The 63,529-nt window shown below is 42.3% G+C and overlaps 2 protein-coding genes across 2 annotated transcripts; both read right to left on the bottom strand.

Annotated features, from left to right (window-relative positions):
* Positions 1-22,531: 22,531 nt before the first annotated feature.
* On the bottom strand, positions 22,532-37,758 carry ND-B14.5B (NADH dehydrogenase (ubiquinone) B14.5 B subunit). Its single transcript, XM_080268026.1, has 3 exons — positions 37,569-37,758; positions 33,338-33,481; positions 22,532-22,846 (listed from the first exon to the last, which is right to left on the bottom strand). Exons 1-3 carry the CDS (start codon positions 37,735-37,737, stop codon positions 22,797-22,799), a joined length of 363 nt encoding a protein of 120 aa, XP_080124152.1. The 5' UTR covers positions 37,738-37,758; the 3' UTR covers positions 22,532-22,796.
* Positions 37,759-45,053: 7,295 nt separating this feature from the next.
* On the bottom strand, positions 45,054-63,104 carry LOC145394142 (uncharacterized). Its single transcript, XM_080268122.1, has 11 exons — positions 63,037-63,104; positions 62,393-62,672; positions 60,930-61,077; positions 56,084-56,195; positions 55,574-55,748; positions 52,658-52,814; positions 49,790-49,951; positions 48,314-48,513; positions 47,248-47,336; positions 46,926-47,077; positions 45,054-45,244 (listed from the first exon to the last, which is right to left on the bottom strand). Exons 1-11 carry the CDS (start codon positions 63,102-63,104, stop codon positions 45,054-45,056), a joined length of 1,734 nt encoding a protein of 577 aa, XP_080124248.1.
* Between the last annotated feature and the right edge of the window lie 425 nt (positions 63,105-63,529).

Genomic DNA, 63,529 nt, shown 5'->3' with positions numbered 1-63,529 from the left:
AACTACACTTTATTTCATTATAACCTAAGTACACTTCTTTAGTTTTCATTTTTTCTCTATACAATTTTCCTTCAGTCTTTTATTTTTCCACATCTGTTTAACATATCTGCTATTGCTCTTCTCCATTTTCCTTTATTCGACTTAGTTTTCTTACCCATTTTTCATCTCTACTTACTCCTTTGTTTCTTATTAAAATTCCTGCAGGTTATGAGGAGCGCAGGTGTGACCAAGACATAATGAATGGCAACTGCTGTGAAGTCTGGAATCGTGAAATTATTTGTTGCCGTTTATCCTCTTCTTTGTCCTCTCCGTTATATCTTGTTTTACCTACCGTGCATTATTATTATTATTATTATTATCTTGTTTTACCTACCGTGCATTATTATTATTATTATTATTATTATTATTATTATTATTATTTCTGTTGCTGCTGCTGTTGAGAGGTGGGGAAGCCCACTATCCCTACGTTCGACGCAGTGCTACTTTCAGGTTTTGTGGAGATTTTCATTTCGATAATTTCCCCCATCAGAAACAGAGGGCATTATCGCGTTTGGGAACATGGCGAGGGCAAGAGGGGGGTATCCTGACTTCTTATGGTTGGGACAAGTCTATTACTCTACTCCAGTTAACGTCAGACGACTGTTTTAGCTGAGTCATATCACTCAATCAACATATATTAATTGTAAATTAATCACGAATATAATAATGTGCGCAATTATATCGAGAGACTAGGGCTAGCACTATGTTTGGTTTAGAAAGCGCCCTAACACCTGTTCCCTACCTGTTTGTTTCTATATATGCCACGTTAATATTCCTTTGTTCGGCATGTCATTTATGCAAACTACGTCAGCACTATAAAGGGTAACTGTACGATAATCGCTACAGTGATTATTGTTCCCTTATATATATAAAATGCTTACATATAATGTGACAACACGAATTCGCAGTTTTGCATGATAAGAAATAGTGCTAGAGAATCTTGTTAGACTAACTCCCGTACTGCAGCTCGAATGCAGCTGCATGTATGACAAGGCACATCCTTGGTTGTTAAAAATTATTTTGGTGCGCAACACGCTCGTTTACGCCTTTTCGTTTTGGAGTTAAGACTAATGACAAAAAAAAAAAACGAGGAACAAAACTGACTTTTTTTTTTTTTTGCCGATCCGCTTTTGCGACTCCTATGAAGATCAGCGAGGCTTTGAGAGTTATTTGCATTTCTGCAGAAATGGCCTTTTAGTTCGTAAGCTGAAAGCTGGGTTTCGTGAGCGTTTTGGCGTGCAAACCTCGCATATACCTTATGTACTGTACTACGTGGCGTCATTTAAAACTGGGCCACCCTATATAGCATGTGTTACCCCACTTCCTGAAACTCTTTTGCATGTTATATATATATATATATATATATATATATATATATATATATATATATAAGGTGAGTGTAGCCTATACACTGTATATATACTGTATATGGCTAGTGAGGGAGTGATCGCCCTCTACCTACACAGATCAAAAGCCCTCGGGAGCAGGGGGGTGGTTGCTTTCTCAGGCAGAGGAACTCCTTGAGAGTGAAATGGCTGGGAAGCATGCCGGCACGTGACTGGCTACAGCATAGCTGGGTCTTTCGGGTGTGGGCAATCAGGAAAGTTAGCTGCCTACTGCGACTGCAACACAATGGCGAGGTGTTCAGGAAGTTAGCCAAAGAAACCTTGATGGACTCTGAAAGAACAATAATGGCCCCCAGTCCCGTGCAGCCCTTAAATGGGCAGGGGGTGCTAAGAATCTCACGGTTGCCTCAGTTACAATCTAATTCCTTTGTCAATGCAAAAAATACAATTAAAATTGGTAACTGGAATGTGAGAACGCTAAATCATGACGGTAAAATCGATGAGTTAGTGAAGGTTTTTCAAAATTATGAACTTGATATTTGTGCTCTGACAGAAACTAGATTAACTGGAGTCGATAAGTTGGATTTGGAGGATGGTATATGTTTACTGATATCTGGTCGACAGGACGGAATGCATTATCAGGGAGTAGGATTGTTACTGGGTTGTAAGGCAAATAAGGCTTTATGTGAGTGGGATCCTATAGATGAGCGATTGTTATACGCACGGTTTAAATCAAATCATGGCAACATCAGTCTGTTTGTGTGTTATGCACCTATTAATGATGCACTCGATGAAAGGAAAGACACATTTTATGAAAAGTTGCAAGAAGGAGTAGGAAGGGTACCTAGACATGATGTTTTGATCTGCGTTGGAGACTTTAATGCAGTAATGGGCTGTTCAAATGAGGGATTTGAGGCATGTATGGGTAAGATGGGAGTTGGTAGTAGGATGAGTGAAAATGGAGTGAGGTTTGGAAGCTTCTGTCTAGCAAATGACTTAGTCATCGGGGGCACACTCTTTCAGCATTGCAATATACACAAGACAACTTGGGTGTCGCCGTGTGGAAAATATAAAAATCAGATTGATCACATTGCTATCAGTAGGAGGCATAGAAGTTCTCTGCTAGATGTTCATGTTAAACGGGGAGCGGATATTGGTAGTGACCATCAACTCAGCATTGCAAAAATAAGGTTTAAACTTAAAAATCAGAAGAAGGAAAAATCTGGTGTTGGTAGATACGATATTGTTAAGCTTAGAAGGGAAAGGAGAAGAAAAGGAGGAATTCAGATTAGAATGCAGAAATAGGTTTTTGGTGTTGGAAACGTTGGAAGAGGGGGAGAGAAGTGTAGATGAGATGTGGGAGGATGTGAACAAAGTTTTGCATGAGACTGCTGAATGTACGATTGGAAGGAGACATAGATTCAGGAGAAAGAAATGGATATCAGAGGAAACGTGGGATATGATAAAAAAGAGAGGTGAGGCTAAATTGAGGAGTGAGATGCAATGCGTTGATGAACGAGAGATTGACTTAGCAAGAGCTGCGTACTGGAGTTTGAATTCAGAAGTAAGAAGGTTAGCTAGGAGAGATAAAAGAAGATGTGTGGATGAAAAGGTTGCAGAGACTGAAATCTTAATAAACAAAAACGATGGACAGAGTCAAAGAATAGCATATGAATCGATTAGAGAACTGAGTGGTAATGCAGGTAAACGCAAGGAAATACCAGTTAGAGACAGGGAAGGAAATTTATTGACCAAAGATGGAGATATTAAAAATAGATGGAAAGAGCATTTTGAGACAGTTCTTAATAGACCAATACCACCAGAAGAGGATATACCGTCTGCTCAGGAAGATTTAAATATAGAAACAGGAGAGTTGAGGCTTGCAGAAGTAGAGAAAGCAGTAAAACAGTTAAAGAATAATAAGGCACCAGGGGAGGATGGTTTATTTCCGGAAATGTTTAAAGTGGAGGGGGATAGATTAATAATGATCTTGACCAAGCTATTCAATAAGATATGGGTGACGGGGTTACTACCATCAGTTTGGAAGAATGGTGTAATTGTTAAAGTTCCGAAGAAGGGAGACCTGAGTGAATGTGGTAATTGGAGGGGAATCTCTTTGTCACCGATAGCTTTTAAAGTTTTCAGTAGAGTGTTGTTAAATAGGTTGGAGCCGGTGGTTGAGGGTATTCTGAGGGATGAACAGGCTGGTTTTAGAAAGGGACGTGGTTGCAATGATCAGATCTTTATAGTTAGGCATTTGATGCAGCAAGTTAATGAAATGAGAGTACCGTTAAGTCTTTGTTTTGTTGATTTTGAAAAGGCTTTTGATAGTGTTTCGAGAGAGACTATGGGGAAGATCATGAGACATTATGGAATACCAGAGGAGTTTGTGAGGGTCATTATGAACATGCATGAGGACACATTTTGTAAAGTGATGGTTGATGGTTGTCTGAGTGATTCGTTTGAAGTCAAGTCCGGAGTAATTCAAGGTGGTGTTCTATCGCCTTTACTATATATATTGGTCATTGATTACATTATGAAACGCGTTGGAACAGAAACCGGTGCAGGTATACTTTGGGGAGAGAACAGGAAACTTTTGGATTTAGATTATGCAGATGATATAGTTTTGATTTGTGATGGGCCAGAAGAGATGCAGAGAGTGTTGAACTGTTTGGTGAGTGAAGGTCGCAAGGTGGGTTTGGTTATTAATTATGGAAAAACTGAAATAATCAATATGAATATGGAAAATGCACAGGAATGTGTAATTGGAGGTATGGTTGTAAAGCAAGTTGATAGGTTTAAATATTTAGGTACTTATTTAGCCAAGGATGGTTCTTTGAACTTTGAATTCGAGGAAAGGTTAAAGATGGCTAATCAGGCAATGGGAATGCTTAAAAATATTTGGAATAATAACAATTTCTCTGTGCATACAAAAATCAAACTTTATAAGGTAATGGTTAGGAGTATCTTAATTTATGGACACGAGTCTTGGTACAAACAGTGACTATGGAAAATAAATTCTTGGTGTTTGAAAATAAAGCACTTAGAAGAATATTAGGAGTTAAGTGGTGGGAAAGGATACCAAATAGTAGAATTAGAGAAATAACGGGAGTGCAGCCGATCGATGAATATGTTAGATTCTCACGATGGAAGTGGCTAGGACATGTGTATAGGAGACAGGGAATAGTACGAGGTACACCAGGGTGGGTGGCACTTGGTAGGAGAGGTAGAGGAAGGCCAGAAGAGACGTGAGTGAGGACAATGAGACGGGAAGCTGGAGATGAGTGTTGGGGAGATCTTGAGGAGTTAGCACAAGACAGGATGTGGTGGTGCGAGTTCATCAAGGCCCTATGCATCCCCGAGGGTGCCACAGGAAATGATTGATATATATATATATATATATATATATATATATATATATATATATATATATATATATATATATTATCGTTGACGTGTTTGCATCAGTAACATTGAGTACACAAGGATATTTAGGTGTAAAATCAAAATCTGACGTGCTACAAAATTCTCATAACCGAGATAATGCGGAGTGATGAATATAGAATAATTTTAAATACAGGAAATTTGCCAAGCATAATGAAGAGTATGACTGGCATATATAACACTACAGAATGACTAATCAAAGGAATGCAAAAGCAATACATGGAATGACGAACCTGAAAATGATGACGCGCACAACCTGTCAATCCTCTCTCTCAAACGACGCCATATATCCTCGGGCAATTATAACTCTTATCAAAGCACAGTGACAACCTACATCAAGGCGAACTATCGCTTTTTTTCTTTAAGGAGGAGCGTCCAACCCACACCACACTTCCGTCTATCGGCCATAGAAAGAAACACAGTGTAAACATTGGCACATGACGCGTTCGGCGCCTCGATGTGTTATTCTTGGCGCCGGGACAGACGGATAACTTGACACTTTCGGCCCCCATGACGCTCTCGGTCACCCACCCCCCTTCTCCCACCCCTAGCATTTTGCTCCACTGATACAACCATACCTCCAACTCCTCCTTCCTCCCTTCTCTGTCTCTCCCTCCTGCCCTACGCTGACTGGTACACTACTAGCCTTGCCAAGAATGCCATTTGGGTTTGTAAGGAGAGTGTGTTATTTGATAGACAGAGGGACAGAGAAGGAATGAGGGGAGAATTAAGGGGACAGATGAGAGAGGAAGAAAAGGAGAGACACGGAAGAAGGGGAAATTCGAGAGAAGTGAGAGGAAAGGCGAAAAAGAAAAATAGCTGATGAAAAAATAAGTGAGGAGGGTTAAGAGGATACAAGGAGCAGAAGGGAAGGGAGAAAGAGAAGGAACGAAAGAAAAGGGGACGCGAGAAACGAAAAAGGATTGCAAAGTAGATAATGGAAGAAAAATAGATGAAGATTGGAAAGCGAGCACAATTAAGACGAATGGAGGAAGAGGACGAGATGAAGAGAAAAGAAGGAGATGGAAGAGAATGGAGAGGAAAAACGAGAGTATAAGAGGGAAGGAAAGAAGGAAGAACAGGAAGGAGAGGAGAATTTACAGAAGGCAGCAGAAGACAGGGAGAGACAGTAGGACAGAGAGGAAAGAAGAGGAGACGTGAAAGAAGGAAGAGGAAAGGATTAAACGAAAGTAAATGAGGTGAAAGGAGGAAGTGAAGGAAGATCAGAAACTCCTTACTAAGATGAAGTCATTAGAGCATGGTCTTCCTGCATCAAGACGATTTTTTCAGCATAAGAAATACCCACAAAAAATACCAAACTTTTGCTAGTAAATTGTCTCCTACGCTGAAAAAATCGTATGAAACAAAAACAAAAACAAGAGGAATCGTAGTAAAATGATTAAGGGACATGAAGGAAAAAATGGGAATGGAAAGGGAAAAACGAAAGGAAAAATGCAGGGCAAGATTCAAGACGAGGGTGAGAAGAAGGAAAAAGGTAAAGTCAAGAATTGAAAAGGGAGAAAAGAATAGAGAGGAAGCCAGGAAAGAAGGGAGGTAGAGGAGTTCTGAAAGAGAAGAGATGACAGGGAAACGAAAGACAAGAAGAAACAAAAGTACGAGAGAGAGAGAGAGGGAGAGAGAGAGACTGGTGACTCACTGCCCATCCCCTTCCTGATCCCTCTCAACCAGTGTGACTCATGAGAGGAGACAGGAGGAAAGGAAGGGAGAATGAATGGGTATTTATATGTGACGAAAGTCAAGGGCGGAGAGAGAGAGAGAGAGAGAGAGAGAGAGAGAGAGAGAGAGAGAGAGAGAGAGAGAGAGAGAGAGAGAGAGAGAGGGCTGATTAAAAGAAAGATAAATTTTCAACTTAAGGAGACTGAGTGGAAACTGCACCCAGCTCTGACGTAGGTGTGTGTGTGTGTGTGTGTGTGTGTGTGTGTGTGTACTAACCTAATTTTCACCTATTATCACTTTTACATGAGTGATTCAGGCTCGAAGTGTCCAGTCTTATATTACTCTTATCAAATTGCTTTTGGCACACATTTTCATTTGGCAGCTGGCCTCATCATGGAGAGAGAGAGAGAGAGAGAGAGAGAGAGAGAGAGAGAGAGTTCCTACATGCTCAAGGTGCGTGGGTAGTGGATACTGTATGCAGGAAGCTCTTCCATACAGGAAGTACCAGTCATAAGCGAAACTTCAGCGCGTATCACGCAGTGCATATGACCTTCACTTGCACAAAGTCTGAACATGCTGAACATGCCTGCAGTGCAGGCGCACTCTCTGTATATTTAGTTTAGGCAATTATAGATACCACATTTGTAGAACGTGGAGAGTCGCCTACTCATCAAACTTAAAATTAAAGGAATCTGAATAATGTAAATAGAAATACTGTATACTAAAAAAACAAAAAAATACGACACAGTAAACAAAGAAAGGCAAATGGGGATGGCAAGTTAACACTTAAAATATACAGTATAAAACGTACGTACAACAAACACATCAAGGAGGAAAAATGGACAGACATCATCAAATATAGTGTTACATGGAAGGAATAATACACTGGAGGTAAATTACAGAATCATATGCATACCAAATGAGCAAGAAAAGTGTAACCTCTGTGTTCATGAAAAAGACCTTGAACATTTTCTCTTACAGTGCAACGATATGATGAAATAAGAAACACATACCACTATAAAAACTGTATAAAGAAGAGGGAAATAGCCGCGAATCTACTTCTCTTCCAAACTGAGGACACGGAGACAAAAAATATATGAGGTAAAAGAAATGTGGTGTAAAAGAGAACACATATATAAAACTACACACCTAGAAATAAGAAGAAACACACTGTGGAGGCACCATAAAGCCATAATTCCAACACCACTACAGTTGCAGTTACAGGTCCAAGTACGCCACCACGTTGGTATGCACAGTGGGAGGTGATTGATTATAATGATTGGTGGGGGGTCTGGGTGACGTTCCCCTCTAGAAAGGACCTAACTCGGGCGGCTTCGTCGCCAGACCCCCAAATTATTTAAAAGTGTGCACTCCTAACTCAATATAGGTCGAAGAAGACCCTTTCAACGGATTAAACTAGTATATATACCGTGTGTGTGTGTGTGTGTGTGTGTGTGTGTGTGTGTGTGTATAAACAAAAAGTTACAAGGTGAGATCACTATTAAACTGCCAAAAGGAAATACTGTATTACCATTCCATGGTTGTACGAGAATAAAACTTGACCTACCGTAGGTCTAATGTACTCACTGCTCACCCTATGAATGGCGAGTGCGGCGAGATTAATTTTGGGCGCTGTTTCGAAATTACACCCAACAGATACCGAAATTAATTAGTTCACTACTTAGATTACGCACTTTTATGCAATTTCTCTTCTATAGACATCTGTTGCAAATGCATGTTCAGTAAATGAGGACTGGGTAAGGAGACTGCCTACCTCCTACCTCGGTCCTCTACTTCAAGTATGTTAAAACAAGGTTGGGTTGTGCTGAACTAGATTAGGTTAGGTTTGATTTGCATGTCAGGTCAGGTTAGGTGAGATTAGGATTGAGTTTGGTTTGGTTCGCTTAAGTTAGGTTATGTTTAGTTTGGTTAGGTTTGGTTAGATTTGGTTACGTTAGATTATAGTGTTACTGCAGTTTAGGTTTGGATTGGATAGGATAGATTAGGTTGTTAGGTCTGGTTAGACTAGTTAGTCATTCGATTCAATAATGGACAGAAAAAAGAGCTGGTATCTCCTCCTCCCTCCTTATTTTGAAGTACTAAAAATGAGTTTCCAACGGATATTTATTGAAGAAAACCTGCTTAGAATTTATTAAGTAATGAACATATTTTAGTGGTAGGTGGTGGCGACCATCATCCACTCACTTGATGTAGTGCTGTCTACTTCTTCCTTAGCCTTTATCATTCTTTTTCTGTGCCTGCCCTCCTCTCTTCCTATTTCTCCCATCTTTCCTGTCACTTCTTATTGCTTTTCTTTCCTTTACAGGTGGTTTTACATTGAATGACAAGCCAAATGGTTTCCTGTAAGCCAAGAAATCATTTACAGCGCTGGGTGGTAACCATATAACTAATCCATACGTGATCCCTACGTGACAACAAGTGGGTTGGTGGAGCGTTAGTCCCTCCCCGTAAAACAAATAACTCAAAGTCAAATGGCCCCCCCTGACGGGATTATGGCGTCTGGCAATATGCAGATACACAGATGAACACATTTCAGTGTCCGTTAGTTGGGTGTAATTCCGAAAAGTTACCTAGCTTTCATCTGGATAGTACTTGATGGAAAATTAGACTGATTAAACTGTACTTTTTTTTTACATTTACATATACGACAGTGGGTCACATGCATACGGCTTGCAACTGAATGAAAATGAGTTGAGACAAAAATCCATCTGAAATCATACAAGTTTCCACGCTTTCTGCTACAAGCTTCAATTTTGTACTCTACGACATGTAACATCTGACCATCCTTCTGATACAAAAATATGATGCATAAATGTAACTGTGCTGGTTACTGCTACTTGGTTTCGAATGAAAAACGAGGGCATGGTTGGAAATGAAAACACATCGTGTGCAATCAAACATATTTACCCATTTCCACCTACCTGCATCGAATTCGTAGTTTCCCAACAGACGATACGGAATCCAACTATCTGTCACATATATACGATATTTAACTGTGATGAATGGAACAGTTCTGATGATTACAAGAGGATACTTTCACCATCGCAGCTAAAATGCCTGCCACTGGCTTGCTACTGCGCACGCGCGTCAGAGTTGACGCATGCGCCCAAACTGGAATATAATCCTCCAGCGTAAGTTGCTTAACCCCGTTCGTAGACACTGGTTCCATTACAGATTGATAAAGAAGTAAAACATACAATGGACACTATCGTAATGAAGGGGTAAATAACTTCACTCTTGCGATGCGGGAACGGGTGTTATATTTTCTCCCAGTGTGTGTGTGTGTGTGTAATTCACCGGGTCGGTCATGATCACTTGATGGTCTTGATCGTCAGCTTTTTACCCTCCCGGAAGGGAGCTGAGAGCTCATATAGTCCGATCTAAGGGCAAGGCTGTGACCTTCACACACGCACACACCCATCCCCTTGCTCAATGGGGACAGTAACCACCCACTTCGTCAATGAAACTTTTCGCAACCTGAGCGAGGCGCGAACTCCCGTCTACCAGATGGCATGCGAGAACGTTACCACTGTGTCAGCTGTGTGTGTGTGTGTGTGTGTGTGTGTGTGTGTGTGTGTGTGTGTGTGTGTGTGTGTGTGTGTGTGAAAAATTATAATAGTCAAATAGTTTTCATCCGATTGTAATATAAACTTGGTAGAATGACTGAGGACAGCCAAAGAGGATGACCTATTACGTTTTTTATAGAAAAGTCAAAGGTCAGTGTCAAAGCTAAGCCAAACCTTGACCTAGCAAGGTTAACTTTCAATTTTCACAAGATTTAAGCCAGCTTCGAGAAAGGGTTGAGGTAAGACAACATCGATGGGGTGAAATTTTGAGAATAATCGGTCAAAACTCAAGGTCACAGGGAGAAGTAAAAAATATGCAAGTATGTCCAAATGTGAACATTATACTAAGCAGTTTTTATCCGATCTGACCCAAAATTTGGTGTAAAGGTTGAGGGTCGATCAAGGGATTAACCTGTTGTTTATTGGAAAAATAAGTAAAAGGGGAAGATCGCTTGGCACGGTCAACCTACTGGTTTTATCTAATTTAGACCAAACATGAGGGTTCAGGGCTAGGCAAACATTAAGGAATCCAATTTTAAGAAGTCAGTAAAAGGTCAAGGTTACAGAGGAAAGGTCTGATGTCAAGGTTACTGGGCATTGAACTGAAACAGTTTTGATCCGATTTTTTTTTTTTTTTTTTTATGTGACCGACTCTGGGCATAGGCTTCACAGCCTGCTTTCAGGGCCCAGTAGCCCTCCTATGTACCGCACACCTCTACATGTCACCACTTCGGCGCTAACACCCACCATCCATACTGAATACATGCTAGGGCTGTCTCATTCAGGACTGGTGTATTGGTATTAGCGGGGGTATTTTTACGACATGTCGGCGGGTCTTCTGGTAGATCAGTAAAGTCTGATATTTATGAAATTCAGATCCTTAAAACTGTTCCCTGCCCCAGCGGGATTTGAACCCGGGTCCGATTTGGACCTAATTTGGTGGAAGAGTTGGTCAGTCATGTATGAAGTAGTTCGTTGTTGGGAGAATCAGTCGAATGTCAAGGTTACAGGATAAAGTCTAATATCCGGCCCTCTTTTTTTTTTTTTTTTTGTGGTAGGTGGCGATGCTCACCATCCACTCACTCGATGTAGTGCTGCTCTCTGATGTCTGCCCTTTCGTCTCCTCCATCCTTCTTTCCTTGCATCTTCTTCTGTCATTCTTTCCTTCCTTCTCTCCTCCTCCTTCTGCCTGTGGGTGACTCTACACTGAGTGACAAGCCAAATGGTTTCCTGTACACCAGGGAACCATTTACTACGCTGAGTGGTAACCATATAACCAAATTTTGGCGCCTGGTGGTTTAGTGGGTAATTAGGGCGCTCCAATCGGACTAAGCCGGCGAAAGTTTATATCCAAGGAGTGGTTGGGGTTTATTGCTCACGTAATGCCACTCAGGGATGAGTGAGGATGGTCACTCTCATCGTAAATGTCAGGACCAACTTGCCTAGTCCCGGGCTCCTACGCTCCTCATGGGGCATCGTAGGATTATTCAGGACCCATATACATATGTATGTATATGGGTCCTGGGATTATTCACACCCTCCAGACGATCGTAATCCCTCTCATGAAAGACTTTTAGAAATGGAGGGGTTACATACGTCCATCATTAATCCATTGACTCTTCTGACCTAAGTTAAACAAAATTGCCTGGTGTTGAAACAGTTAAATAAAGTGGATCACACAGTAGGCCACAAAATCCGACCCTACAAATAGCTCAAGAGCTAAATACATATGGCTTTGCGCAGTGACTTTCAACTTCTACCGAATGTTTTTAAAATCAAATTAGGTTACTTCTTTCATACCTGACCCCTAACCATTCTACTATGTTAGACCAAACCGGCTAAAAACTGTTTGAGTTGATATCTTTAACAGGACCTCGGTCTTTCAAGGATTAATAAAAAATAAAAGAAGATGGGTTGTTCGGTCAAATCTTTGACCTTTCCCTGAGACCTTTATCTTTGACTGTTCTCAAAATCGAATCCCTTTACCCTTGCTTTACCCTTTACCCTCCTACTGAATTTGGTTTCAGTCCGATAAAAAACGGCATGAGTTTACCTTCTCGCATGACCTTGGCCTTTGAATTATTGTTCTAAAGCAACAGGTCGGCTCCTTTTCTGACCCTTAACATTTGCAACAATACTGAATAAAATCAGATGGGTGTTTAGTTATTTTGTTCACAGAGACACAGGGATCTAATCTAACTCTGACTTCCTTTATGACCTGGATAGTTGACTATTCTTAAAATCAAATCTCTTCACCCCTGCAATGCCCTGAAACCTTCCACAAAGTTTGAGCAATACTGGATAAAAACTGCTAAAGTTGGGCTTGGCGTGTGACCTTGACCTTTGATCTAAAAACAATAGGCCATCTCATCGGCTGACCCTTAACGTTTCCACTAATTTTGACTAAAATCATATTAAGCCTTTGTTGTAATGATTTTGCTAGCACACACACACACACACACACACACACACACACACACACACACCGCTTCAGTCAGGCTATATTCTTCTCATCCGCGAGGGCGAGGGCTTGGAAAGTATGTGCGCCATCACTTTCCAAGTTATCGTCCACGCGGATGTAAAAAATATAATCGGACTGAAGTGGTCAGTCTTTCACTAGTCCTCTTTTTCCTTTCCCGAACTTCGGAGCTGTTGCCTTTCCTGACACTGAGACGGCTCTCCCTCCGTGTTAAGGGATCTCTGTATGAAGCAAGTGTTAGGAGTGTAATGCTGTGTGGTAGTGAGAGCTGGACAGTAAAGGAAGAGGAAATTCGTAGGCTCAAACATTCAGAACTGACAATGACTAGGTGGACGTGCTGTGCGTCCTTGAATCTGAGGCGTGGGTGGGTGAGGACTATAGGCTTACGATGGAGGAATTGAGAGGAAGGATGGGGCTGGAGTGTATTGGTGTTGTGATGAGTTGGGGTAGACTGAAGTGGTTTGGGCACATGGAAACGATGGGGGATGACAACTGGGTGCAGAAGTGAGAAGTGTGAACGTTGTGGGTAGGGTTGCGAGAGGCAGACCGAAAAACATCTTGATTGAGGTCATAGACTGTGGCTTCAGGGATAAGGAACTGAATAGGGAAGCTGCCTGAGATCGAGCAGCATGGAAAGCCGCCATTAGGTGACCAAGGCTGACGCATACAAGCATGCTGGAGCCTTTATAAGTGTAACGAAACGAACCTTACCAAATTATTTCATTCAGCTCGAATCAGACCCCTATCATTGATGGAGCAAGGAACAGTCTCCAATATTCGTTTCTGTACGATATTAAGTGATGAGGGACACCTTCACACAGTGGTACTGACAAAGCTAGATGCCTTTGCTGTCTGGTTATGGAAATGTCCCTCAATTCCTTCCCTATCTCCCCAAACGGGGGATGGTGGACTGCAGGAAGGAGGAAACATCAGCCTGTGGTCTATTGGGTTCACATTCGGATCAACTTGAAGTTGCTGTTACTACTACCACATAACTACTGCCACCAGGTGACTTTATCCAGCCTTAGAGAGACCACATGTGGCTAAAGAGTTAATACCAAAACCCTTTACTTTAAAACAGTTGTACTACTGATTATGGAACGTATAGGTGACTTAATACTTAGTTCACACCCTAATGGATGAACCATCTCTGACTGATAATGGTTAAAATCATGTGTCAGCCACACAAGTAGTGTTAAATAGTACTACTGTATATTAGTTCAAGAAATGACTCACACTCACAGGTATGAGAAGGCAGATCATGGCTCTACTTGAGAAGAAGTGATTGATGCCTCTGACTCATGAGATACATTAGCAATGATGTTGCAGAGGTGGTGGTGGCATCCCCTGGCTCACGTACGCATGAACCCAATGGACTGCAGTAATCTAACCTCCGTTGCCTAATGTTCTCAGATATCCATTAGATGGTTCTGTTAAGGGACGTTTTGTATTGCAAAATGAGGCACAAGGTGAGACGGTGTGTTGTGGTTTAAAAGTCTTATTACGAGTATGAGGGCAGAGTGGGCTTTGATAGAGAAGCATGGTTACCACATTACAGTCTACCGAGCTAAACTTTATTGTGGTGAGACGAGAACCTTCAGTGTGATGTACTGTATTTCTGAAGGTGGTTCCTGTATGGTACTCTTGGTCTGGAGAATTTGGAAGACTGTGATGGTTATGTTTGTAAATATTAAAGATAAGCATAACCATAAAAGAAAAATGCAGCAAAATAAGTGGGAGGAGGGAAGCCTCCCAGGAAACACTGACTTCATTCTTCATGTTAATGGTGCTTACTTACAGTAGTTAAGAAATTTATGTAGAATCCCAGGTGAAAACAGATTTTTGAAACATCCTGTACATATACATTGTGCCGTTGTTGTTGTTACCCGTCTGTATGGCTAAGCAGACCCATCGACTGCAAGCAAGCAATCACAATAGTAACATCATGTCACATTACCAATTTGCAGGGAGTAGTTGCCTTTGTACGTACTATTTTAACTCTCATAGTCCTGTTTTATCCACTGTTAGCGTCTCAGGTAACAAGTGCAAATGTCAGAAGGTTTGCTTCCTCTTGAGAACCCCCTGACAGTTAACGATGTGGCATAGTTGCATTCAGGCTCTTTGGTGCTTATCTATCTCTCACTCTTTTTGTTCACTCTTCCTTTACTTTCTCGCCCTTTCACTGCTGTACCATTCAAGTCTCCTTTGCCGTATGAGAAGTATGCTTCTTCTTCTAATACTGTATCACCCTCGGTCTCACTTTAAGACTTTCTTTGACACAATGTCTAAGTGCATTCTCTGAAAATATCTATATCACCTCAGTAGTACTTCTCCACCCATTCACTAACTCCATATCTCGTTCCAGCAGCCAAAACTTTCATTCATTGCCTCACTACAAAATATTCTTAAATAACTCTAAATTACACCACTTTCTGCATGTCTGCATCTGCTCTGATGAATATCCATATATATATTTTTTTTTATACGAGGAAGAAGGAACCAAAGGCCAAGAGCCCGCAGTAACAGTTCCCTCCAAGAGAAAAACAAAATACAATAGAGAGCCAAATTCAAGATCCGATCATTTTGAGATGCCTGGACACACTGCGTTTGAAAGACTGGAGATCATAGGCAGCAGGAAATACAGACAGAGGGAGACAGTTCCAGGGCTGACCTGTTGCATAAATGAAAGACTGGGAGTAACGGTTAACTCTTGCATTAGAGAGTTGGACAGAAAAGGGATGAGAGTTTGCTGCCAGACGGGTGCTACGCGCCCGTCGTAGAGGTGGAGGAATGCAAGCAGACAGTTCAGAGGAGCAGTGACCATTAAAGTAGCGATAGAAAAGAGATAAAGATGCAACAGTGCGACAAAGAGACAGAGGTTGAAGGGAGTCAGTAAGAGGAGGAGAGTTAATGAGACGAAAAGCCTTTGACTCCACCCTATTGAGAAGAGCTGTATGTGGGGAGCCTCACCACACATGAGAGTTGTACTCCACACAGGGGCGGATAAAACCCCTGAATAGAGTCAACAATTGTGCAGGGGTAAAGAAAGAGCGGAGTCGGCTTAGCACACCCAATCTCTTGGAAGCAGATTTTACAAGAGATGTAATATGATCTTTCCAAGATAAGTCCCGAGTAAATGAAACCCCAAGCATGTTCAAGGATGATGCAGGATTAAGCTGAATATTATTAAACATTAGTGGGTATACCTGTGGAAGATTTTGTCGGGTTGATAGGTGTAAGAACTGAGTCTTAGATGCATTAAAAACAACCATATTATTTTTACCCCAGTCAGAGATACGAGCCAAGTCAGACATTAGGTGTGCCATAGCCTCATCCCTTGTTTGTTGAAGTAACAGTTGAGATGGGCGTTGCGGGAACCGAATGGAAAGGTGAAGGGTGGAGTCATCAGCGTATGAGTGGATAGGGTTAGATGTACAGCTTAGAAGATCATTGATGAATAAAAGGAAGAGAGTTGGTGATAGGACAGAGCCCTGAGGAACACCACTGTTGATAGATCTAGGAGAAGAACGATGGCCGTCTACAACAGCGGCTATAGAACGACCAGAAAGGAAGCTAGCGATGAAGGCACAGATAGAAGGATAGAAACCGTAGGAGGGCAGTTTGGAAATTAAAGATTTATGCCAGACTCGATCGAAAGCCTTTGAGATGTCAAGTGCAATGGCAAAGCTTTCGCCAAAGTCCCGAAAGGAGGATGACCAGGAGTCTGAAAGGTAGGTGAGAAGATCGCCAGTGGAGCGTCCCTGACGGAACCCATACTGACGATCGGAAAGAAGGTTGTGATAGGAAAGATGCCTTAAAATTTTTCTATTGAGAATTGACTCGAAAACTTTTGAAATACAGGACGTTAAAGCAATTGGACGATAGTTGGAGGGTTGGGAGTGGTCACCCTTCTTTGGGACTGACTGAATGAGAGTAAACTTCCAGCAAGAAGGAAAGGTAGCCTACAAGTCGACAGACAAAGGCGAAAGAGTTTGCCTAGGCAGGGTGTAAGCACAGAAGCACAGTTCTTGAGAACAGCAGGAGGGACCCCATCAGGCCCATATGCCTTGTTAGTACTGAGGCCAGTGATGGCAGAAAATACATCAACTGAAGAAATTTTAATGTCAGCCATGAGGAAGTCAGAGGGGAGAAGTGATGGAGGAACAGCACCGGAATCGTCTAAGGTGGAATTGGAGGAGAAAGTCTGTGCGAAGAGATCTGCTTTATCAGTAGAAGAAATAGCTACAGAACCATCAGAGTAGAAAAGAGGAGGGAAGGATGATGAGGTAAAGTTGTTAGAAAGATTTTTGGCAAGGTGCCAGAAGGAGCGGGAAGAATTCGAGTTGGAGAGTTGAGAGCATTTAGTATGGATGAAATTATTTTTAGTAGAGTGAAGAACAGACTTAGCACGATTCCGGGCAGAAACGTAAAGATGATGTGATTCAGGGGTGGGTTGGCTCCGATACCTTTTGTAGGCCCTCTCCTTGTTGCGGACAGCATTAGAACAAGCGCGATTAAACCAAGGCTTTCTTGCGTTAGTCAAAGGATATGAGAAAGGAATGTATGCTTCCATGCCCGAGAGAATAACCTCCGTAATGCGCAAGGCACACTCAGATGGCTCCCAGCCATGGAAGCAATAATAATTCCAGGGAAAATCAAAGAAGTACTGCCTGAGGGCCTCCCAGTCCGCGGCTCCAATATGCCACAGACAACGTTTCCCTGGAGGGTCCACAGGCCGTACCGGAGTGATAGGACAGGTTAAGGTAATAAGGTTGTGATCGGAGGAGCCCAACGGAGAGAAAAGATTAACAGAGTAAGCAGAAGGATTAGTTGTGAGGAAGAGGTCAAGTATGTTGGAGCTCTCTCCAAGGCGATCAGGGATACGGGTAGGGTGCTGTACAAGCTGCTCTAGGTCATTAAGGATAGAAAAGATGTAGGCTTGTTCACCAGGTGGATCCGTGAAAGGAGAGGAGAGCCAAAGGTGGTGGTGAACACTGAAATCTCCTAGAACGGAGATTTCAGAGAAAGGAGAAATGGATAGAATGTGTTCCATCGTAGAAGTAAGATAGTCGAAGAATTTTTGATAGTCAGTAGAATTAGAGGATAAGTAAACAGCACAGATATATTTAGTCAGAGAATGACAGGAAAGCCGAAGCCAGAGTGTAGAGAATGACCTACAACCTATATGTTCACTATCATTTGCTGTCCAGTTTTCTCATTAATATACGAGTGTTTAAACAAGACACTCGTGCTGTCCTCATTACTCTTACATCTAACCATCCTACCCTTCAGAAATTTGCGAAGTTCCCATTGTGACTGTACTTTATTTTTTTTTCCAAATTAAAGTCCTGCCTGCCATGCTTAAATACCATAACTTTCAAATATTGAAACCTATCAACCTCTGCATATACTTTGCATTTCGCCCTTCTACATTTCAACCTTTCCCACACTACCATGCTCTTATTTGCATGTGCTATCATTTTCAGTTAACATTTTCTGTGTTGTGTACATTAACTGATTGTAACCTGACAAAAATCTGGTACTGTACTGAAGAAGCAGGTAGTAAGGAAAAGAAGCTATGGACCCAGGAGGATTATAAGGAAGTTGAAAAACCAAGTAGTAGGAGATGTTTTCTATAGCAAGACAAGCAGACTGAGGGCCAAGCAGGAGCTGTAGGCAGAAGTGTTAATGAGCAGTTCAGAGCTCTAATGAACAGTCTCTTGGAGCTACTGATTATGTGTGTAAATACACAAGGGGTCCACCAAGACATAAGGTAACATGGTGGTAGGATGAGGGTCTAGAAGCTGCAGTTGTGAAGAAAAGAAGACTTCTTCAGGAATGGAAAATGGATGGCAACATAGAGGAATACTTTGCTACCAAATGCAGAACCAGAGAGGAGGTATGCAAGGCAAAATCTGGGTCTCCGAGACTTTCACTGGGTAGCCTTAATAGTGCCAAAAGGAAGAATGAGGTATTTAAGGTGGCAAATCAGATGGAATGAAAACAAGAATATCCTAGGTGAGCAGTGTGTGAAGAATCATGAAGGAAAGGTAATGGTGAACATTGAGAATATTAAAAATGCTTGGAGAGAGCAGTATAATTGGTTACTGAATAAGGGATTTGACTAGAACAGGGATGGCTTGGAGTCAGTGGATCCAGTGTTTGACCCTTGGCCTGATTAATGTTGCAGCTGTGAGAAGGGCAATAAGCAGGATGCAGTCGGGGAAGGTGGTGGGTGTGTCTAGGTTGACAGCTGAAATGTTTAAGGTCTTAGGAGATAAGGGAGCGGGTTTAGTCACTAGCTACGATAAATTTGATATTACAGTAGCCTACAGTATATGTGTGTTGTTCTAGAGGACTTGCTGAAGTTTGCGATTGTTATGTGTATAAGAGGAAGGTGCCCTGGAATGAGGAAATTATAGAGACATGAAACTTTTGGACCAGATGGTCCAGATGCGCAATGGAGCTGGCATTAGGAGTCAGTCTTAAGCCTCTTCTTGTTTATGATGGTGCTTGAAGCTCTTATGTGACTTCAGAAATGGACTCCCATGGGAACTGGTGTATGCTGATAGTCCGGTGTTGATTGCAGAGAATGAGAGCGAGGTGGAGGAAAGATTTAAGGAGTGGAGAAGAAGAATGAGGTACAAGTGTTTGAAAGTAAACATGGATAAAACAAAAGAATGGTATCCAGGGCTGGTGGCAGTGCTGTCAAAGCAGATGGAGTGTGGCTATGTCCAGTTTGCCACAAGGGTATGGAAAGTAACTCCAACTTTTGCGGTGTTTGTGATAAGCTATGGTAGGTGAGGGCGCTCGCCATCCACTCACACGATGTAGTGCTGCTTTGGGTGTCTACCCCTTCCTTTCTTCCTTCCTCTTCTGTCTTTCCTTCCTCCATTTTTTCGTCTTCCTTCTGCCTAGGGTGACTTTATACTCCCTCTTGCGTCATTCTTTCCTCTTCCTTCTTCCTATGGGTGACTCTACATTGAGTGACAAGCCAAATGGTTCCTATACACCACAAAACCATTTACTACACTGGGTGGTAACCGTATAATCAAATTATGGCGCCTGGTGGTTTAGTGGGAAATTAAGGCGCTTCAATCGCATTGAGCCTGTGTAAGTTTCTATCCAAGGGGTGGTTGGGATTTATTGCTCATGTAATGGGGCTAAGATGTGAATGAATGTGTTTAAATGGATGAGTAAATGGAGAGTGTGTCGTCCTGTCTCGGCTACCTCCCTTTCCTTGGGGGAAGCAGCCTAGGTATATAGATAGATAGTAATGCCACTCAGGGATGAGTGAGGCTGGTCAATCTCATCTTAAATGTCAGGACCAACTTGCCTAGCCCCGGGCTCCTACGCTCCTCATGGGGGAACATAGGATTGGATGGATGGATGGATGTGATAAGTGGGTGTACGAGAAACAAAGTGGCATTAGAGGTGGGCTGCAAAGTGATACTGTACTGATTATGTGTGTTGTGTGTTGAGGAGAGCATGTAGAGACTGACAGGTGTCATAGGACGATCTTTCTGAAGAGTCTCGTTTTTTTTTTTTTTTCTTGGGGTGTGTGTGTGTGTGTGGACATTATGTGCTGGAGGTGGGGCTGGAACTAGCTCTGTGGCTAAGATAAGAAGTGGTTGGAGGAAGTTCAAGGAGTTGTTGCCTCTCCTGACACTGAGAGCTCTCCCTTCATGCTGAGAGGTCCTTGTATGCAGCTTGTGTTACGAATGTAATGCTGTATAGTACTGAAAGCTGGGCAGTAATGGAAAAGGATATTCATAGGCTCAAGTGTGCAGAAATGAATGTATAGTGCATCGGTGAATGAGAGGTCTGGGGAATTAGGATTGCAACTGAAGAGTTGAGTGGAATGTGAGGGCTTGAATGTATTATTGTTATAAGGAAGGGCAGATTGAGAGGGTTTGAGCATGTTGAGAGGATGGAAGATGACAACTGCGTGTGGAAGGTGAGAGGTGTGAATGCCATGGGTACAGTTGCCAAAGCAAGACCAAAAAGGCCTAGGGCAAAGTCACAGAGTGTGACCTCAGGGATAATGGACTGAATGGGGAAGTGGGAGAAATGGTGTTCTCCCGAGCTAGACCCTGTATTGGATCATATAGCCCCACTAGGTTACAGGAGCACACTACCACTCCCAGCATGGCAGTCCCGGGCGAGGCTCGAACTCGCAATCCCCCAACTACAAGCTTGATGCTCCACCACTGAGCCACCATGCCCCCCCCCCAGACTGAAGTGGGGGATTGCCAGAGATTGAGCGGTATGGAAAGTCGCCATTAGCTGACAAGAACCGAGGCATGCAACTATGTTGGAGGCTTTATAAACAAAATGAAATTAACTATCATTTCACAAGTAAGAAAAGAGGGAGAAGGAGACTGAGGATTAGATGGAAGGATGGAGTGGAGAGGTATGTGAGAGAGGGGTGTGTGAGCTGGGGGATGGCAGCTAAATGGTAGGTTTGTGAATCGAGGCGTCTGGCTATAAACAGATAGATAGATAATGAAGAATATGCCTCAAAATGATAATGACGATGATAAACGTCATTCTAACCTTACTCCAGAATATACAAAGTGTAGTACTAATGATCCTTCCAAAGCTGAATATAACCATCTAGCAGCAGGGAGATCAAGGGTTGGCCTTCGTGCTGTGTGCTTATGTAGTGCATGAACATCATTGCTCCCACAGTTTTTTTTTAAGCCTGGTGGTCTAATGAGCTACAACCCTTCAACTGGATGTGGCCCACAAGGGTCTAATTCTGAGGGGTTGTTCAGATTTATTGCTGACATACTGTCACTCCGGGGAGAGCAAGTAGACATTCTTGCCTTATGTGTCTGAACAATTCCACCAAGCCACAGACCCCCTAGACTCCTGCTCTGGATGGGACAATACTGATAAATGGTTGGTAACAAGATTGAAATGAAAAATATATATCAGTGAAGAGGTTAATAAAGCAAATTACTGATGTTTTAACCACACAGCACAATAATAAGGGATAATAAAACCGAAAAATTAACCAAATTTACTCTATACACGTATGTGAACTACTAATATGGAAAACTTTTCCGTAAGTGAAATACTAATCTGGCTGGAATAAAAGTTTGTTTAAAAATTACTCATTGGGGTACATTCAATGAAAAACAAGGATCCTTTTCAAATCAGCAATGAACTCTGCTTAGAAAATTAACAGTAATACTGTATAAAACTGACAGACAAACAAATGCAAATATGACAACAATATTACTATCCATCCATCATCCAATCCTATGTCGCCCCATAAGAAGCATAAGAACCCGGGGCTAGGGAAGTTGGTCTTGGCATTTAAGATGAGAATAACCAGCCTCACTCATCCCCAAGGGGCATTATGTGAGCAATAAACCCCAACCACTCCTTGGATATAAACCTACACAGGCTCAACCCGACTGGAGCACCTTAATTACCCACTAAACCACCAGGTGCCATAATTAGGTTATATGGATACCACCCAGCGAAGTAATTGGTTTTCTGGTGTACAGGAAACCATTTGGCTGTCACTCAGTGTACAGTCACCCATAGGCAGAAGGAAAAGAAAGAAGGAAAGAAAGAAGAGGGAGTGCACAGTCACCCATAGGCAGAAGAGGAAAAAATGAAGGAAAGACAGAAGAGGAAGGATGGAAGAGAGGCAAGGGCAGACACCCAAAGCAACACTACATCGAATAAATGGATGGTGAGTGCCCCCAGCTACCACAAAACAATATTACTACTGTAGTAATAAAAGAAATAAAGAGACACAATACGGGACCAAATGACTGACCCTATGTCTGATATATACCAAACTGTTGTAATCTCTTATCAAGAATGGTTCCCAGCCATTTGCTGGTAAACCTTCTGATCAAAACTCACCCATATGCTCACTCTGATCTCCAACAAAATAAATCTTAAAGAAAATACTGGTGTACGTGCTAGTCAAATGACTGTTAATAAACAATATTTATTTTCTTTTTATTTACAGACACTAAAAATACAAATATGTCCATAGGAAAGGAGTGCTGTCTACTTCCACATTATCTCACATCACAATAAGGTCACCTGGTTCTGTATTCTTCCTTCTTAAGAACAGAGTTAATTTATAACTTGACTCTGACTTCATAAAACCATAGGCCATGATCAGATCAATGGAGAAAAATCCTTCTGAGGTCCAATGATAAACTGGCAAATGCAGCATTAATGCAGCATAAGATATCAACGACATGGCACCCAGCGCTCCAGTACTTCTGCATACTTCTTCCTCTCTGAAATAAACAAAAGATCGTTAGAATACTACGTCATCATCATCATCATCATCATCATCATCATCATCACCATCATCATCATCATTACCATCACCACCTCCACCACTAATGCCGCTGCCACGGCTACAATCAGCATCCTCATCATAATTTTTTCTACCCGTAGATGGGATGAGGTAGGACCCAATGCGAGGAATGGAAAAGTACAGATGTGGGAGAATTACCAATGGCAGGCTCAGTATACCTCCTGACATAATGTAGCTCACTTATATTTGCAATATAATACAATTCATTATTTACCTTGTCTCATTTATAATGGCTCCAACATGCTTGCATGCATAAGTCTTGGTCACCTAATGACAGTTTTCCACAACGCTTGATCGCTAGTAGCCTGTCTATTCAGTCCCTTATCCCTGAAGTTACACTATGACCTCGTTCCAGGTCTTTTTCAGTCTACCTCTTACAACCCTACCCTTAACTTTCACACCTCTCACCCGCTGCACTCAGCTGTCATCCTCCATCCTCTCCATATGCCCAAGCTATCTCAATCTACCCTTTCTCATCACAACACAAATACATTCATGTCCCATCCTTCCCTTCAATTCTTCATTTGCAATCATAAATCCCCCAGGTGTCTCATTCAAGGATGCACTGCACATCTGTTTAATCATTATTATTTCAGTACAAACTGGGAACTTCAGTCAGATGCTACCACAGACTTTGTGAGGCTGGAAGGACTGTGTGTTGTAACAGTGAGGTGCATGAGGTGAGTGAGTGAATATGAGGGGCTGCATTACAGAAAGAGCACAGTGAATTGTTCATGAGTTGTATTTTGTGTCAGTACTGAAGCAGGGATGATGGCCACATCATCGTTTGGCTAGTTCTGGGAAGGGCAACTTCCCTGGGAAGTACTTGTATCTGTGTCAGGAGTGTCATACTGTGTGGCTGTGAAATGAGGAGTTAAAAAAAATAAAAATAAAAATAAAAGTCATAAAGCTGGAAGAGGGGACATCCTTACAACTCAGATGACTGGAGTGAGAAGCATTAGGATGGAAGTAGATGGAAGATTCAGATGGTTTGAATTTACTGAGAGGATGTATCTACAAAGTTGTGTGAGGAGGTGTAGCAGCACAAAGGTGCCAGGCCGTAGATGGAGAGGTAGGCTGAGGAAGGCATGGGACACAGCACTGCGTGCTGACCTTAGATCAAGAGGTATGACTACAGAGACGGCATAGAACAAAGCAAGGTGGAGGAATGTAATTAGATGAGCCCTTCTGATCCACAGTATGTGGAAAGCAGATGTAAAACCGAAAATGATGATGGTGGTGATGTCTGGTGGAGGTTCAAGAAGGATGCTATCTGAATACACATTTTGGATGGCTATGTGAAGCATAGTGCTGGATGAAGGAGAAGGGATGCTCTCGAAGCATGTGTGTAGTTTTTTTTTTTTTCCAACTCTGGCCATAGGCTAAGCCTGCTCTCAAGGCCCAGTAGTCCTCCTGCGTACCATACATCTCTACATGTCACCACTTTGGCGCTAACACCCACCGTCCAAATTGAATACATGCTAGGGCTCTCTCATACAGGACTGGTGTATTGGTATTAGCGGGGATATTTTTACGACATGTTGGTGGATCTTCTGGTAGATTGGTAAAGCCTTAATTTTATGAAATTCAAATCCTTAAACTGTTCCCTGTCCTGGTGGGGATTTGAACCTGGGTCTGGTAGGACTGCAGGCCACCTCTCTACTGACTGAGCCACTGCTGGTGGGGATTACTATTATTATTATTAGTCACCCATGGGAAAGTGGCAGTAAAAACTGTCAGTCATGTTTACAACACCTTCTTTTCAACAAGACTTGGAGGTTCAGCTTGCTGAATCTCCCAGGAAAAATTGTTCCATTATAAACAAATTGCTATTCGTTTTCGTTTTTAAAAGGCTCCAACATGCTTGCATGCGTCGGCCTTGGTCACCTAATAGCGGCTCTCCATGCTGCACGATCTATTGCAGCCTCCCTGTTCAGTCCCTTAACCCCGAGGTCACACTTAATGACCTTATCCCATGTCTTTCTCGGTCTACCCATCATAACCCCACCCCCAATATTAACACTTCTCACCTTCCTCACCCAATTATCCTCCCCCATCCTCCCACATGCCCAAACCATCTCAATCTACCTCTCCTCATCACAACACCAATACACTCCAGTCCCATCCTACCTCTCAACTCTTCCATCGTAAACCCAGCCCCCCCCAGACCTTGCACGAAAGGATGCACTACACATCCACCTAATCATTGTCATTTTTGTACGTCTGAGCATGCGAATATCCCCCTCCTTTACTGCCCAGGTCTCACTACCATACAGCATTACACTCCTAACACATGCTTCATACAAAGACCTTACTTAGCATGTAGGGAGAGTCCTCTCAATGTCAGGAGAGGCAACAGCTCCCTGAACTTCTTCCAACCACTTCTCACCCTAGCCACAGAGCTAGCTCCAGCCCCACCTCCAGCAAACAACATGTCTCCCAAATAACAAAACGCTTCCACACACTCAAGAGATTCACCAGCAAGTTCAATCCTTTCACGCCTGACAATCTCCACCTGCTCTCCCTGACACACCGCATACATAAAATCAGCATTATCTCGCAGTCTACCTCTGATACCACTACATCTCTTGTACACCCATTTATCACAAACACCACAAAAGATGGAATTACTTCCCACGCCCTTGTGGCAAACTGCACATGGCCACTCTCCCTCGTCTTTGACAGTAAATAAAGACTCTATTATTGAAATTATTTTTGCTCCATAACTCTGTGAAATGTGGAAGTATGCATGGAAAAGTTTGGAAGGAATGAGAGAATGTTACTGATCGGTGATATGAATGGTAAAGTAAGGAATGTGAAGGTGGATGGAATAGTTGGTGAGTGGGGTGTGCCTGCTGAGATAGATGAGAATGGCAGTGCGTTAGTGGACATTTGTGCTGGGAGGGGGTTGGTGATAGCCAATACCTTCTTCAGGCATAAAATGATCCACAGGTACCAGGTATACATGGCGAGTGATGAGAAGGGTGGGTGGTGAACTGAATGAAAGGAAGGCAATGGTTGATTATGTGTGTGTGGATGGAAGGATGCGAAGATGTGTAATGGATGCAAGAGCTTACAGAGGTTGGGGGAGTGGACTTTCTGACCACTACTTGGTGGTGGTCAGAATTAGGATCCAAGTAAGATTGCGAAATAGAAGAAGGGAAAGACGAGAGGAAGGAGTAGTTGCAAGGAGAGTGGAAAGGTTACAAGAAGATGAGAAAAAGGCAGAGTATAAGAGAGAAGTGGAGGAACGATTGGGCAAATATGAATTGGAGCAGGAGGAGGACGTGGAAGGTGTGTGCAGGATATTTACAGAAGAAATATGTGCAGCATGTGACGTGGTGTGTGGGAGGAAGAGAAGACGGAGGGGGGTGCAAGGAACAGCGTGGTGGACTGAAGAGGTTAGACAGGCTGTGGCACAAAAAAAGAAAGCATACAATGAATGGATGAGAAATAGGGGCGTGGAAGAAGTTGAGAGGCGGAAGAGAGAGTTATATGTAGAAAGAAGGAGAGAGGTGAAAAGATTAGTAAGAGAGAGTAAGAAGAGAGTGGATGAGGAATTTGGAAGGAATTTGAGTGTAAGGTGGAGGGACTGTAAGAAAATGTTCTGGAGAGAGGTGAAGAGAGTAAGACAGGGTGGAAGTGAGGTTAGCAGGGGAGTGAAAGATAAAAATGGTAGATTACTAGTGGAGAAGGGAGAAAAAGTGAGCAGATGGAGAGAACACTTTAAGGAATTGTTGAACATACAGGATGGAATTAATGTGAGTATAAGTGGCTGGGGAATGGCTGGGAGAAGGAGGGAGGTGAGAAGACAGGAAGAAATCAGTAGGATAGAAGTTGTGGAAGCAATGAAGAAAGTTAAATTGGGGAAAGCCCCAGGAATTGATGGAGTGTGTGGTGAAATGCTGAAGCATGGGGGAGAGATAGTAGTAGTAGAATGGATGTGGAAGATGTGCAGATTGGCCAGGGAGGAAGGTAGAGTCCCAGAGGATTGGAAGTCAGGTATGATTATTCCCTTGTACAAAGGAAAAGGGGAAAAAGAAGTGTGTGGTAATCATAGGAGCATTTGTCTTCTTAGTATAATAGCAAAAGAGTATGGTAGGATATTTATTGACAGAGATAGAGAAAGAACAGAGGAATTAGTTGGAGAAGAACAGGGAGGCTTTAGGAAGGGAAGAGGTGGTGTAGATCAGATATTCATTCTTAGATCTTTAGTGGAAAAGTTTCTAGAGAAGGAAAAGAAGTTGTATGCGGCTTTCATGGATTTGGAGAAAGCATATGACAGGGTGGATAGACAAGGATTGTGGAAAGTATTAAGAATATATGGAGTAGATGGGAAGTTGCTGAATGCTGTGAAGAGTATGTATGATGGTGCTAAAGCTGCAGTGCGTGTGGATGGTGAACTAAGTGAATTCTTCTCTTTGAAGGTTGGGTTGAAACAGGGATGTGTCATGTTTCCATGGTTGTTCAATCTGTACATGGATGGGGTAGTAAAAGAGGTACAAGGTAGGGTAGTGGATGTTGGAGTGGCCCTGGTGAGAGAGAATAGTGTTTGGAAACTCCCTGTGCTGTTGTTTGCAGATGATACTGTGTTGTTGAATGAAGACGAAGGAAAGCTGCAAGGCTTGGTGGATGAGTTTGGGAGAGTGTGTAAGAAACAGAATCTAAAGGTGAATGTAGGGAAGAGTAAAGTGATGGTCTTTGAGAGAGGTGAAGTCAGTGAATGTACAGCAAGGTTGGATGGTGAGGAATTGGAAAATGTGAGTACGTTTAAGTACTTGGGTAGTGTAATGAGTAAGGATGGAGGTTTGGAGGGTGAAGTGCTTGAAAGGGTACAGCAGGGAAGAAAGGTTGCTGGTTTCTTGAAAGCAGTGATAAGAAACAGGGAAGTGAGCATGGAAGTGAAAAAGTTACTACATGACAGTATTGTGATACCAACTCTAACGTATGGAATTGAAGCTTGGACGTTGTTGGAAAGACACAAGTCAAGAGTGAGAGCAGTGGAAATGAGTTATTTAAGAGAAGCCTGTGGAGTCACATGGAGAGACAGGCTGACGAATGAGGATATAAAGGAGCGTTGTGGTGTGGATGTGATAGGAAGCGTTATGAGGAACACACTGAGGTGGTTTGGCCATGTGGAGAGGATGGAGGGTGAAAGACTGACGAAGAGAGTGTATGTGAGTGAGGTGGAGGGGGGATGAGGGAGGGGGAGGCCGAGGATGAGATGGAGGGATGGAGTGGAGAGGTATATGAGAGAGGGGGGTGTGAGTTGGGAGCAGGGCAGTGAAATGGCAAGGGACAGGGTGACATGGAGGCAATTTGTTTGTGGCCACCCCAAACAGGATTGAGACATCTGGCAATAGATAGATAGATAGATAGATAGAACTCTGTGAAAACTGGTTATTACTTTCCCTAGTTTTCACAAGGTTTTGGAGCACGAGGAATTTCATGAATAGTGATTCATTTAAAATGCGATGATTTTTCCAGGGATATTCTGGCATAATAACCAAGCAGTTTATGGACACAGAATAATATTACAGCATCAACATGAACCAGTTTTTATAAAAATTCATCTATAATCTCTCTCTCTCTACTTCCCAAGACTAGTCTTAGCTGCTTCAATCTACTGCTACCTTTCTCACTCCAGTATGTTTTCAACTCTTCAGGACAGCACACAGCTACCTGTGTCTCCCTTCCCCTCCCAAACACCACCACACACACTACCAAGCAGAAAATCTCAGCAAAATCATAAAGACTCTATTTGAGTAATAATTAGTGATGTACTACATAAAGTACAACCCACAGTATGCAGAACTGTACAAGAAAATATGAAATACTACATTATGCTACAAACCTGTAGTCTACAGTACATTGCAATTTTTGTGACTAGTCAAATGCTACTGGTTGAGTACTGGGTACGATATATGATGTACAGTGACTTAATTTACATGAGACTGAATTAGTTTTATTGTTTTATAGGAAGCTATGTAACTATAAGATAGTGACAGATAATATAGCCCTGCTAGGGTTGCAGAAGAGCGCTACCCCCCTTAGCAAAGGCAGCTACCCGGGCAGGTCGCGAACTCTCGACCTCACGATTTTGAGTCACCAGCACTACCACTGAGTCACCCTTCTATCTCTATTATGCTCTGCCACATATAACACTCCGACTGGTACGTAAGTCGTATGCGAAAGCTTCCATACATCATATCAGCATTCAAGTGATCCGTATTCGGGATGCGGGGGAGCACGGCACTCTTTGGCCTGGACTACGCCCCCCTGATATCCCTTTGCAGTGGCCTGACCTCAGCTGCCACGGGTTATCCCGCCACACGAGTAGGGTGACAGGTGGCAGCCAGAGTCTTCTCATCGGTAAAGGCGATCATCCCAATGCTAAACGTACATAAAACTGTCAACCACTAGCTGCAATTCTGCCTTAAGAGGCCTTCAGGCATAATCGCACGGACGTAGCAATACTCCACTGTCCTCTCGAACAAGAGCTGTGTCATATGTCTGGACATGCCGTTCCTCTCGTGCTAAGCAGGACTGCCATACCGACAGAGTCACACACAACTTTGCTGGCAAACAGTAGGATAAAACTAACCTGTCTTGCGAGAGGTTACTTTTTTTTTTTTAATACACAATTTCTCAAAACAGTGCAAAAACTTCAGAGGATTTAAGGCAATGTGATGTCACACTGGGCAAAATTAGCTGACATGATTGTTGTTTTTGTGAGCCATTAACCAAGATTACAGCTGTTAGTAAGATTTTGCCTATGAGAAATGGACAATAAGTTTGGCTCACAACCTGTTGCTATGATTAGTAATTAAATGAGCTTTTCAAGTCCTTAAACTGTGAATCAAATATTTAATAAGAGCATGAGGCAATAATAATCTAAAGTACTGTCAAAGTACTGTATAGTTTGAATCGTCCGTTTCTTCATTATTTCATTTTTTTTCTGGTATCATAAAATCATTATTTAGACTCTGATGACTAGCCACAGACAACATTTGTCAATCCATTTCACCATTCACCATGGCCTCTTTACCATCTTCTGAATGTGGTAAATTCATTAATCAGATGTTAGACACACAACATCAGGTTGCAGAAGCACAAGAAATGCTATTAGTGCTTCTCTCACTGAAGGTTCCATGACCAATTCTGCCTACTTTCTTGTCATTAAGCAGCATGGAACAAATCACATCACTCACCAGTGTGACAATCACTTCACACTGCTAGACCTTTTTACCTGCAAAAATGGCTAACAAGTTGGTCCAAAATACCTTGTTTCCGGTAATAACACTCTAAATATCATAATGTGAGAGATGATTGTATGAACAATGTGGTAAATAAATGCTATGTAGAGTAAATAACTAAAAATTGGATTGTCTCACAACCACAGAACCTATTACCTAACCCTCTCATCTTTAATGGCTAATCATGTTTATGTTGCACGAAATTCACATTACATGACTACTTAAAGAACACAACCCTTGTGTAAATTAAGGTCACTGTACTGAACAGTGATATTGTCAACTGTTATCAAATTGCAGTATTAACATATGTTTGCACTTTTTTTTTTTCTTTTAAGCTGAAAGTCAATATAGTAATGCAAGGTACTGTAATCACAAAATAGCACAAGTCCATGTCTTAACATGTGAATCTAACTAAAAGGGATGAACTCAGTAAAACTGAGGTTACAGTATCTTTGTACACATGGGTATTTAAATGTTTTCAGTTCTATTTGTACATTCATGAAGAAATAAGCAATTTTTTTTTTATCAATCTTTTTGAAGCCCTTGGCTTTTTTTTTTTCTTAATGCTTGGAAGAAGGCAAAAAAAAAAAAAAAAAGAAGGCAAAAAGCCCACAAATTATTCCTTTCAAGAAAAAACAAAAACAATAGAGCCAAATTCAAGAACTTCATTTCGAGATGCATGGATACACTGTTTAAAAGACTGGAGGTCACAGGCAGTAGAAAATACAGAGGAAGACAGTTCCAGAGTTGACCTGTTGCATACAAGAAGGATGGGAGTGATAGTTAACTACTGCTGATGGCATCTAACTGTGATATTTGATGCCATGTAGCTACAGCACCTGTTTTTTGTTTTTTTTCCCCAGTAACATATGTTCTTATATAGTATTATATCATCATCATCACCATCATCATCATCTGGACCTCCTTTCCCACCCTAGGGCAGGGTGAGAAGTAGCAAAGTCCAGACAGCCAATGTCAGCCCAATTCAACGAGCTACGCTTCCATTCACTCATCATTCAAGCCCTTGAAATCCTGGTTCCATCAGAGAGGCCAAAAAAAAATTCACCATGTTCTGTAGCTTCACATATACCCATCTGATAGAGTCAATAAAAAAATATAAAATGTGCTCCAGCACTGTATTTCACTAGTATCTGTTCTACAGAGAGAGGTGAAAAGATTAGTAAGAGAGAGTAAGAAGAGAGTGGATGAGGAATTTGGAAGGAATTTGAGTGTAAAGTGGAGGGACTGTAAGAAAATGTTCTGGAAAGAGGTGAAAATAGTAAGACAGGGTGGAAGTGAAGTTAGCAGGGGAGTGAAAGATAAAAATGGTAGATTACTAGTGGAGAAGGGAGAAAAAGTGAGCAGATGGAGAGAACAGTTTAAGGATTTGTTGAATGTAGAGGATGGAAGTAATGCGAGTATAAGTGGCTGGGGAATGGCTGGGAGAAGGAGGGAGGTGAGAAGACAGGAAGAAATCCGTAGGATAGAAGATGTGGAAGCAATGAAGAAACTTAAATCGGGGAAAGCCCCAGGAATTGATGGAGTGTGTGGTGAAATGCTGAAGCATGGGGGAGAGATAGTAGTAGAATGGATGTGGAAGATGTGCAGATTGGCCTGGGAGGAAGGTAGAGTCCCAGAGGATTGGAAGTCAGGTATGATTATTCCCTTGTACAAAGGAAAAGGGGAAAAAGAAGTGTGTGGTAATCATAGGGGCATTTGTATTCTTAGTATAATAGGAAAAGTGTATGGTAGGATACTTATTGACAGAGTTAGAGAAAGAACAGAGAAATTAGTTGGAGAAGAACAGGGAGGCTTCATGAAGGGAAGAGGTTGTGTAGATCAGATATTCATTCTTAGATCTTTAGTGGAAAAGTTTCTAGAGAAGGGAAAGAAGTTGTATGCGGCTTTCATGGATTTGGAGAAAGCATATGACAGGGTGGATAGACAAGGATTGTGGAAAGTGTTAAGAATATATGGAGTAGATGGGAAGTTGTTGAATGCTGTGAAGAGTATGTACGATGGTGTGAAGGCTGCAGTGCGTGTGGATGGTGAACTAAGTGAATTTTTCTCTTTGAAAGCTGAGTTGAAACAGGGATGTGTCATGTCTCCATGGTTGTTCAATCTGTACATGGATGGGGTAATATAAGAGGTACAAGGTAGGGTAGTGGATGTTGGAGTGGCCCTGGTGAGAGAGGATAGTGTTTGGAAACTCCCTATACTGTTGTTTGCAGATGATACTGTGTTGTTGAGTGAAGACGAAGGGGAGCTGCAAGGCTTGGTGGATGAGTTTGGGAGAGTGTGTAAGAAACAGAATCTAAAGGTGAATGTAGGGAAGAGTAAAGTGATGGTCTTTGAGAGAGGTGAAGTCAGTGAATGTACAGCGAGGTTGGATGGTGAGGAATTGGAAAATGTGAGTACGTTTAAGTACTTGGGTAGTGTGATGAGTAAGGATGGAGGTTTGGTGGTTGAAGTGCTTGAAAGGGTACAGCAGGGAAGAAAGGTTGCTGGTTCTTTGAAAGCAGTGATAAGAAACAGGGAAGTGAGCATGGAAGTGAAAAAGTTACTACATGACAGTATTGTGATACTAACTCTAACGTACGGAGGTGAAGCTTGGACGTTGTTGGAAGGACACAAGTCAAGAGTGAGAGCAGTGGAAATGAGTTATTTAAGAGGAGCATGTGGAGTCACATGGAGAGACAGGCTGACGAATGAGGATATAAAGGAGCGTTGTGGTGTTGATGTGGATGTGATAGGAAGCGTTATGAGGAACACACTGAGGTGGTTTGGCCATGTGGAGAGGATGGAGGGTGAAAGACTGACGAAGAAAGTGTATGTGAGTGAGGTGGAGGGGGGAAGAGGGAGGGGGAGGCCGAGGATGAGATGGAGGGATGGGGTGGAGAGGTATATGAGAGGGGGGTGCGAGTTGGGAGCAGGGCAGTGAAATGGCGGGGGACAGGGCGACTTGGAGGCGATTTGTTTGTGGCCACCCCAAACGAGATTGAGGCGTCTGGCAATAGATAGACAGATAGATCTGTTCTACAACTACTGCATTATGTTCAACGATCTGTTTGCAAATTAACTATGCTAAAAAGTGTGATGCTACAATATAAATTTAATGTTTCAAAGAGACTACAGTACTTTCATCAACTTACCGATGGGTGGGAAGTCTTCTGGGTGAGCGAGGATGTAGTTATAAATAACGGAGTCCCTTTGAGCTGCTCGACGCTGGAGCCAGCTTTCACCACCTATACCAAGCATTGTCCCTAATGCTCCTAACAACACATGCTGCTGCACACCTGAAGAACAATAAAAGAAATACTAGAAAAAGGAGCAAGAAATATAAAGGGTCACAACACAGCACTATCATCTAAACTCAATTCCCAATTTTATACTGTATATGGCATAGGCAGAAACAGAACAAGATTCACAGGGGATATGTATGATGGGAACCACGTAAAGTCAAGGTTATAAGTGCTCCTAATTATCCATGGTACCTAGCTACTTCACATTTAAGGCATGTCCATAATTACCTCCCTGACTATACAGTATAAAAGAGAATCATCTGTGGGCTGAGAAGCACACCAAACTTTTCATAACATGAGCCAGTAAAGGAAAAGGAAAAGCTGAGGTTGTGAAATGTTAGCTAAACTTTTGCCCCCAACTGTACACTTCCTTCTTTCGAGTCAAAAGGAAGTGTAAAACTATAGTACGGTACTTGCAATACAAGTGATGTGCAGTAGTCACCCCCACATTTCTGGGCCAGTGCTACAGCACAGTCACATGAGGCCTTTTCCTGGCTGAATATCAGCAGTGATATTTTGCCGCACTGATTTTGGAGGAATCTGCAGCCAGTTTTGATCACACGGAGTTCAACTGAGTCATACTGTGTACCATTTCAACTTGTCTGTTTAGTTCAGTGTTAAGACTGAGTCATACTTGTACAATGGCAACCTTGAATCCTCAGCTACAAGTACAGTAATCCCTCGATTACCCGATGTAAGAGCCAAAAGCATGTCTGGGTAATGGCTCTGTCCGGATAGTGCACTTCTCCCCTGGTCCCCATTAGTACATAACCTAACTTTGAAAGCCAGTGTAAAAAGCCACTACAGTAGATCATACAACATCTGTTCCTGTTGTTGCACACTACTCTTGTCTGGTCAAGCAGACCCAAAAATGCAGTGGGCACACAAAACATAACAGTAAAATGGAAAAATATCATCGTAAAATATAATAAAATCATAGTACGGCAGAGTAAGGTAGAATAAAATCAACGTCAACACTCACTGTTCAACCATCCCACAATCTTACCCAGGATCTCCTGCTTCTAAAGACTCAGCACTACCTACTTCCTTTTCCTTGGCGAAGGGGCCATCATCACACCCTATGATGAGGCATGCAAGGAACAGCAAGTCCAGAAGCAGGTAGGGAACAGCCACAAAAACCACCACGTATGCCACGTATGCCACTAACAACTAATGTACCGGTACTTAATTTTTTTTAGCCTAAGGTTGGATACATTCTGAACAGACCTCATATGCTGTACCTGATCATTTCTTATGCTGGTTAGTATTTCACATCTGATAGGATATGAAGCACAAGAAAGCATCACCCCCTTTACTCCCAGGACACTGCTATTTTTTCTTGCTACTAAAATCTTACAGTCTAATTCAACTTAGGGGAGGCATCTTGCTGTGAACGAATTAATGAAGGCACTATCTAACCCCTACACTTCAAAAGGTCTATTCCTCAGATGAATAAACTTATCTGGAGATAGCAAAACCAAAACCAAAATGCATCACCAGACTTAAGTGGTTAACCAAACAATGACAACTGAAAGTATGACTGAAATATACCGTACAGTGCAAAACACCGAAAAGCAAAGGTTAATGATTGGAAGGGCTTCTAACCATCAAATCTAACATACGTAGGCTGATGATATGGCTATGCATTCAGTGGCTCTACATACACGTATGAGGTACTGTTACACGTCCAGCGATTTTCAGTCTGTGTTGTGTTCTGTCAATTTCAACACAGGTCAATACTTATTTTACAGGGTCCTCATTTTCGGCAGTTTTCCCTCTTCTCACCAACTCGTTTTATCCTGTGTTGGATGGCTTGGTGCAGCAGGTTGTCAGAAGTGTGTTTTCTGATACTGTATTAAACTGCCCTTACCTGATCTTGCATAAGATGCATACTGTAATTGGGAGTACGAGAAATTTTTGGTGAGGGATGGGTGTCACTGTTGTAGCATATGGAGGAGTAATGCCATCTAAGCATGCTATTATCCCTTTTGGTTTGGTAAGATGATGTCAGTCATCTAAAAACACATTTATGACAACCCTCAACATCAGACCACACAGCATAAAAACTAACTGGTGAAAATGAAAAAACTGCCAAAATACAGAAGCCACAAAGTACAGTAAATACGGTAAAGACTTCAATTAATTTTGGTACCGGTACTGTATATATTAAGTTTCAGCCCCAATATTAAAAAACAATAATGATATTTTCATATATACTGTATAGTTTTTTTACACATCTGTGTCTTCCATATCATATTTCTGGTGCAAATGCTTCGTTTAGCAGTAGGTAAATAACGAAGTGGGGAAGATGATTCTAAAGCTCCTATCTCCATACACTGGTTTATTGCGCAGCTATATATTAAAATCAAGTTAGGTTAAAGGTAATCTTTAAAGAGATACAGGACTACCTACTTTTGCAGGATTGTTCTTTCTTTAGCTCTTCATGGGATTCTTTGTGCATTTTCTGAGTGTGTTCTCAAAGTTTTGATGTTTCTTCCTTCATTTAAAATGCTGACAAGTGCTTAAAAATCATTTTGTTTACAATCCCAAACAGCACTGAAAACAGATGGATGCCATCTTATGGTAAGTGAAAACAGACAGACGCCATCTTAGAACATCTTTTTTGTACAAAATTACCCTTACCAGTGCTCATTCATCCAAACTTAATTTAAAATTTTTGTAACAACCCAACCTTATTTATCGTAACCTAATTGACTTTCTGTTAACCTTTCCACTCTATGCTAACCTTACCAAACTTATCCTACCCTAACCTATCCTAATGCCTATATAATCACATTTCCCTTGTTTACTGATGAATCCTCTTCATACCTGAAAACACAATTCCATACACCTTTACACCCACTGAATCAATTCAAAGGTAGTTTTTATTTTCTTTATGACATGGTCCTGGCAACTTGAAAATTACCAGATAAGATTTGATTAGGTTGGTCTACTTCTTCCTTCCCATTATAATTCCATTTTTGTGTCTGCCCTCCTCTCTTCCTATTTTTCCTATCTTTCCTGTCACTTTTTATTGCTCTTCTTTCCTCTTCTGGTGGCTTTACATTGAGTGACAAGCCTAATGGTTTCCTGTAAGCCAGGAAACCATTTACAATGTTGGGTGGTAGCCATATATCCAACCATAAGTGTTCCCTCCACATCAATAAATGGGTTGGCAGAGAGTTAGTGCCCCTCTCCATAAAGCAACTACTGTAACTCAAAGTCAAATGGCCATCCTTTACAAAACTACCGGTATAGCATCTGGTTTTACATAGACAGACGGAGGTTAAGTTATTCAAATGTACACCAGCACCAGAAAGTATCGGTGCACTGTGGGTGCGATGCCATCCGGAATGATTCGACCATGCAGCACTGACAGCCCGTTAACACCTGTATATATTATAACATTTACGGCCATTTCCTACACATTATGAAGGACACGAGTTATATGATATAGCAGTCATCTATCGTCTGGGATGCCTGCGTGTGTGAGGATAGAACTGCAATTTCCAGTTCCCTTTGTCTTGTGTGCCATAATATTTAACACATATTCTGCACTGATACTTTCTGGTGCGAGTGTACATGCAATAGTGGACACAGCTGGGGGCTGAATAATATCCCTCCTTATTGAATGGCTAAGGACTTAAACGGAGCATTTGTGCCACAGTCATAAAGAAGACTTCTCTAATTCAGCCTTAAAAAAAAAAAAAAAAAAAAAAATGTTTTGACAAAGCCTTGGTATATCAATGAATGCTATCAGGGTCAACAGTCAATCTCCTACCACGCATGAAATCTTATGAAACCCATACTCCTGTGAATTTCCACTCTGAAAAGTAATTTCTTGCAAAAACAACTGTTCTAGCCTAATATGAATAGTGTCAAATGACTGGTAACTTCTTATCCCTATCACATACCGGTATTACATTGCTACAACCTGTACATGTATATAATCATGTTCCAATATACATATCTGAGCTACCGAACGAAAGCATGGAATACAAAAACTCTTCTTACAGCATAACGGCATTTAAAAATTAATCATACGAAGTTTATGAGCCTGTCATCAGCTGATCAACCTTACCACTAAACACCGGCTTCCTGTTCCAAAAGTTCGCGAACATGGCCAGAGAAACGCCTATACCGCCCATGACGGTCGGCATGTAAGCTTTCCTAAGAAATCCTGGTTCAGGATGACGAGCATCTGGGCTAAAATAATCGGCCGGGTTAATCACAGTCCTCTCGTCTTCCATGTTGGATGTTGTTGTCTGCACGCTCAGTTGCCAGGTAGTGAAATACCTGCCCATTTTATCAATATTTTGGTCAGATTCATTATTTTTCTTTCGCTGTATTTAGTAGGCTGTTATTAGTAGTAGTTAAAAGTCGCTGCTTGCACTATACTGCCGTGTCTCTGCTTCACTATTCAGTGCATTTTACTCCCCCTCCCCATATATTTCTCCTCATAATCATAATCCCATTTCGTTTATGGGGTGGAAATAAAAGGGGTTCCACAGGATAAGCACAAAAGAAAAACATCAACTACTGGTCAGATAATCCAGTTTTGGTGGCCGTGTGTCAGAGGTCCGCGGGGCAGGGAGATGGTGTGTCCATCTGCACATACAGGTATATATTTTTTCTTCATTATTATCCTCTGTTTATTCCTACATGTCTTCAACTTTCATACTCCACTGATTCGTACATTTACCATATCCGTATATGCAGTCTTGATCGTCTTCTATCGTCAGACTCATTCATAAGCACCCTTCCTACCTCCCTAATATATTTCACTTTGCCATTTGACCGTTTTGACCGTGGACGTTCGCTTCCGCGCTGGAACCCCCTGTGTAACGGGGGGGGGGGGAAGAGAATACTTCCCCTGTATTCCTGCTTGTCGTAAGAGATGACTAAAAGGGGCCTTTTTGTTTTCAGTCTTTCCTTCCTGTCCTCTGGTTGAATATTCACCCCACAGCAGTGGTGAGGCACGGGCAAACAAAGAGCCCGTCAGATGAAGGTAGAAAAAGGCTCTCCTATGAGAGCATAGCACGGCAGGCTAACTGGAGACAGAGCAAAGGCGGCAAGGGCAGGAGAAGGCAAAGGCCGGCAAGCAGATGGTCGAAGTCGAACGCGGGCAGGGCGGGACGGGTAGAGCAGGATGGAATTCGCAGCGCCGATGGAGGGGGCGCCGACGACGGGCTGCAGGTCGAAAACCGCCCCGACGCTGCCCTCAACCCCCTTGCCCTTGGTGGAATAGGGCTGTGGAAGCTTGCCCAGCTTCCCAGCAGCAGATGGAAACCAAGGAGGGTAGGCCCGGTCACGGTCGAGTGGAGGGAAGACCCCGATCCAGGTGGTGGCGGAGGGAGGGTCGTCGGCCGTGGTCGAAGGGTGGATGGCGGAGGAGCCTCAACCTCCGGGTCGGCAGGACCTAGGCCCTCGACCTCCGGGTGGAAGGGACAGGCTGAACCCCCTCGGCTGCTGTAGAGCTGCAGAGAGCTGGTCCCGCCGTGGACTGGGGTGGATGTGTCGACACGGCAAGAGGTGGGCTGCGATTGTTGTAATATTCGCCCCGCACTTGTTGGAGCAAGGGGAAACAAAGAGCTCGTCAGGGAAAAAGCAGGAACAAGCTCTCCAATTAGAGCATAGCGGGGACAGCAAACTGGCGAACGAGGGAAAGGCGGCAGAGGCAAAGGAAGGTACGATGGTTCATCGTGAGATCGGCTGCCCGATGATCGATGAGTGTGGGCGGGGCTTGGCGGTGGATGATGAGGCCGGCAGCACGATGGTCGAAAGAGGGCAGGGCGGGACAGAGGCGGGTAGACAGCCCGGCGCCGATGGAGGAGGCGCCGACGAGCTCAGGTTGAAAAGCCCCGACGCTGCCCTCAACCCCCTTGCCCCTGGTAGAAAGGGCGAAAAAGACTCGCCCAGCTCTCCAGCAGCAGCAGGTGGAAGCACAGAGGGGGGGCCCGGTCCTGTTCGTCACAGATGGCACAGCCCCGGTCCAGGCCGTGGCGTGGGGAGGGTCGTCGGCCGGAGTCTTGGGCGGAGGAGCCTCGACCTCCTGGTGGGCAGACCAAGGCACTCTCTCAGATCGAAACGACGGGCCCGTCCCTCAGCTGATACGACTGCTGTGGAGAGCTGGTCCCGCCGGGAGATCTTGCCGCGACGAGAGATGGACTGCGAGTGTGGGCTGCGAGTGTTCCTGTCCTCCTCTTCTGTCCACATTCTCTTCTATTTCCATGTCTCTTCCAACCTTTACTTTCCCTCCACTCCAATCATGTTGGGCATTCGGTTTCATGGCATGGACAGTATGAGGACTTCCCACACCAGTTTAACACTGCACCACTTCGACGTCAAAACAGCTCCATCGTCACTACCACGTCAACGCCCTTTGTTTTTTTGTTTTTCCTTCCTGCCGTTGCCTTTGTCTTATGGCCTTTGTTGCCTGGTGCTAGAATATTCAATTAATCGGTCAATCTACAGACAATTCATATCCTTCATCTAATCTGAGCTTCAAATCCTCTACCGTGTCCTCCCTACTCCTTACAGGCCATTTGATCCTTGCTATCTGGCACTTGGATTTCATTCACTTAACTCATTCTGCTCTCTGATTCTGTTACTACTTTCCTCAACTGTGTGTGAAATATGAATTCTTTTTCATTTTGCTGTATGTAGCTATTGTCACTATAACGCTATTTGCTGAAGGGCCACCACCTTTTCTTGTTTACGTATTCTGTAGCCTATTATACGAAAAATTATCGCATGATGATTACTGGTAGATTATCACTGGCCACCCTAGCTTCTTCCTATGGTTTGGTGTAACATAATAAAAGGTACCTGAAACTTCCGTGACTTTCTGAGAGAATTTGCATCTCATTTGCAAGAAAATTTTGCAAAATATGTTCCCCTTGACGCGACGTCGCGATTCATGGGAGAGTTTAGTGATACGCACAACCTATACATAGAAAAAAAAAAAAAAAAAGTCCATGAACTGTAGCCTGAAGAAAATGATCTGATATCCAGTGGTGTTGTGAAGGGGAACGGCGTTCCCCCACTGTTTTCACCTGGGAGAGCGGTGTTCCCCCACCGGGGACGTAGCAAGGAAAAAATGGAGTGGTCAGAATGATGTAACCAGAGGGGCGACCACCCCTGAAATATGTTTGACCCACCACATTTCTGAGAGAATATCTCCAGATCCCCCTGAAAAAAGTATTCATTTGGCCACTCTATAAGTGGGCTTGGCCACATCCCTCTTGGTGGCCAAGGGATTGGCAAGCCTGGGGGGGGGGGATATTCGGACATATTTAGGCTTACGATCGATTTTCTGTCGTCACTTGAACCTGGTTTTGCAGAAGGGACAAGGAAAAGAAAGAGTCAAATCTTTCCATATCTCCCGTTCCTCCTACAAAAAGCAAATTTCAGTCACGAAAGAATAATTATTGTAGGTTATGTAAGGAAAGGAGAGTGCATAATATCCCCATGTTTATACTGTACATGTTCCAGCAGAAACATAATCAAAGTTACGACAGGGTATCGATCGTAAATTCGAGTATCCCACTACAGGGCCATGATCACAAACGCATTTACGATAAGTTCTCTGTCATAAGGCGGGTTTTGATTTGCAGGAAGGATAAGGAAGCTGTCGCATGTCCCTCTGTCTCTTGTTCTAACTTCATAAATAAATTTTGGGAAGCGAAAATTACTGTTTTCAGCAGGATGATTTTCAGGTAAAGGAGTGAAAAATCTTTCCTTGTCCAGTTCTTCCTGTAAAAACATATTTTAAGTTACGACGAAGGATCAATCGTAAATATGTTTAAGTATCCAACCCCTGATTAGGCTATGCATGGGATGACCGGAGAACACTTTAGGGCGTTCGGCTTCTGTAGTGACCTACCGTAGGCCTACCCTATATTTTTCAACAAATGTTTACCACAGCGTTGTTTACCACCATTTTCACGCTTTTCTCATAAGTCAGATTGAAGTGCTATTTCGGTGGACACCAGTAAGTTGGAGGATATCATAAATACTGCAACCCTCATTGTATAGGGTGATAATTACTCTCCGCATGTCTTGTTTGGTTTACATGACGAAGAACATGGCAAACATAATATCGCCATATTACCACAGCGTTGTTTACCACCAGTTTCACGCTTTTCTCATAAGTCAAACTGAAGTGCTATTTCGGTGGACACCAATGAGCTGGGGGATATAAATACTGCAACCCTCATTGTAAAGGGCGATAATGGCTTGCCGCATTTCTATAGCGTTCGGTTTCCATGACGAAGAGCATGGTAAACATAATATCGCCATATATTGGGTTCATATCCAGAAGTGAGGAGTTTCATGAAACAGATTCATGTATATACGACGACTACATTCTCAAACGTTTTTGTCTCTGTAGCATTTCCATGTAAGTCATGCTGCATCGTGTTTCTTCTCACTTTCTCTTAAAGCCAGTTTCGGACTCAGTGGGTCAAGGAAGAAGAACAAAAAGGACAGTGCCAAAATCCAGCATGAAGATGGATCATCGGGTACAAGTTCTGTTCGCTGGGCGGGCCGGGAGCATAGACGCAGCGTGGTGAAAGAAATGGGTCAGTGGAATTGGGTTAAGGAAACAAAAAAAGGTGACTAAAGTCCCGTCCAGACGATCGAGCAATGCCCGCGGGCACAAGCGAGCAGTTTGCCTGTTGACGGGCTCACCGCTTGTGCCCGCGGGCAAATGCGTAAATTGCCCGTGACAATTTACACATTTGCCCGCGGGCACAAGCGGTGAGCCCGTCAACAGGCAAACTGCTCGCTTGTGCCCGCGGGCATTGCTCGATCGTCTGGACGGGCCTTTAGGAATGAAATGGGTGGATAGCATATGGACGGAGTCTCAGATGACAAGGATTCCACATCTTTTATAACCTGGTAGTTGACGCAATGGGTGGTTCCAAAGGACGTTTGTGCATGTAGCGCATCCTACGCTGCTACAGTAGGCCTACAAACATGAGCAAAGTTCCCCGACATTGTGCTACAGACTGCGACAATAGAAGGAGTTACATGAACCACTATTTGTTTATGTATCAATATGAGGGGGAGAAGTGAAGGAGGAGACCACTGTTTTTCTTATCATATTTTTACATCCACACATCCAAGCGCTCCAGAGTGACCCCCAGAACTTACCTGGTTAACGCTCCCGTTTTGATTTTGGACAGCGTTGACACAAGAATGGAAGGGTTTCTACTTCCCAGCTTCTTGCTTCCGCCCCTTTCATTCGCCTTTACGATGAAAGCTGAATCAGAATACGTGGATAGTCTTCTTGTACCCCATCTTTACGGAATTATGTGTAATGGATATGCAATAGTCTGTTCTGAATAAAGGTTACTTCCGGTCCCTACTTTTTTTCCCTCACCTTCAATGCCATCGTATCGTAGCCTTCATAATGGCTCCAACATGCCTGCATGTGTCGGCCTTGGTTACTGATTGGCGGACTCTCCACGCAGCTCGATCTCTGGCAGCCTCCCTATTCAGTCTCTTAGGTCCCGCCACACGAGCGGGCAGTGCCCGACGGGCAGAGCCCACTAAGTGGATATCCCTCGCTTTTTTAGCAGTGTTTCCAAATCGAGCAGTACCCGGCGACCATTGGCTACAACCGGTAGGGGTGGATCCAGGAATTTTCGGTGGGGGGGTGTGATTCGCTGATTCAACCAAAGACTTGACGCGACATACTGATATTTCAATGTTGAAATTGCCTCTTTATTCAATGATGCATGGCTGGTGGGGGGGATGCATCCCCCCATCCCCCCCCCCTCGGATCCATCCCTGACAACCGGGCACACATGTGTTGTTCACACGGCAGACAGAGCTGTGGTGAGGTAGTGGTTGTCCAGTCCTAGGTCAAGAGACGTCGGGCAGGAACATTTCGATGGTTTGCCCGTGGTTTTCCTGCTTATGACGTCATCTTCACTCGTGCCTGCCACCCACCCCCTAAACGTGTGAACTGGAACGTGATTTGGTAACGATGTTTGCCCGTCGGGCACTGACCGCTCGTTTGGACGGGGCCTTATCCAAGGTCACTGACTTTTTCTCTTTTTTTCTGCCTCTAGCAACCCCATCCACAACGTTTACGCTTCTCGCCTTAGTCACATTATTATTATTTTTTAATCGGACCACCACTAAACTATTTTGTTCGATCTGCTTTTCAAACTGGAGGTATAGAGACAGTAAGAACCTCACCATGTTCGTGCTGAGTTGAATAAAACAAGTCCAAAGTTATTAAGAATAAAACATACGTGATCGAACTAAGATTATTATATAAAAGCTAAGTCAGGTCTGTCAACCCTTACAATCCTTTCAGTACGATGTCTTGTTTGGGATTATGTTGCCTCCAGCATAATTTAATCTGCTTTTGAAAGATCTCAGACAAAATTATTGAAGAGCTTTTTAACTTTTCCAGCTTAAACTATGAGAAAAGTAACCTAGTGTTAAAGAATTATGTCCTTGTAGTTAAACCTAAATCTCTGTTCAGTAACCGCAATTCAAGATCTCTCCAGTAAGTAATCAGTCGTCATCCTTTGTGTGGCATGATTGTCATTGTACTTTGTTACCCACCTTCAGTTCTTCATCCTGCAAATCTTCCACACAGCCATTTAGTACCCAGTTAATTTGATTACTTCTCCATTTCTTTAGTTTTACTTCTGCCACCCCACCCACTCACCCCAGTCCACCCACCCACCCAGTCCACTGTACTTCAACACCCAGTCTTACACTGGTTCACTATCAGAGCATTTATTATCCCGACTGACTTTCCACGAATACTAATTTCATACATTCAGACGCCTGAATGCCCATTCTAACTCCCTTCTTCATTAAGGTTTTGTTTTGCTGTCTGAATAAGTAAATTTGTCACACTATATTTACCTCCGCCAATGAAGCTGGAGGAGGTTATGCATTCACCTGTGTTTGTATGTCTGTCCACAAGATATTTCCAAAAGTTCTCAATGAATTTCAATAAAATTTTGTGGAAGGGTGGGCCATGGGCCAAGAAAGAATTGACAGTTTTGGGACGGATTCGGATCCAGATCCTATGTATCCCACACAATACCGCCACGGATCCGGATCCATTATAATGGCATTGGAGGAGGTATGCGCTCTAAGTGCTTTCTAGTTAATGTTTGATTTCCTGCCAATTAAATTTAACAACTTTGGCATTCTAGTCTACCACTGTCTTTGCATGTTAAAACCTACTTTTAACTTCATAAATAGCCCTTATCCTATATACAGTATATCGAGTTGTTAATAAAGGTGTCAACAGTACATCTACACCTTTAAGTCTTTTAAAAAAATGCACTCATTTATATGCAGACTGTCAGGTGCTATTTACTGGAGCTCTGATATAAGAAAGCAGTACAATAAACGTTCATGTTAACTGGATACATTAACATTTCTTAGTTTGCACTTTTTAACCTCCCCGGAGCTAAGAAAGACAACTTTATAATATTAATATTTATGATACATTTACATTTTTTTTATCATGTACACTATAAACAACTCTGAACATTAAAAACTAGTACTTGAAGGTGGTTGTATGGTATCACTGTGGCTGTTTTCTTGGCGTGAAAAATGACGGCCTTGGCAGCCTCCCACGCAGATACAGGGCCACCAGGACAACCATTAGCACCAGCACTATACACACCAGCACCACCACCACACTCGTGAACACCGCGCTGGAGTAGCAGTCTGTCAGTAGTGCTTCCTCAACATGCGCAGAAGCCAAGGGGATCTCTGGTTGAAGTAAAGAGAATACAGTCATTGACCTTTCAATCCTAGGAGTTTACAAAGCTGACAATGCCTGGCAGTAACCAGGATAACTCATTTTGTATTCAAGTAGTTGCTGGAAACCATTTTGAACATGGTACACCCGTCTTCACGGTCAAGAATCTTAAACTGCTCTGCAGAAAGTGCTTCTTAAAATTAATTTAAACTAAGATTGCTTGTACATTCCCAGGCTCATCTATTGTAGGAGTTAGCTTGTCGGAGTGCAGAACACCACACTCTGACTGGCCATTCCTAGAAATCTTATATAATGGAAAATAGTTTACCATGATGGTGTGGTGCACGAGTTGTGTTAATGTTGATGTGGGTGTGTGTGGGGGGGGGGTACACTGCTCATGGAAATGCATTTAACAATTATTTAAAAAAAATGAAAGTGTGACTTCAAATATTAGCATTAACACCAATTAGGCCTATCCTTAGAAACTCTCAAAGTTTCCAAGAACCCATGCAATAGGAAACTAGTGCAACAATTATCAAATAACAGTGATGCCTTGCCTGAAATTTTGACCTCGACCCATGACCTCTGATCGATTTACACCAAAATCGTAACACGTCGTTCTATCTCCACGCAATGGGTATGCCTAATTTGATACATATCTGATAGTTCGTGATATTAAAATGCACACATACATGCAAAACTGATTACAGTTACTACGTTTTCGGCGTTGCCAAAGATATTTACAAATACTAAAGCAAATGGCTGACCAATACATTAGCCAACTTAACTCTTGCTTGTATGCGTCCTTGCCTGGTTACAGCTCCAGGCTGTGCGTTTGGGTGCACCACACCCTGTCAGTTTTTACTTTTCATCCAGCCAGCACAAATAACTTATAAGAAGCTTTCTAATATCCCACTTACAATTGCAAGAGCTTAATCAAGGAATTTTCATCTTGCTGTTCATTCCTGTACCCAGAAATGATAACCTCTATCTTACTCAGAATGCTAAAGCTCCAGTCACCAGATTTCAGTTTTCTTTGAAATACCACTGTGGCTTATTCAGAGAAGCAGGACAGTGTACAAGCTGGTTGCTATGTTTGACATATTTTTCAGAGGGAGGATGAATGGGAGAGAAGCCAGGAGCAACGTCAGGTGGGGATTTTTGGATTTTTGCCCCATGGCCTGTGCTGACTACTTACCCCTTGGCACTGTAAATGGGTGACTGGGGAAATTACCGATGCCACGGAGGTTCATAAAATATAGTTTATTATAATTTAGCCTAGTCAACTGCCTAGTTCTTTGCCATTTTTTACAATAAAAATTCAATGGCCGCTTTATCACTTCATATAACTATTATTTGCCCACGTTAAGCAATATTCTGCAGCTGCTTTCCCGTAGCTTAGGGCCAAAATAAGAAATATACTCTGGCTCTTCACCTTCTCCTATAGTCTTTCTTGACTAGCATCATACTCGTGTTATACCTCAACATTTAAGATAGTGAGATGGTAGTTTTAAGCCAGGTTAGAGTGGACAGTAACTAGAGTGGACAGTAACTAGAGTGGACAGTAACTAGAGTGGACAGTAACTAGAGTGGACAGTAACTAGAGTGGACAGTAACTAGAGTGGACAGTAACTAGAGTGGACAGTAACTAGAGTGGACAGTAACTAGAGTGGACAGTGGCGGTGTACTTACTCTCCGATCCTCCCTCCTCCGGCAGTTGCACCTCTATGGATCGCCTCATATCCACGCTGTCCACCTCGTGAGCACCGCTCTCAGCCACCGCCTCTGCCTGTCTCCTCTTGCGTCTCTTGATTTCTTCAGAGACCCTCGGGTGGAAAGCCTCGCTGGGAGAGGAAAAATTTTTACATCAAATACTCGAAATTATGTTAGATTTTGTGGCATTTGCAGATTTTACTTGATGATGAACCTGTACCAGGGCAAAACTGGTACTATACTCTTTTCGTCTAAATTTGACTCAGATTTTCGTCCTTTTGCAGACTTTACTTAGCCTCACCTGCACGGGGCCGGCTCTGGACATTCCTTGTAGCACACCTGCACGTTACACTGGATGATCAATTTCAGCGAGGTGGGGAAGCGGAAGGCCTGAAAAAAGTTGTCAGCGCGTATTCAACAATTTGCACAATTAACTTGACAGATGGCACGCTGAAATCTCATGCCATGTTCATCTCTCACGTTGGGCTCAGTGATCGAAAGTGGCACACCAGAGTCAGGTTTGGTTAGGAATTTTCTAATCATGGTTGGTTAGCATTATCCAAAACTGGCGTCACTTTTATTCGAGCCCTTCATAACTTTTTTACGTGTCATGAAATTTAAGGACTTTATTATGGATATCAAACTATGCAATCTTATGGTTTCCCATTATAAAATACCCAGTATAAAATATGTAGCTTGCGGTATAGCACCAGTAATGTTAGTTGTAACCCCACTGGAGTAATCTATGTGAACCTGGTGGATTGCAGGCCGTAGTTGCCCCAGTCCACCATCTTACTTTCTGGGGACAGGGAGGATTGAGGGATAGTTTAACCGGGCAGCTCCACCTCCGAGCCATCTGTGCCACCATGCGGAGTCCCTCTCCTGTACTAATCCTATAACAATTGAAAGGCAAAGAACAGTCAACATCGAAGGTTGTCCTTCCTGCTTCTCTCCAAGGATTTCGAATACCAGCGTGGTAAATCCTCGGCAAACAATTATGACATTTAGCCTATCTTCAGCCAGATAAATTTACTGTCAGTTGCTTCGGATATACCACACTGCTTTTCAAAGTCCTTGGTGAGAGAGAATCAAGAGAGGCGAAACTTTTGATGAGCGTACAGTGGGCAACAAAAGGCCTGTATTCACTACTCTTTCCATGGGTTTACGCGATCAACCTTAGGAATCCGCAGCAGCTGACACCGATGGCCATACTTCGCCACAGATCAGTGATCAGTGTCATGAGCGTCTTCTGTTCGGATGCAAAAGGCTAATCTTCTAGGCCCATGAACAGAAGAGCAGTAGAGGAGATGAGACTTCTGTTCCTGACTCTACTGTATATCCAAAACGAGTACAGTTAATAACGAAACCTTGAAGTGTGCATAATGAAGCGTGACTAGGTTTCCGTCGGTGGTGGTGTGTTTCTCCTTGATGAAATGTGAGAAGACCTTGGGCTTGACCGAGCAACCCCCCTTGATGACCGTGGCCTGACCACTGTATATACGTGCCTCGCTGGTCACCTCCCGACCGCCACTAGTGTCCCACTCAATGCGCTGCTTGTCCTCTCCTCCTGGGGCATAAAAATTTAAATAGTCTAGATGTAGTAAGAATGGTATAACAAACTTAATGGAGATAGTTTATAATCCCTATAGTAAGCGAAGGCCTTTCCTGACGCCTCGGAAGGAACACAGCCAGCCTCGAACACCATTCCTCGACAGGACCACATTTCGCGTTTTCCTTGTTCGTAGGAACCAACGTCTGGACAGTTACATAATTTTCACGTTAGCCTGGCCTAGATTTTCGTCCTTTTGCAGTTATTTTATGTAGTTCAGTGTAAAAAAGAAGATGATACAGTTCTACATTGTTTTCGTAGCATTTCTTCGTGACATTCAAGTGTTAATATATTGTTACGTTTTCAAAGTTAAAAGATAGAGGATTTAGGCCTAGTTAAAGTTAAGAGGGTATAGTAAACTTTCCTCACTTGTATACAATTTCTAATCCTGCATGGTACTTATGACACACAATTATCTGCAATATGAAATAAGAGATTACGTTAACGTTCTTTTGTATGTTATTTAAATTCATAATGTACAGTATATAAGAAACGCGTCCTTTCAAAATAAAGGCTAAACAGGCAAAATGAAATAAGAGGCCAGATAACACCCAAAGCTCACGAGAAAATTAAGACTATTTTATTTTACTCGCACTACCCCTAGATTATTCAACTTAGGGGAATCCCATTGTAGAATGTATATGAAAGTTTTTCTAAAGCGCCAAAGACTTGAAGCTTTGATAAAAATAAAAGTTAAGAAAAATTGAACGAGCCAAAATAAAAATTCTTTCATTTCAGAGGGTTGAAAAAGTCATCGGATGGAAGGGGTACCCAGAGCATTCTGGGTCTGGAAGAAATTATACCTTTGTTTTGAAGTTTTACTGAAGGTGGTCCAGGTCGTGCCACAACTGCTGTATCATGAACTTCACTGTGGGTAGAACTTCTTGCATAAGAACTGCTGGCACTGAATTTCATAACCATACGCCACCTGCCTCTTCCTAAGCTATTTATTTTTCACTAGAAAAACATTATTTCGTAACTGAAAATATATAAATAAAAACTATCACTGCAGATAATTTTTTAATGAAGTGGGCAAGCCCGATCACAGAGTGGACCAAGGAGAACACTTTAAGGGTTCTGGAGGTATCCTCTGGAGGAACAGAGCCTAGTGGCATCCCGGTCACCCATCTGGATTCGCCACTGACACCGTAATGCCACGAAACCGACATTGCCATGCAGAATACGGCCCTAAGCCCTATTCCAAATTTCGGTCAACACCACCTCCACAACTCACCATCAACGGCAAAGCAAGCGATGATATTGGAGTCGAACCAGTAAACGTTGTCCGAGAGGGTGAAGATCAACGTAAGGACGTCCCCGACAAAGACCAGCTCGTTGTTCAGTGGGGGTGCCGTCGGTCCCTCGCCTCGTTGTATCTCCATCCACATTTGAGGACCTGCCAAAATTCAATGGATTTCAGTCTCTTTTCCAGAAAGTTTTTCCATATACCCTGCTGTACAGTCTTAACCTCTGAATTACGATTTTTTTTTTTTTTTTTTGGTATCTCCTCGGTGGTTAAGTGTTTAGTGCTGTTTTCTACGAAGCTTCCGATCTGACGACGCCGGTCCGAATCTTTGTGTGGGCAGCTCACGCCACTACTTTGAATTACATCCACCACTTATGTGTTTGTAAGAAAAATGAGTACCTAAAGTAACACCATGGAGATATGAAAGGTTACTTAGATGATTCAGTGGCCTTGTATCTTAGAAGAGTGGGTGAATAATCTGCCACAGGCTTAAAGGCTTCAGATGAGCACAGGTTAAGCGTCTTTGAATTTGCCGCCTTTTATTTGTTCAGTACTTTTAAAATCTAGGATTTAATTAAGTTTGGAAGACAATGTTTCAAATCAAAACGCAAAATAAACCCTTTACTTAATCCTTCACTGTTAGTTATTATTCCTACCTTTCCTGTTGTCCAGTGGCAGCTTAGCATGAAAACGATTTATCGTGATGAAAGAACGCTGACCAAACCGGGTGATTTAATCTCTTAAGCCTTAACACCCACGTAGACTTTCCACATGCTCTGGGGTAGGAAATATCTAATGAACCACTCAGTCACTGATACACCTGCCCAACATGACTGCAGGTATACTTTATCTTATGGGTGCTTGCTTGTAAATTCCGTGACCATTCGGCATTTTATTTTTTCATCATCGTAAGCAATATTTGAAACTTGACACTTATTCTCAGTACCGCCCTACTATCTTTAAAAGTAGAAGAGTGTCTTACGACACCCTTTACCGACACTTTCACAGTTCTAAACTTGCTATACTTAGTAGCAACGAGTCAACCTTATGTCCTCGAATTAACTTTCACCTTGTATTTAGTTACCATAATGCATGGATAATTCACTTTACTGGTATGTTTGTGAAGTATTACGTGCCTGTACTGAGATACTACATTAGTTTAAACAAGCAGCCTCACACAACTGAAAATATGATGGGCTGGGGGGTGCAGGGTTTTAGTAAAATAAATCAGACTTCCCACCCAGCAGAAGACCGACCTTTATACCTTACAACTGGCAGAATAAAGTGCTTATTCGAATTTAAAGATTCATGATCCCTTAGAAAATATAGCAATGAATTTGATTTTTAATTATATATACCCATATTGATATGTACAGTATCTTCGTTTACTTCAGAACTTACGTGAAACTTATGTAGTACCAAAGATCAGCTAATGGTATGCATCATCCTAGAAGTCATGTGAAATGTCCTATAAATACTGATAATCAAGGACAGATTTCAAACATTTTCGTTATTAGTAACTGTCACCTGTTAAACCAGTACCATTTACATTCGAAGGGTCTGATGCAGTGTATGTCACATAAGTTACTAGCTGCAGTTTTATGTTCTAGTCTTAAGAGTTCGAAAAGGTTAATTAAAAAAAATGGATCTTTAAGAAAATCGTATTTGCAATTCAATACAGAAGGTGTACAGAATTTGTGGTTGCAACAAACTTCCATTTCTTAGACAAAAGACAAATCTGCTTCTCGGGTATTAGATAGAGAGAAAAAAAGGGCATAAGAGAACAAATTTGCTGCCATTAAGATATGAATAAAGGTCATGTGCTATGGCCACTACAAACCCCTGAATGATGATCCACTGTTCGGGGGCCAACCATCCACTTGGGGTTTATATAACTAATAGACTGACCTTTACTCCATGACCATATATGAAGGACAGTTCAAGCAAATGGCTGCCAGGTCAACACACTTTTTTTTTTTTATTCCAGAGCCCTAAAAGACAGCCGCAAACACTACCTACCCGCTACGGTATACGACAAAACTGCTAATAACGAGGACCCGTGGAGAGATATGAACGAGTTTTGGTGAAATAAAAGGAAAAAGATATCTGTCCTTGTCTAAGAAACTGTGTGGGTAATGAAACTTAGGCGATCGAGATTCTGCCACTACTTCACGATATTCTTCGACAATAAATTTAAGAGATTCTTCCACAATAATTAAGAGCCGCGGTGTGATACCAAATACAGCGCCTACGTTGCCTATACAGTCTTTAACTGAAGGAAATGGACTGCTTTCAAGTCATGGTTGCTTGAAATTCGATGGGCGTTATGAGGAAGGAATGAAATCTTGGTTTCTGATCAAATGACCCTACAGCCTCATTACACAGCCATGAACAGAATACTTAGGGATCTTCGTCCAGCTAGAAAAACGCGCTGTACAGTAGCCCTTGACAGATATGGCTAGCGGCTTACTCCAGTGACTAAGATTTAAAACTTGAATGTAGGTAAGGTTTTGTATTAATATAACCGCTATTATCCGTGCTATAGAATTCAAGTGATTCTGTAGTCTGTTCACTGACCCTGCTATGTAATCACATTTTATCGACACAAAAAGTTGCTAATAAAACTGGAATGTAGTATTGAAAGTTGTTTGGGTAAAACATATTTCTATAATGGCACTAGTATTGGGCGGTGCCGCAGTACTTGTGAGCTCTTGTAGATGACATTGCTGATGATTTTTACTACTACAACTACTGTAAAATGTATGAAACTGCTGGAATAATAAAACTGAACGATACTTCTACAATATCGCTACTACTACTACGAGCAAAGAATGCTGATGTGAGGTGTCTAGTGACCTGGGTGCTGTGACTCCTCCAGTGTGGCCAGCAGGTGCCGAGTCTCCAGCCGCCACTCCACTGTCTTGTTGAAGTCGTCGGGGCGGTCACAACGCACGATCACACTGGAGTCGTCCTCACACACTATGTCCTGTTCCCACTGGACCATCAGGCGGTGCTGGGGAGGGGGAAGTTGATAAAGGACGTCTAGATCACGAGTTTCTACCTTTTTCATTTCAGCATCCTCAAAAAATTTACTCACCCTTGGGTTTACTAGTCTTTGAATCACTGCTCATTTAGGAGTGCTAGTGGTCATGATTTCTTGGGTCCATGTTTTTAAATACAGTTTCATATTTTGGCGGACAATTAGGTAAAAGGAAAAAGCATGCATTTTATTCCAATGCTATCTGACAAGTACTGTATACCAATCACCTTTTTCTGACATCATATCAAAGATAATCACTAATGGGTAAGAAAGACTCAAATGTTAGCCAATGGAGGAAAGCTGGTAACAAAGGTGATATTTTGGATGAATTTTTGATTCAGACTATACCATCCTGACAAAGATATTTAAACATAGGATAACTGGACATGAACTGACTAGACTACCATCTCAAGTTGTGCTGACTTCTCTTTTTCAATAGGTAGGAAACTAGCCAGGAAACTAGCCTGGAAATGTTAAAACAGTCCTCGTCTATAAGTAAATTGTGGCTTGTACATTTTTTTTTTTTCTCCGGCACAAATAGATACCAGCGCCACTCCTTTTATCACTGGCAGAACCCAAACGTATTGCTTGGGTCCATAGTGGTACATACATAAGATAACCTGAATATCAATCCACATTTTCTTCAGTTACGAAACAATATGGAACGTCTGTTTGGCTCCAAGCTTACAATACTACATTTCTAAAGCCATTGCTCAGTCTCGTTATTTACAGAAACGAATACATATTTGAAACCACAACTGTACATTTAACAGTTTGTGAACCCATAGTCTTGTGTTAAAGAATAAAACAGCTAAAATATTCCTCCCATCCAAGGATTAGAAGTGACTGCCTTTGTCATTTAGGCGAGATGCCATACTTAAGAGGAACACTTCTAGAAAAGTAACAAAAATGTCACTTGTTGTCAAAGGGTAAAAACACCATTTAGTTCGTAAAGGGTGCGGGGAGGCTTCTCCACGATAAGCAGTTATAGATTAAAAAACTCCAACAGTTACTTTTCAAGCCACAAACTAACTAAATATTCTGCAGCCAAATCCATGAAGATGTCATCAAATTGTCATAAATAGTGCGGTCGGTGCAGTGCACAAACTAAGTCTACCTTAGTATGACAATAAAATGTTTAACTCAACGTCGGTTACAACTAACACCAAAATAAAACTGTCAAGAATATTCTAACAAAGCCGTGAGGCTTGCACTGTTATATCAAAGGACTTGTGTTACCGTCAATAACTCCAAACTATTTTCTGCAGCTCATACTCACTCGAGCTAAAGAGTTAACCTCTCTACGCCACCACCAAGAGGTTATCATGTCACTTAGGATCCAGTAGAGTTAATAAGACATACCTGATTTCTCTAATTCGAAAAGCCTGAAGTGAAGAATTTAGTCTGAGAACATAATTTAATATACAATTACGCTGTAGAACAGGTTAACCATCTGCAGAGTCATGACCTATTTATTTTATCGACCATTTTAACGAGTTAGGGGAAGACTCGTCCAAACTGAACGGTTAAGACTATCATTAACCCTATCACCAGTGCTCCCTCACAAAATCGCCTAGAGGTAGTGAGTGAAAAAAATCATCGTAGTGAAGGTGTAAACAGTGCAGTTAGGTCAACAGCTTAACAGAATAGTTTAACTATATATCTTAATCATTACCGGTACCATCAATTATTCATCTAAAGTCATTGCTCCCACGTGGGAATTTTGTCAAGGTAACGGAAGATGAGGAGAAATGGACTAAAGAGTTATAAGAGAAGGGTGAGTTGGAGAGAGGGCAGCCTGTTGAAGGGCAGGCTGTCATGGAAGTGATTCGTATACGGCCATCTATTCTAGGGTTAATGAGTCTGGCTATAGACAAATTTCGACCTGACAAAGACCCTCTGTAGGTAGAAGTCGGCCGGAATTTTTACAATAAGCATGATTTCCATTTGAACAGAGTTCTCCCATCCGAAGGGAGAAATGGGATTAATGTAATGGTGTTGTGATGAGAGGTAAAATGAGATGGTTTGTACTATCGCTCGAAAAAAAAAAAAAAAAAAAACTTACTCAGGTGAACGCAGGACTCCACAATAAACAGCTATTTGAACAGTGTCCGTAATTAATATTTCGTCGTCCGTTGTGTCTACATGACTCGCATCACTTTATTAAGGATATTTATTTGAGCGGTAGTACATGCTGAGGAGATGAAGGATGGCAAATATGTGCAAAAGTTTAGAAATGTGAACATCAGGGGTAGGGTTGCGAGAGGCTGATCGAAAAGACCTGAGACGAGGTCAGTATGACCTCTGGGATACGGGACTGAATAGGGAGGCTGCCAAAGATCGAGCAGGGTGGACAGCCACCATTAGGTGACCAAACCCGATGCATGCAGACATGTTGGAGCGTTTATAAACGATACGAACGATACGAAGGGATTAATGGTACTGGTAGGCTAAAAGCATGATTTACAATGTGTCCACCTTAATTAGATTTTTTTTTTGGAGCTTATTTTCATTAGGTCAGTGACAATAAGAATGTCATGGCTTTACCATAGCACTTCTACTCAATGGCAAGTACAGTACCACAGCTGTAGGCCAACATTATTCGTGAGTGGCACCGTATTCTAGTTTTAGTGTTGAGTGTAACCAAACACTGACGACTGGCAGACGAGAATTTAAGGTGGACAATACACTGTAATTAAGGAGTAATAAGATAAACTCGTCAGTGATCTAACCTCAATGACTGGGTCGAGGTAGGACTTTCCCTCGTGCTGTATGAAGCTCTGCTGGTCGCCGCAGGTGCCGTGCTGCAGGGTCAGCACCGCCTCGTGGGAGTTGCGGCCACGGAATAGCAGGCAGTTCGTGAAGTGGCCGTGGGGGTAGATGAAGCCGGAGAATGGTGCAGAGAATCTGGGAAATATCAGTAGATTTCATGCAGTTTGAAGGGTAACCCTCATTACCGATTAAAACATATGTATGAGGTTAATTATAAAGTTATTACGAATTAGTAATTTCTGGAAAAAACTTATGGAGTATTTCAGTGACAATAGTGACGGTTAGAAAAAAAAAAAAGTACTGATTAGAAGCTTGAATCAGATATCCTAGCTTTCCGGAAAATTGACTGCCCTATTTACAACATTATAAACCTCCAAATTCCCATCAAATGAGGGGGAGGGGAGGAACGTTATGGCAAGTTGTCAATGCCAAGCGAAACTGGGAAAACACAAACTGATGCTGCGACTAACCTGAATGTGACTGTCATATGCGTCTTCTCGCAGGCCACCTTAGTGTCGTCGACCCGCCTTACCCCAGCCTCACCCGCCAGGCTGGGGAACGGCCCAGAGTTCACCTGGGTACCTGCACGCAAAAAATTCTTCTTTAATTCTTTTATTTTTTATTTTTTTACTTTGTATGTACTTAATCTACTGCCGTTCCATTCAAGAATCGAAACTCTCCGAGCTGTTGGTGAACATTCAATGATTCACTAGCCCGAGATAAGCCTCCATAGTCACTGGCAGAATATTCGTTTTACGACTATTAAGTATTTTTCGTGATAATTCGTATTGTGTAAAGTAACTAAGATAGTACTATCAACATCGACAACATGCAAAGACAATTCCTCTCCTATTTACAGTCTCGTACACAATGACGTCAGACCAGCAGGAGTGGCAATTTCTATGTGTCAGTAAGAATCAAAACCTTCTGCATTAGGATTTTCACAAGTTACTATCATAGTCACTAATGAAGAGCCACTGTACTGTTCGCTTTACCTTGGCCTAAATATGCTGTCCCTATATCTTGACCATAGAGTCAAATTAATACTAGAATACGATGCTAGTCACGAAGAATATGAAATGGATGGAGCCGTAGCATTGTACCATTCAGCTATGAGAAACAAACTACAAATGGATTAAAATTTGGGCAATTTTTTTTTTTTTTTTTATCCGACTCACGGCATAGGCTTCACAGCTTGCTATCAAGGCCCAGCAGTCCTCCTACATACCATACACCTCTACATGTCACCACTTCGGCGCTAACACCCACCGTCCATATTGAATACATGCTAGGGCTGTCTCATGCAGGACTGGTGTATTGGTATTAGCGGGGGTATTTTTACGACATGTCGGCGGGTCTTCTGGTAGATCAGTAAAGCCTGATTTAATGAAATTTAAATCCTTAAACTGTTCCCTGCCCCAGCCGGGATTCGAACCTGGGTCCGTCAGGACTGCAGGCCACCTCTCTACCGATTGAGCCACCGCCTCCCCCAGGGAATGAACTATAGTATCAGTTAAATCTCACACACAGATCCAGATGGATACATAGATAATTAGGTGATACTTGACTCAATATACTGGGTTGGGATCTCTTATTTTGATCCAACAATGACATCCTTAACGCCATCACTCCACGTTGACCAAGTATTGTACATGAAAACAAGTTACATTAGTTCCTTCGGCCCGGTGGATATTTTATTCTTAGTGAATAGATAAGGTGAAGGTTATATTTTACCACTTCGAAGTCCCCAGTTAAGTGAAGTGTGTGGTAGTAACAGGTGTTTAAAATCGTAGTGAAAGGGATATATCACTTTGCTGACAGGACCACAGTACGGTACTAAAATAAGCGCCAGTGTGAAGACAGTTCCCCCCGTTTTTAACTTTTGAAGCATATGGTAACTGAATTTGACCTAATCTAATATTGCTAACTGTGGGATGCAGACTGGTCATATCTAAAATACAAGTGTTCCATAAATGACCCTCAGAAGTTAGCAGTTTTCTTACACCCTCGCTGTCTATTATAATACGGCCATTAGTACTTTTACTTTATTCAGCACTAAGACGCCAAAACCCATTTTCATGACCGAATTTCCACGACGTCACATGCAGTATTGCCTCGAACTTTTTTTCTCAATTCGAATTTTACTCTGATGAAGATAAACGTCTGTCTGGGACGGGATTAGAAAACTTCATTAACCCCCCCCCCACCGTGCTATAATATGCCCCATAATGTAAAAAAAATAATTAAGAATAGGTAAATACGATAACAGATCCTGACAAACCTTGCCTTATGACCCTAACCTGTGGCTAACTATAGGATCCTTTCTTGCCGTACCCTCAGTCCTCCGAGTTTGGTCTAAATCTGATCAAAATCAAAGCTGACCTTGTCATTGTGACTTGTTCTTAAAGTGTGATCCTCACACCTTTCACCAAAGTCGGTTGAAATATGATAAAAACTGGAAAAACTAGTAAACATCTATCCCTTTGTTACATAGTGATAGTAACATGCCGACATACTTCAAAGTAAAAAGTCATTGAGGTGACATCAACAAGCAGAGACTAGCATCTGAAACAAGTCTCGATACTCAAGCCGTTAACTAAACCTCTTAACCTTTGCTGACGTCTTATAACTTTATTCTTGCTCTTGCTTTATTTTACAGAGCTTGAGACTTTAAACTTAAGGGTTTTAGATATATCACAGACTGATCCTTTCACCACAAGGTCTTTCCGAAGTTTAATAAAACCGTCTGGAGGTAGCAAGATTAAAATATAAAAGACGTTCTCCCACTGAAGGGGTGACAGCCTATGCAAACATTATTCCTTGACTTGACCAAACCTATTTAGAAAGCTTCGGTATACGTCTACCGACTGCATAAGCCATTAAGGAAAACACTTTGCTAATCTTTCTCCCAGATGCCAGAGACACTGCCAGGGATTGCTTTCATGAAGGATCTTGTGCAATTTCTATGTTCCCATTGCAACTAATTAGTAATATTAGCACGTCATACTTCACTTCAGTATTCTCACTAGTTAGGCTACGAATGGTTTTGGTAGCTGTAAGACTGAAGATAAAAACAAAACTCAGTTTTATCCTTAACAATTGTGATTTGCGTCTATAGCCTCACCCTGGATCTGTGTCACCAGACACCTTAATCCCGCAATAGATTGCCACAGACGAATCTCATTTTACCTTGTCCTGTGCCATCAGGTTCTTTTCTCTCCAGTTCTCAACACCTCTTTCATACCTTTCCACCACAGCCCTCCATCTCATCCTAGTTTTACCCCTTCCCCTTCCATCTCGCCTGTTTTCCTGGTCAGTCTTATTCTCCAGCCTCTCCACATGCGCAGGTCATCTCAGTTTCTCCTAATGCTTCCTAGCACATCCACATTAACACCATGCTTTTAGATTCTATCAGTTACACTTATAGTTCATTCTTATACAGACTCGAACCAGGTCCCTCGCAACCGGAATAACTTGCAGCACACCACCCATTCAGAGCAGAGCCGAACTGAGTCAAGCCATTCCCTGTACATTCACAATACTTCTCTGCTACAGTGCAGGCAAGACTAACCATTTTTTTTTTTTTGGGGGGGAGGGGGCGGAGGGGGATGGGGGAGGTTGAGCACGCAAGACAGTTTGAGATGGTGGTGGTGACGAGGGATAGCAAAGCACCCTGTGATGGAAACTGTAGGTTGTAATGTGGATTTACCTCCCAGAATCTATAAAGGGGGGAGTGACAAACATGTGGGATGGGTCGAGAGGAGTCTGCAGGGAGGCTGGACAGTGTTATGAGCACTTAACCCCTTTAACCCCGTGTCATTTTTACTACCGTCAGGCAGTACTACATTCTACTTTGCAGAGTTCTGTAGCATTAGGTCATATCTGTATCTGACTCCCTGTACCTCCCCAGATCGAAATTCTAAACTAGTATAATAATCGTAGCGTAGCTACATGTATTGTACATGCTATGAAGTTCTCGGCAGAATTTGTAGTGAATAGGTTAATGAAAGATATATAACCTTCCCAGTTCGAAAAGTTTTAGGTCAGAGAGTCTAGAGGCTAAGAAAGTCTCCGTGGTGAAGGGGTACACTGGACCGGTAAGATTGGTGGTGGCGGCAAAACTCTGGCGGGCGAAAAGAAGATGGCATGCAGACCATATTGGTGGGTTGTGGGCATTGCAGTTTGCGCCTTAGCAGAAACGTTATTAGGATGCTAAAAGAAAAGGATTATCAAGGGGCAGACCAACCTAATTACAGGGTGGCTGACTGAGAAATAGAGCACGATGGCATTCCTTCGGAAAACTGGGGTGGCCATCAGGACGGCCAGGTATATTTCAGAGGGGGACGTTTTGTGCCATCCGGCCTCACCTTTAGCAGTGCCACTGCTAGAACTTAGTCTGGTGACTTTGTTCTTGCTACCTGCAAACTAATTTAGTTTCGGAATGCCTAACAAGTGGTTTATAAAGGATATACATTTTTAATGCAAAAAAAAAAAAAAATTGAGGGGTAGAAGCCTGAAAAAATTATTATATTATATATATATATATATATATATATATATATATATATATATATATATATATATATATATATATATATATATTTATATATTTATTTATATATTTATATATATATATTTATTTCCAGGAAAACGAAGGTGTGTCAAGATTTAACCCTTCCAGTTAGAGTCACCCCTAAGCTGAGCTGAATATACAGTAACTGTATATTATGGTAGCTACGTCGTCTGACTGAAAGGGTTCTGGGGAAGGGCAGAAATGTGTGACGGGCAAAAGAGTGGATAGGATGGACTGGAAATGACAAGTAATGAGGGTGAGGGAGGGAGGCAGCACATCCATTGGTATATTCCTAGTGATTTCGTTTACACTGTAGGCTACAGTACATCTATTCAATGACTGAGGAAAAGTATCGGTATTAAAACTACGTATGTTAAAATACGGTATGTAAAATAAATCTCAAAAGAGGTGCTACGAAGGTTCCTATGCCACCTGCTGGTACCTACGAATGTTAAAAGGCCATTTGTTTCCAAGTAGGCCTTCGGTGACTATGGCCGCCTTGTTATCTTCAGGCAATTTCGGGCGGAACTGGAGCTGTTTTCATTTATTCCTTCACTGGCGGGGCTCTCCATGACTAGTTTAGTAATAACACTAAACGACCGTACTGCAGGGGATTAATCTTGAGGATAAGCTTTAATTATAGTTAGGCAGTTTCATGCCTATACAAACCAAATCTAACAGCTACATTTTGTCCACTTTGCAGACTAAACATAATTATTAGAAAAGGCCCATTTAGTACCAACCATGAGGCAGAATGGGCCTGGCTGGAGTGATGCCGATTTGCTGCTGCTGTGATGGTGGTGGCGGTGACGGACGCACAACCTGGGGCTGGAGGTGGACCTGGCCCTGGCCCTGTGGAAGAGCTGGCGGCCGCTGGAGATGACTCACGAACTGGAACGGGGCAATATGTTTGGTAACTAGTTTACCCTATTTTATATATTTAGAGGTGACCAACGGGGACGAACCTTCACTGTAGGCCCGTGATGATAAACTACAGTATTTTGAGATTATATTACTTCAGCACCTGAGGCTAGAAGTGGACATTAACTCAGTTGAGATGGCAGGGGTGACTCACGAACTGGAACGGGGAAATAAATCTAACCCTTTCAGACAAGGAATGAAATTCACGTACACATTTCATGGTTAAGTACCTCTTTCATGAAAGACAAGGAATTAACATTACTATCTATCTATCTATTGCCAGACGCTTCACTCCCGTACGGGGTGGCCACAAACAAATCGCCTCCACGTCGCCCTGTCCCCCGCCATTTCACTGCCCTGCTCCCAACTCACACCCAACCTCTCTCATATACCCCTCCACTCCATCCCTCCATCTCATCCTATCACGTTCCTGGAAAAACAGGAGTTAATGAGTAAGTTGTTTGTTCGTGGATCTGAACTCAGGGATGGAAAATTTCTTTACATTCTTCCGGGTACTGGAATTATTCAGCCAAAAGGTATATAATACTGCATTTGTTAATGAACGCTGCATTAACCGGAGACTACCCCAAGGCAAAATCTAGAAAAGGAAAGGTTATCGAATTAGAAGAAAATTTTGCAGGGTAGTTGTCTCAAGACAAACATTTAGTGATATTTTCATGTGTCACACAGGTTTACAGGTAAGTGCGCTACCATGTTTACATTGCTTGCTACCCTCTATAACCGGCTAAATTCCATTTTATATGTTGAATTCGATAGAAAAGGCTTAAAGATCAAAGGAAATACAGGTACTGTAATCGTCTAACTTAGCCGAAGCTAATTAAAGAAATCTAACTAGCTACGTTAGTGATGTTCAAACACCAACCCCTTGAGTCAGATGTACTTTTCTTGCTACTTGCAGACGCTTGTATTCAGTCTGTATAGGTTTCTAGAGATAAAAAGAGGCTCTAAGATTTCCAGTTCAAAAATATTGCCAGTTTTATTTTTGCCCAGAGATACCCAGAATGAAAAATTAATCAGCGGATTTGAGAGTTGCGCTGTCACTGATCAGTCAAAACCAAAGCTAAGAATATATCTATCAAAGCCACATACTTGTATTCTTGGTAAAGGAAGAAAAAACTGTAGCGATGTAAAGGAAGTCATTTCCGCCAATAATAAAGAAAAGAAAGGGAAACATCGTACTTCTTGCTGCCCAGACAAGTTCTGTTTTCGGTTGCTACATTAAAGACAAAGGTTTGGAAGCACTTAGTTAACAGTTCATCATCACCTGGGACGGAACCTGCTGATGCGGACGTGGCACTTGCTGAGACTGTATTCGTGGCGCTTGTGATTGCCCTGGAGCTTGGTGTGGTTGTACCAGGGGCGCTTGTGGCTGTGGTTGGTCTTGCTGAGGTTGTGCTCGTGGCGCTGGTGGCGGTGGGTGGGCTTGCTGTGCCTGTTGCTGTTTCTGGGGCAGCGCCTGCTTGGATGAGTCCCCAGTGTAGCCGGGATGTGCGTTGCCTTTGAGTGCTGTGGCTGCCGCCAGCTGTAATATCACACTACGTGTTCTTAAAAGTAGAAAATTGCACATTACCAAAATAACTATTACCAGGAAAAAAAAAAAAAAAAAGCTAGGTATACTCGACACTATTCTGGTTACCTTTAACGTTAAGGTGCCGATATCTATAATTGCAATCAGTCAAACCTGACTTGTTTTCTTAAACCAAGGAGTGCAAGCAAGGCACCCCAAGGGCCAGAATAATTACAAATCCTTTCTCAGCTCATGAAATTGTTTCAAGCTTTGAATAATGAAAACTAGGGCAACTTCACAAAATGCAAATCACTCACCACAGAAATGAAGACGAAAGACTGACGCAAATAAAACATAGCTGATCGTCACCTTCCTTTCTTTCTGGTCACCAGACAACTGACGCCATGACCAAAAGCTGATTCGCACCTTGCCTTCTCGCACACTCCTCGATCACGGTGTCGACTCTCATGCTTCACTACCTATCTTAACCCCTTCAGCCCGAGGACGTCTTTCTACTGGATTCTTGCTACCTACAGACGATTTCATTCAGTTTAGGCTTTTTTTTTTTTTTTTTTTTTTCGAACTGGGGGTATATCTTAAGCTACAGTAAATTCGTCAAAGGTAGCACGAATAAGGCAGAAAAGCAACCGTATAAACTTTGTGAAAAACTTAAATCTTTCTGCTTGCCACATGTGATGATCTGTTAATGGGCGATAAAAAGATCATCATCATCATAATCATCCTTTAGAAAATTCTCAAATGAAGATGTTAAAATTTTTTAAAGATTGACAGTGTTGGGCTCGGTATTTGATTACTTGTAAAGCGGATAGGGAGCCAGTAGTTCATGCGTTTTGACCGAAGAGCATTCTGAACACTAGCCTACTGTATACCTCC

Source organism: Coenobita brevimanus, chromosome 26 (genome assembly GCF_032717465.1).
Source record: "Coenobita brevimanus isolate Jiangsu-jjx chromosome 26, ASM3271746v2, whole genome shotgun sequence".
Classification (NCBI taxonomy): Eukaryota; Metazoa; Arthropoda; class Malacostraca; order Decapoda; family Coenobitidae; genus Coenobita; species Coenobita brevimanus.
Note: the sequence above shows the minus strand (reverse complement) of the source record. Positions and strands in the feature narration are given on the sequence as shown.

Excerpts from the sequence above, each read along its gene's own strand:
- ND-B14.5B (XM_080268026.1), bottom strand. The coding sequence starts at position 37,737 with ATGGAAGACGAGAGGACTGTGATTAACCCGGCCGATTATTTTAGCCCA. Across the intron at positions 33,482-37,568 it reads CAGGAAGCCGGTGTTTAGTG|GTGTGCAGCAGCATGTGTTG; the intron begins GTAAGGTTGATC and ends ATTGTTCTTCAG. Across the intron at positions 22,847-33,337 it reads AGAAGACTTCCCACCCATCG|AGAGGAAGAAGTATGCAGAA; the intron begins GTAAGTTGATGA and ends TGTTTATTTCAG.
- LOC145394142 (XM_080268122.1), bottom strand. The coding sequence starts at position 63,104 with ATGAGAGTCGACACCGTGATCGAGGAGTGTGCGAGAAGGCAAGGTGCG. Across the intron at positions 47,078-47,247 it reads CCAGAGCCGGCCCCGTGCAG|CGAGGCTTTCCACCCGAGGG; the intron begins GTGAGGCTAAGT and ends TTCCTCTCCCAG. Across the intron at positions 45,245-46,925 it reads GGAGGAGGGAGGATCGGAGA|AGATCCCCTTGGCTTCTGCG; the intron begins GTAAGTACACCG and ends TACTTCAACCAG.